At 36.2% G+C, this 72,089-nt stretch overlaps 1 protein-coding gene, 2 long non-coding RNA genes and 3 pseudogenes across 3 annotated transcripts; 4 read left to right on the forward strand and 2 right to left on the reverse strand.

Annotated features, from left to right (window-relative positions):
* The first annotated feature begins 9,159 nt into the window (after positions 1-9,159).
* On the forward strand, positions 9,160-10,701 carry LOC132302282 (zeatin O-glucosyltransferase-like). The gene has a single exon (XM_059799128.1). The coding sequence runs from the start codon at positions 9,198-9,200 to the stop codon at positions 10,614-10,616; it is 1,419 nt and encodes a 472-aa protein (XP_059655111.1). The 5' UTR covers positions 9,160-9,197; the 3' UTR covers positions 10,617-10,701.
* Positions 10,702-22,979: 12,278 nt separating this feature from the next.
* LOC132303624 (zeatin O-glucosyltransferase-like) lies at positions 22,980-24,596 on the forward strand (annotated as a pseudogene).
* A 4,684-nt stretch (positions 24,597-29,280) lies between these two features.
* Positions 29,281-34,019, forward strand: LOC132305188 (zeatin O-glucosyltransferase-like; annotated as a pseudogene).
* A 6,201-nt stretch (positions 34,020-40,220) lies between these two features.
* On the reverse strand, positions 40,221-40,319 carry LOC132305761 (small nucleolar RNA R71; annotated as a pseudogene).
* A 1,045-nt stretch (positions 40,320-41,364) lies between these two features.
* Positions 41,365-47,859, reverse strand: LOC132303625 (uncharacterized). The gene is made up of 5 exons (XR_009481300.1): positions 47,375-47,859; positions 47,212-47,283; positions 46,625-46,684; positions 45,309-45,380; positions 41,365-41,601 (listed from the first exon to the last, which is right to left on the reverse strand). It is a non-coding gene; the product is annotated as an uncharacterized LOC132303625 (long non-coding RNA).
* A 2,194-nt stretch (positions 47,860-50,053) lies between these two features.
* On the forward strand, positions 50,054-57,403 carry LOC132303626 (uncharacterized). The gene is made up of 3 exons (XR_009481301.1): positions 50,054-50,579; positions 53,360-53,513; positions 56,721-57,403. It is a non-coding gene; the product is annotated as an uncharacterized LOC132303626 (long non-coding RNA).
* The last annotated feature ends 14,686 nt before the right edge of the window (positions 57,404-72,089 follow it).

A 72,089-nucleotide genomic window follows, 5' to 3' on the forward strand; every position in this document is an offset into this window, starting at 1 on the left:
AACTTTGAAGTTATAATAATGCAATTATGCACAAAACAATTATGCATAAGATGTTATGAACCTTAGACATAAACCCCGTACACAACAATTCCAGTAACAGGTCCAACCTAGGACCTTTCAGCCCGAAAACCAGCAAACTGCCGAAATGGCAATCGGTGCATTTCTACAAGTCCTGAACTTAAGGAAATGTCCTAACCAACTCTCAGACACTCCCGGCATACCCCACGGTGTTCGGTACATAAATGGGAAAAGACAAAAATGCCCTTTATAAAAACAGAAAATTCCAGAAAAAAGAGTGAAAATCGAAAACATTACAATCTAGTGTCACAGGCCCGGCCCATCACTCTCATGTAAAATGGCGGTATCACCTGCAGGTGTAGAAATACCATGAGGTCTATCGTCGCGTCACCATCCCAGATAATGTAACTAATGGGTTAGACACGAATGGATGTGTAGCACTCATAACAAATAAAATACGACCATGTGTACCATGAATAGGAAACATACCCTCAATAGCCTGAGGTGCCTGAACATCCTGTGGCACGGTGTTATACACCCTGCCATAATGCAACTGTTGTGGTGTCTATCCCTGCAGTTGCGGCAGTGTTGGTAAAGCCGGATATGTCTTTCCCTGAATCTATGGAATTTGTAGAGCCGGTAAAGTTAATGGTGTCCTCTGTCCTTGCTGCATATGATGTCCCTGTCCCTGTCATACTTTAGGACACTACCTGGAAGTGTGACCAAACTTTCCACATGTATAGTAACTACCCTAAAAAGTGTCAAATTCCTCCTCTGTTGGTTAGCCTGTGGCTGACCCTGTCCTTCCGGTGGTCCCCCATTCTGCTGCCTGTGAATAGGTGCCCCATCTCTATGAACATCTGAACCACCTTTGTGTTTCTTCCAAGACTGTTGTCCCTGGAATCTGCCCTTATCATTATGTCGGTGTCCATTGCCATTCACTTTCTCAGCTGGCTGATTAGCAAAGTCTCTGTCACCCCGCTTTTCACCCTTAGCCTGTCTAAAATCCACAGTCAACTGATACTATTATAGAGCAGTATCTACCACCTGAGCATAAGTAGTGTAGGCTAGACTACTTGTAATAGATCGTTTAATAGACCACATAAGTCCCTTAACGAAGCTATTAAATTTCTTCTCTTCTGTATCCACCTCCTCTGGAGCAAAAAGTGATAAGCGCGTGAACTACTACTCATACTTTGCCACTGTCATGTTCCTTTGCTCTAGATTAAGGAACTCTGTCTTCATAACTGTCCTGACTACATATGGAAAGTTCTTCTCATCGAGCGAGCACTGAACTGATCATAGGTCAATAAAGTCTTCTCCTCTGCGGTGGTAACTGACTCACACCACTGGAGTGCATCTCTGACAAGCTTGAATATAGCAAGCATCTGCTTCTAAACCTCTATGCATTTAACCATGTGAAGATGTCGCTCGATGTCCTTTTTCCACTGGTGAGCTACGTTCGCATCGGTGGAGCTTAAAAATTCAGGTAGGCTCCCCTTTGTGAAAGAACTCCTACCCTTCTCCCAAGGATTAGCCTGAACCACTAGTGCTGGTATAGATGCCAACTGAACTTGTGGCTGATTCCGAAGTGCAGCTATAACACCTGCTTCTATAGCCCGAGCAATGAGGTCATTTAGATGAAAGGATAATTCGAATCCCTGCCTCGATTGTAGCCCTGATCCTGAGACTCCTGAGTCTACTGTACTTCCTCCTGTTCTACATGCAACTAACCATCATCATCCTGAAACCCACGCAATTGCTGTTCTTCTTTCATTTGCTGACACCGCAAGAAATCCTGCTGCCTGTGTGCCGCTCGCTGCCTATTTCTCTGATTGTCCTGTCTTCTTCTAGCATTAACCATTCTGTTAACATAGAAAGACAGACATCAATACGATTTAAAATGGACCGTAAAGGAATACAATGAATCCTAAACTTAAGCTCTAAACAAAAGAATACGCTATGCGGAAGTCTTATACGAAAGAATCCTAGAGACATTTGAACCTGAAGTGCTCTGATATCAACTGAGATACCCCTCAATTCTAGAGCCACGGGTGATCAAGTCCGAGCACAGATCTGAGGGATACCAAACAATTAAATATATAAACAAGTATAAAATACAAAAGAAATAAATAATAAATAATAATTAAGCTGAAGGAAACTAAATGTTAAATCCTCAACTAATATTTAAATAATCTTCCAAACAGAAAAACTAATCAAACAATCCAAAACCATCTGATATCATTACAACTCGGGAATCCATCCATTGGACCCCTAATAATATCCAAATTGAAAAACTTAAATGAAATAAATTCAATAACTAAAACATGAGGAAAAGTCCTATATAGAGACGGAAGAGTGAATAACTATCTCTGCTCAGTACGAACAGACTCTATCCCTTGAGCTGACGAACACCTGAAAAATAAAAGTGGGTCAGGCCCACAAACAAGTTCTACCATACTAGAATCCAAGCAGAGATCCGATATACTTACACATCCTAGTCAACTCAACAATGACTATATAGTCCGTATAAATATATAAACACACTAAAGGAACCTCATTATACTATAGGGTTGTCTCAACCTGAATAGTAGGTAACATGCAAAAACGCACATATAGTAGGCATAAGTACCTAAATCTACCAGGGTACACAACTACACTATATCTAGCAACACATCCTTGGTGATATACGCACTCTAACCATGATCCTAAGCCTTAAGCTCATATCATAGCACCATAATCATATATATAAAGTCTGTATAAATATAAGATAAAATTGTCATCCATCTAATATAGTGGCCTAACAACAAATAAGGGGGACTTAACTCTATGGTTAATCCATTCCCTTATATATCCAAGTAAGTAGAACTTAACTTTTATTAGTTAATCCGGCCCTAAGATGCCACTATCCCATACTGGTGCATCACATCCATACAGTTCAATAATTGATAATATAAATAAAATAAAACATCAATTAAATCTAAAAATAAGCATAATAATTTTTAAATAATTTACTAAGCTCATTACACTGCTGCAACATGATTAAAATTATTTAATCATACATAGAATAATTGCTAGAACAATAGTAAGCAATTAAATCATTTATACTTAATAATTAATATGCAAATTTACTTTTAAAATTCATATTGTTCAAGTTCTTAGCATATTAGGGTTTATTATGCATTCTGAAATTTTACCATAACAAAATTAATCATTTAAAAGCTCCCATGATCCTCCAAAACAACCCTAGAATCCCAAAACACCAAAATAGAACCTAAAATTTCGTTAGATAACAACTAGTAGGGAGCCGCCTCCCTCAGAGAGGGAGGCGGCTCCCACATGCATGGAGCCGCCTCCCACCTAAGGGAGCCGCCTCCCTCCAAGAGGGAGCCGCTTCTCTCCCTGTTCTACTTCGTCTTCTCCATCTCCGGTGACTGTTAAACATTCTGTTCGCCTTCGTTAGGGCCCCTAAGGGTCTGAACTAAATCACAGACTATCCCAAATAATTTAATAAAGATCATATGCATCACATACATGAATCAAAACAAGTTTATGAGCAAGAAATTCAAGATTTAATCAAGAACACTTATCAACAATAAATTCAGTTTTAATTAAATTCAAGCATGCATGTAATCAATTTAGTTTCTGATTAATCCTAGAATTAACTTAGGCATGCATAAGATACAAATCTAAGGGAGAGAGTAGGAGAAAAACTTGCTTCTAAGGTTTCGAATTGAAACCTTTAACCGTCTTTTTCCTAAGTTTTTTCGGCGATTCTTGGCCTGCTGTCAAAACTCTCTGTTGCTCCTGGTTCAACCCACGAGCAAGCTTCAATAACTCCTCCTTGGTTCAGCCCTTGTTCTTAGCTGAAACCCTAATTCTCCCTCCCTCAGTTTCTCTCTAAACTCTCTGTATTTTTTTGCCTCCACTGTTATGTGAATAGGGCTCTAAACCCTTGGCAGACTCTACACAAGTATATATAGACTATTATAATTTAACCTAATTCTAATTACCTAAGGATAATAAAAAGAAAATAAAAGAAAAATAAAAATAAAAGAATAAATACATATAAGTCTATACGTGATAAAAACATATATATATACAATTAACGTATAACTATATATATATATATACAACTAACTATAATTATTAATATTAATCATTTAAAATATTAATAAATATAATATCCATAAATATACATATATACCTATATATATATTATACTACACCCCATGGGTAATTATCCATACCCAAAAATAATCCTACCCAAGTAGTCCATGCGACCCGTTGGGTGGTCCATTACTACCATCTAAGTCCATCCTTAAAAATAAAAATTAAAATAAAATAAAACAAACATTTAAATTATTTAGTTCCTAACAATTAATTACAACTAAACACCTAACATATATGCAAACAAATATTAATCATTTATCATAAAAAATAAATAAACAACTTATTTCAAATAACCACATAAACAAGTAATTCAAATAAGCAATTAAACAAATAGTCAAGAAATTAAATAAATAATATAAAAATGTAAATAAAATAATTAAATGAATACAGAGACTATCCTTTTAAAATTAGGAATATTACAGCAATTGCCCCACTGACTTGTACATAGATCCATCCTTGGTTACTTGTAATAAATATAAAATGGATAGTATCATTTCTTTTTCATAGATCCATCCTTGGTTACTTGTAATAAATATAAAATGGATAGTATCATTTCTTTTTCTTTTCTCTCTTTTACGTTATCCAAATAAAAATATTATTATTATTATTTTCTTTCATAATTTATCCACATATGAATAGATATTATTACAATCATTTATTTTTTTTCTTAATAATTTATACGAAAACTATAATGATTTATACCATACACAATATAGCATTTCCCTCCATCACCTTTCCTTCTTTTTTTTTTTTTTTTTTTTTCATTTCTATTCAACCTGGCCTCAGAATTGAGTGAAATAATGATTTGATTTAACAAGGATAATTTGGTCTTTTGAAATAAGAACTTGAGGACATTTTGGACCTAAATAATAGTTCTCAATAAACATATAATTATTTTACTTAATTCAAGTAAAATAAAAAATAATTTTTTTAAATAAACTACTTTATTATTTAGGACTCTTAATTTAACCCAAAATTAGTTTTCCTATTTTTATTTTTGTGTGATTATCTAATATCTGTATTGGAATAAATGTGTGGTTGCGACAAAAAAAGGTGGGGCACTCTTCTGTAACTGAATTGTCGTGGACCACACTTTTATATCATACCAGTCCACTTGTTTGGATACTTATTAAATTCGTAAATAAATAAACATATGGAAAAGTGACTGGTATTGCTTGCCTAAAGAGAAAAAAAATAATAAATAAATAAATTCCCCAATTATCATTTGCGTGGAGAAAAAAATATAGAGAACAAGGACAATAAAAAATAAAATAAAATAAAATAGATATATTCTCGACTCCTTCCGTTTCTCACTTTGCTTGCATCCCCTATCAAAATTGACTAAACTTGCGTGATATTTTTACTTCAAAATAAAATATTAGGTGGCCGTAGGCCATTAACATTTAATAATAATTTTTTATTTTTTTTACATAGTAAAAAAAATTAAAAGTTAAATTAATAGATGCAAAGAATTGAAGTTTGACACTTCAAAATCAATCGAATGCACTAACTCATTGAGTTATTGAGACATCTGCATGATGATTTTTCATTAAAAATAAGTAAATTATCATCTTGTTGGAATAATTGAAAATTTCTTTGAATAAAATTGTAAGGTCAATACTTAAACATCAACAATAATTCAATTTGGTGTAGACTTAAATGTCACCACAAATTTTATAAAAATACATACTAAAGAAAGACTTTTAAAAAGATTATACTATAACCATAACATAGCCAATTCCTTCAGCCAAATGTGTGAATATCAATTAAAAAATAACAATAACCATATCAAAAGCTTTGATTTATTTTAACCTTATATATATATATATATATATTAATTGCAGAATCATTTAAAGGACCCTTACCATTCTCTTTTCCTATTATTCTATTTTGATATTGAGGGGGGAGTTCACCCTTTCATAATACTAATCTTTAGCATACATGTGAGAACTTCAAGTCAAAAGTCAGATTAGTTTCGAAAAATCCATAAATATTAATTCAACAGGAAGAAAATCGAACCAAGATATGACGTTCTCATAAGCCAATTATTCTACTTCCTCAAAGTCACTCTAAAAAAAAAAAATTGTTATTTTATTACTACCCTTTTCTATTATATTCTTAAATATTTTCATGCCATTTGATGACATGAGAAAATTTGAATAGCTTATTGTTTCAGGAAATAGAAGACCTTTGAAACTATATTAAGTTGTTTTATTGTAACATGAATATCATGATTTTGAAATAAAGAAATATTATTTTTATATACGAAAAAAAAAGAAACTGCATATCTAATATTTTCCAAATCTCGAAATGAGAAGAATCTTATACACTGAATTTCCTCTTTACAAAAATTACTAGTGTATGAAATAATATAGCCTCTAACAAAATATAACTTGCATCACCTAAGTTAAATTTATTCAAAACTCATTTGGAAAAAGAAAAATACTAGAGTAAAGATTAAAATAACATCCAATTCCATGCAACAAAATTGAGAAAATGCGATTTTTATGACATTTGCCACCAGGTATATTTCTTGTTATAATGTCCACATCATAAATTATAATATTAGCTGAAAATGTCTTTTTTGTTTGATTAATTCATTTTGACATGCTATTATATATTATAATTTAACAAAATCCAAAATAACCAGCAGACAGATTTTGTTGTCATTAATTTGATGCATTCATATCCCACGTCAACGCATCAAATGACCACAAAACTCCAATTTTTAGCTGTTTGGTTGGGCTAAAACTCAATTTTCTAATTTACTTAGTTCGGAAGCTACTAAAATCAACCAAGTTGTTGCCAATTTTTTTTTATAAAAATAAAATAAATAAATAAATAATTGTAGAAACCATCATACCAGTGAAAAGCGGATGTGGGTCTCACTGACGCCTTACTCGTCTTGTTATTTACGTGGGGAGGTTAGTTTCACTTCGAAAAAGACGTGAATAACCTGATGAGAATTGAAATGTCATCACCCAGCAAACATTTCACAATAAGATATGTGGACGGCTGAGATTCCTTTTAGGCATCTCAACAATTAAAGCAATACAAACCTTAGGGAATGTTTGGAATGACTTGTTATTTAACCATGTGTGATATACATTTGTTATTCATTGCACAATCCTGTAACCATGGTTCACAGTCGTGGTATAATGGATTTGAGTGAATATCAGTATAAATTGGTCGAACCAGCTGATTCATAAAGATGTGTAATAAAATTAGACACTTAAAAAAATGTTACGAATGGAACGATGTGACTAACCATGCCTCCATCTTTGACTCATATTTTGAAGTTGATTGCTACCAATTTGCCAACTCTTTTTGACACAAGTTCCTGTTGGTAAAATATATGCTTAATGTGACTTTTAAGATATAACAACCTTTATACTAATATGTCATGAGATAATTAACAATATGCTAATAAATCATTAATTAAATATGCAACTCTATATTTAATTAAATATACAAAATAAAGCAATAAAATAATAATAATATGCAAGGAATGAACCTGGACCGAGGCTAGTATTGGATACTATGTCCTTAAGACAGATTCGCCCCGCTATGGTGCTAACGGACTCAGTGGCGTCTATCTCCCAGGATACAACGGTCTACATCCACCAGTAGCAGCACTACAAACTCGTGGATACGGCGAACCTCCTCCGTGTAATACTCTCTCTGACTCAAAAATGCATCTATATACTATATAAATGCTGAATTGGGTGTAATCCGAACCAGATGGTTCGGACCAATCTTAATATAACTCGATGAAATTGGATTAGGATCGAAGTGGCTCGAACCACTTAACCTAAGGTTTGAACCCACTTGGGTTGGGTTCTAGTCTAGAGAGGGAGATAGAAGAAAATGAAAATGAATAATTTGCAAATGATCCAAAGGGGGGTATTTATAGAAACAGAAATGCCTTTTCTGATTGGGTGCGTCTCTTCATCATTGGACACAACCATTACAATAGGTTGCAATGGTTCACATGGTGTCTATTCACCACTAGACACATCCATTCCAATAGGTTGCAATGTGTCTTTTCGAATGGGTGCAACCATGGGTCATGATGGTTCGAAAAAAGGTGTAACCTTTTGAAAAAACTAAAAAGTGGTTTTTTAATTTAAAAGGTGTAACCCTTTAGAAAAACTAAAATATGGTTTTTTTAATTTAAAAGGTGTAACCTTTTAGAAAAACTAAAAAGTAATTTTTTTAATTCAAAAAACCAACCACCCAAAAAAACCTACTCATTTGTAAAACCCATTTAAATAAGCCCAGCCCAAAATTAGGCCCAATCTAAAATTCCAAAAAAGAATAATCTGGACTTTACAATTAGGCCCAAGCCCAAGCCCAAATCCTAAACTCAGCTTATTTAAATTTCAATTTGTTTCAACATTTTTTCCATGTGGGACAAACACTTCCCACATTTTGCATACCTATTTAGGCTTATCAAAACACTACACTTTGGAGCTAATTTCTCATTCATTCAGAAACGGATTTCAGAAAGTAAATATACCACGTTCATCTCCTTGCGGAGAGAAACGTGCTTGTCTAGAGATTTGTAAAAAATTAGTAGCGGAATCTATTTCAAATCTCATCCAAAGTTTATGTTTTTAATGCCCCGTTTCCAACAGTTCCATTACATAATTTAATATTTTGCCAAATATAATCAGGCAACTAAACGTTCATTGAAGTGTTTTTTTATTTTCCATAACAATGATGTTGAGTAGATAACAAAAAGCTATACATTGAAATTGAGATCATCACCACCCACAAAAGTCCTAAATTCAATATATATTATATATATCCTAATGTCCCTAGCACGACTCTTTAAAAAATTACCTTTTGTCTGGTTCAATAATAAAGCTTATCATAACAAAGTATGATTAATCTCTGAATTTGAAACAAGCTAGAGCTTAGATATATATATGTGTGTGTGTGTGTTATTGCCATAATTCCCAAGAACATTGTCTTAGTCTTAGAAAGAAAGAACTGATCTTTCCATGGCTGACCACCACTACCATCATAAAAATCATGACCAAAATGGTCTAAAACAAACCGAAGTTGTTGTAGTAATGGTCCCTCTTCCAGCACAGGGCCATCTCAACCAGCTCCTCCAACTCTCCCGACTCATCTCCTCCTATGACATACCAGTCCACTATGTCTGCACCTCCACCCACATCCGCCAAGCCAAGCTTCGCGTCCATGGTTGGAACCCTCTCGACATCCCCAACATCCATTTCCATGAGTTGTCAACCCCTGCTTTTATATCTCCTCCTCCCAACCCCGATGCCTCCATTCAATTTCCCTCCCATCTCCAACCATTATTTGAAGCCTTAACACAGCTTCGCCAACCCACTGCCGCCATTTTTCGCGCACTCTCATCCACTGCAAAACGAGTTATCATTATTCATGACTCCATGATGTCTTCTGTTGTTCAGGATGTCACTTGTATCCCAAACGCTGAGTCCTACATGTTCCATAGTGTTTCGGCTTTCGCTACTTTCTTCTACTTGTGGGAAATATTGGGAAAACCCTTCCCACTTGATGCCAAAATAGTCGAAGACCTTCCTTCCTTGGAAGGATGTTTCACTCCAGAGTTCATAGAACTTATTGACACGCAAACTAATTACTTAAACTTTAGTTCTGGTTATCTATTCAACACGTGCAAGGCAATAGAAGGTGTTTTTCTTGATTTTCTTGCAAGAGAAGAGATTACAGCCAAAAGCGTAAAGCAATGGGCTATTGGACCATTCAATCCGGTGGAAGTATCTGATGAAACTCAACGCCACAAATGCTTGGAATGGCTGGACAAACAGGCCCCAAACTCAGTGATATTTGTGTCCTTTGGGACGTCAACTTCATTGAGAGATGAACAAATCAAAGAGCTCGCGCTTGGACTGGAACGAAGTGAGCAGAAGTTCATTTGGGTATTGAGAGATGCAGATAAAGGAGATGTGTTTGTGGGAGAAACAAGAAGAGCACAACTGCCAAAAGGGTTTGAAGAAAGAGTGGAAGGAAAGGGAATGGTGGTGAGAGATTGGGCACCTCAATTGCAAATTCTCGGACACAAATCAACAGGAGGATTCATGAGTCACTGTGGTTGGAATTCATGCATGGAGAGCATTAGTATGGGAGTGCCAATTGCGGCATGGCCTGTGCATTCAGACCAGCCGAGGAACACTATGCTCATAACAAAGTTGCTCAAGGTTGGCCTAGTGGTCAAGGATTGGGCACGTCGTGATGAGTTGGTAAGCTCATCAATGGTTGAAACAGCTATGAAAAGTTTGATGGTGTCAAAGGAAGGAGATGACTTGAGGAAGAGAGTGGTGGAAATGAGTGGCGCTGTCAAGCGGTCGGTGCAGGAAGGCGGTGTGTCACGCATGGAGTTGGATTCTTTTGTTGCGCATATCACCAGATGATAGATAGGTTTGTTAATATGTGTAGAAATTTAGGATTGCACCTAAAACTTAGTTGATGTTGGTGTAGTCCACAGTTCAAGTGTTAATAAAGTCATCCGAGATTTTCTTTTCTGTTCGTGTTCCATCATGTAAATTCACAATACAAACACAATATTTTTAATATATTAAAACATAATATCGAAAGGAAAAAGGGAAGGGGGGAACAAAGGCTATTAAAAAGGGACAATGCTTGTGTCCAATTCTGGTGACGTGGCCCAATCAATTTAAGACAAGTGTTCAAAAGCAAACTTAGAATTAAGTTAGGTATTGACCAACTATTCGGGTTTGACCCGTTCCTCGTTCATTGATCTCTTCGTCTTCAAGAAATTTCGGCAACTCGAATCGACTACGATAACAATAACCACATCAACAAGCACAACTTCCTCATCCCTTTCATCTGCAGCTGCCGGATCCTAGAGGGGATCCCACCGTCCTCGCCTCCACTTGCTCCGGCAGCACCCTCCCCTTCCTTCTCTCTATCTCTCCAACGTAACTCCAAGTACAGAAGGAGAGGACATCCGATGCTCCTTTCCGGCCGGCCTTGACCCAGCACTGGTATGGTCTGGCCCATATGGGCTGCAGCTACACAACAGTCGTTTCTCCTACAAACACCGACGACTGCCCAATACCTGTCCAGTCTCACCGGTTACACCCATCGGCCATAGCCACCATTACCAAGCGACAACCCGTCGAGTCATTCACCACCACCTACCCTATCGGCAAACCGCCACCACCATTAATGTTTTCTCTGTATCATGAATATGACCTTGAAAACCATATCAGAACCCAAAAGACCCATCGGCAATATTACCAAAACCCCTCTCTCTTTACTCACTCTCTATTTACATAATAATATACATACACAACAAATCTCAATATTGATATACATATGTATGTATATATGTATATATATACTTGCCTCAATGGGTTTGTTTTTTGTTGGTTTGTTGAGTAGGTAATGGGCATCTGAATCCGAGGTGAGATGGAAGTGGTGGCCATGGAGGATGATGGATTGAGCTTTTTGGATTTGTAGATGGAGATCGATCAACCCCAATTTCATCAAGGGTTTAAGAAATTAAATACGTTGTTGTATTTTTTTTTCTGACAATGAAAATGGGTCTGTGTTTTAGGTATTGGTTTTTAGAGAGAGAGTTTACTAGAGAGATAAAGATAGTTTCGATGGAGAAGATGGGTTCACTAGTGGTCGTAGAATGTTCGCCGGAAAAATGGGTTTGACGTCGATCTGTTAGACAGAGAAAGAGAGAAAGGAGAGAGAAAGGGCATCTGGTTTAACGGAAAAAGGGAGGGGAAGATGAGGAAGTTGAGGATGATTAGGAGAGGGTCGGCAACTTGGACCTCAGTGAAGAAGAAACGAAAAATTAGCACATTAGAAAGCCATGTATAAGGAGTCGGTAGGTGTCGGGTGAACAGTGGTTGTGTAACGGCACAAACTTAGGGATCCAGATCATTATCTAGGCCCGTAATCGAACCCGAGGTCATTTAAGGGCATTATGGTCATTTTTAATGTCAAGATATAATTAATGCATCATACTAAGCTTTATAGTGCACCATGGCATCGTCAAATGGGTCGGGATTAGACAAGAGGGGAGAAGAAATGAAAACTGGGAAACAACAAGAATTGGTCAACGTGTGCAGGGTATACGTCGATTGGTTCAGCTAAATCATGTCGACGTGTGTAGACTGGTTCAGCTAAATCACGTCGACTGGTTTGGCTCTGCATTTGGTACCCCTTCTGCCTAGATACCAATCGACGCCTGGACACCCACACGTTGACCAGTTTGTGCTCCATTGGTCTTTAAGGCCCGACTTTGATGGTTTAAGTTCCCGGCATCCATTTTGGTCCATTTGCAACCTTAGACATGGTCTAATTATGTCCTGAAACATATATTTGATAGGTTACGACTACAAATAACATCCATGCATTTGATTAAACCAAAAACGATCTTGATACATCATATGCGAGTAAAATGGTTCTGGTTACATTATAATATGGCCATGAGACCCTACATGGATTCAAAAATACTAATGAGGCCGCAAAATAAATACATAGCATAGCTTAGAACAAGCTCATAACAAAAGATTACATAGCCCTTTACAAATTCATCATTTACATCAAAATTATAGCTCAAAATAGACTAAAGGCCTAGTTTACAAAAGAAATTCATGGTCTATCATGGGAGATGTTGTGGGTCGTACGTCCATTATCTCCTTTCCAGTTCTTGAAAAATGGCAATAAAGGGGTGAGCACAACGGCTCAGTAAGAGTTACCTAAAACGCACTCCTTAATAATCTCATGAATTCAACACAAAGCATAGAATAAGAGAGAGTGTGTCATACTTAATTTGGGGAAACAAATAACCACTATATAATCCAAGTCCAGTAAATACAATGGCATGCAATGTTAGTGCAATGCTAATGTCTCTCCCCATTTTCTAAAATCCTTTCCAACATTATAACCATCAAACTGTTAATGTAACCCGGCTCGAAATGACTCCCCGGTGCCATGAGAGGAGGATTGGCTAACAATCCTGACTTAAGGTAACTCCTTGGGGCCTAGGTAACTCAACTACGCATAGAGCAGTCTCCCTACGTCCCCTCTAGGTGCCATTAACACTAAGGACACAAACTTCTTTTCAAAAATCCTTCCCAAACCACTTATTCATTTAAAAAAAAAAAAAAACTCAATATCCCATTTCAACCCTAATGTCAATGCTATGAATGTTACATAGATTTCAATGTCTTACTAACATGAAAATTCATATATTGAACCACAATCATACTTGCATGCTTTAGAGATAAGTAACGCAATAATTTATCATTCAATCAACTCATCACTCATAGCATTTTAAACATGTAAACCATATAATAATATCATTCAAGCATTTATCTTCACCATATTATAAATAGCATTTAATCTTACACATTGTCAAATAGAGCACAACAATCATGCTTCACAAACATCTATGCCTTAATAGCCATGAACAAAGCATACAATTTAACATGCTATGGTACAATTATTAAGAAGATAATTCACAAGAATCAAAGAAATCGAGCTTTAGAAACCCCTACATCAAGATTCAAGCAAAAGCCCCAAAATCCCCAAATTTTTGAAATTCCAAAGCTGTCCAATTGAAAATCGGCTCCGATCAAATCACAACTCTCGTCGTGATCGTCAACTTTGCCTTCAATGGCAAAGTTCAAATCCAACTAGAAATAGGAGATATCAAGCCTTGAATCTTGTAGATTTAAACAGAGACATAATTTTAGGGAGAGAGTGTATGGTTCAGCTATGGAGGAAGAAAGAATGGCCACAAATTGATTATATGATCCTTGTATATAATCCCATGGTCAAGTGGGATCCAAATTGACCACATAATGTCAATTTTGCCCTTTATATGTATAAATACGCCAAACATGTTACAATTAGTCTAATTTAAGCACATAACCACCTAGATATACACTAAATAATATATATGCAATGCAATGACCTCGAAAAATAATCCCGAGTGCGAAAAATCCAGGTGCGGACTCACACGGGACCTCCCGGATCAAAAATCCGAAAAATGCAAAAGGACCCCAAATATATTTCTAAAAGTCCTAAACTGAAAGAAATGTCCCCAAACTACTCTCCAAACCTACGTGTCATGCTAATAGGTGTGTGGCACGTAAAACAAGACGAGAAAAATAAATAAATCCAAAAAATAAAAAAATACCTGAAAAAAATGGAAAATCGGAACACATTACAATCTCCCTAACTTAAAGAGATTTTGTCCCTGAAATCAAGCCAGGAAGAAAACAGCTCTGGGTACTTGGAATGAACTTCCTGCCCCCGTTCCCAAGTAGCCTCCTGAACTTCGGGATGTCTCTATAGAACCTCCACTAACGATATTGCCTTGTCTGTCAACACCTTCTACCGTATGTCAAGAATCTGAACTGGTCCCTTATTGTAAGAAACATCATTGTCAATATCCACATCAACCTAACTAAAAACATGAGATGGATCTGGCTCATACTTTCATATGATCGACACATGAAAAACATTATGGGCTCTGTCCATCTGTGGTGGCAACTCAAGTCTGTAGGTAACATCTCCTACACGCTCCAGAATCTCAAAAGGTCTAATAAATCATTGCGACAACTTACCATTCTTCCCAAACCTCATCAATCCCTTCCGTGTAGGGACCCTCAGAAAGATGTGGTCCCCCACCTCAAAGGATAAATGTCGTCTCCACTTATCCACATAACTTTTCTATCGACTTTGAGCTGTAATCAATCTCTATCTAATTAGCTTAATCTTCTCAGTAAAAAAATTCGATATATTCTCGACTCCTTCCCATTCTCACTTTACTTACATCCCCGGCCAAAATTGACAAAACTTGTTTGATTTTTTTACTTCAAAAAAAATATATTAGATGGTTATAGACCATTAACACTTGATGATAATTTTCCATCGATCAAAACAAGTAAATTCTCCCATATTTGTTGCAATAATTGAAATTTTCTATGAATAAAATTGTAGGGTCAATACTTTAACATCAACAATAATTCAATTTGGTCATTTTGTAGACTTAAATGTCACCACAAAATATATAAAAATACATACTAATTAAAAAAAATTAAAAATAATATTATAACCATAACAAAAGTCAATTCCTTGTGTGTGAGTATCAATTTAAAAATAATAATAATAATAATCATAACAAAAAATTTAATTTTCATTTAACTTTTTATTTATATATATATATATATATGTTCATTCCAGAATCGTTTAGGATACATGTGAGAGCTTCGTCAAGTCAAGTCAAAATTCAGATTAGTTTCGAAAATTCCATAAATATTAACTGAAAAGGAAGAAAATCGGAAGAACTGACGTTCTCATAAGCCAATCGTTCTACTTCCTCAAAGTTACTCAAAAAAAGAATATAATCTATTACTACCCTTTTCTATTATATTCTTAAATATTTTCATGCCATTTGATGACATGAGAAATTTTGAATAGCTTATGTTTTCAGGATATCGAAGACATTTGAAACTACATTAAGAAACTGCATTAAGTTGTTCCATTGTAACATGAATATCATGATTTTGGAATAAGGAACTATTATTTTTACATAGGAAGAAAAATTGCATACATCTTATACTTCCCAAATCCTGAAATAATGAGAATCTTGTACACTGAATTTGCTCTTTAAAAAAATTACTAGTGTATGAAATAATATAGCCTCTAACAAAACATGACTTGTCTCACAAAAGTTAAATTCAATCAAAACTCACTTGGAAAATAAAAAATACTAGAGCATGGATTAAAATAACATCCAATTCCATGCAACAAAATTGAGAGAATGCGATTTCTATGACATTTTTCACCAGTTATATTTTTTGTTAGAATGTCCACATCATAAATTATAATATTAGTTGGAAATATCTTTTTTGTTTGATTAATTCATTTTGACATACTATTATATATTATAATTTAGCAAAATCCAAAACAACCAGCAGAGAGATTTTGTAGTCATTTGATGCATTCATATCCCACATGAACACAAAACTTCATTTTTAGCTGTTTGGTTCGGCCTAAAACTCAGTTTTCTAATTTAATTGGTTCGGCAGCTGCTAAAATCAACCAGTTGATGCCAATTTTTTTTAAAAATGAAATAAATAAATAATTGTGGAAACCATACCAATGAAAAGCTTATTTGGGTCTCATTGATGCCTTACTCATCTTGTTATTTACGTTGGGAGGTTATTTCCAGGTAGAAAAAAGACATGAATAACCTGACAAGAATTGCATCTCAACAATTAAAGCAATACCCTTTTAGGGTATGTTTGGAATGACTTGTTAACAAATCATGTGTGATATATATTCGCTATTAGTCATTGCACAACCCTGCCACTGTGATTTGCAGTCGCGATGTAACGAATTTAAGTGAATATTAATATAAATTAATTTATTCAACTGATTCATAAAGTGTGTAATAATTTTAGATATTTAAAAAAATGTTACAAATTAAATAATACAGCCAACCATGCCTCCAACTCTGACTCATGTTCTGAAGTTGATTTTTTCCAATTTGCTAACTCTTTTTGGCACAAGTTCCAATACATAATTTTATATTGATAATCAAATATAATCTAAGCAGCTACGGGTTCATTGAAGTGTTTTTTACTTTCCATAACAATGATGTTGAGCAGATAATAAAAAGATATACATTGAAATATATTATATATATATACATATATATATATATATATATATATATATATATATAATATTTAAATTAGGACATTTGTGGGTGGTGATGATATATATATGTACATATCTATCCTAATGTCCCTAACACAACTCTTTAAAAAAATACCTTTTGTCTAGTTCAATAATAAAGCTTATCATAGCAAAGTAGGATTAATCTCTGAATTTGAAACCAGAGCTTATATATATATGTGTGTGTGTGTGTGTTATTGGCCATAATTCACAAGAACATTTTCCATGGCTAACCACCACTACCATCGTAAAAACCATGACCAAAATGGTCTAAAACAAACCGAAGTTGTTGTAGTAATGGTCCCTCTTCAAGCACAGAGCCATCTCAACCAGCTCCTCCAACTCTCCCGACTTATCTCCTCCTATGACATACCGGTCCACTATGTCTGCACCACCACCCACATCCGCCAAGCCAAGCTTGGACCTCGGTGAAGAAGAAAGGAAAAATTGGCACGTTAGACAGCCACGTATAAGGAGTCGGTAAGTGTCGGGTGAACAGTGGCTGTGTAACGACCCAAACTCAGGGGTCCAGATCATTATTCGGGTTCTTAACCGAATCCGAGGTCATCTAAGAGCATTACGGTCATTTCTAATGTCAAGATAAAATTAATGCATCATACTAAGCTTTATTGTGCACCATGGTATCATCAAATGGGTCAGGATTAGACAAGAGGGGAGAAGAAATGAAAACTGGGAAGCAATAGGAACCGGTCGACATGTGTAGGGTACACGTCGACTGGTTCAGCTAAATCACGTTGACCGGATTGGCTCTGCGCTTTGTACCCCTTCTACCTAGATACCAATCGACGCTTAGACACCCACACATCGACTAATTTGTGCTCCATTGGCCTTTAAGGCCTGACTTTGATGGTTTAAGTTCCCAACATCCATTTTGGTCCATTTGCAACCTTAGAAATGGTCCAATTATGTCCCGAAACATAAATTTGATAGGTTGCGACTACAAATAACATCCATGCATTTGATTAAACCAAAAACGATATTGATACATCACATGTGAGTAAAATGGTTCCGGTTACATTAAAATATGGCTATAAGGCCTTACAAGGATTCAAAAATACTAATAAGGCCGCAAAATAGATACATAACATAGCTTAGAACAAGCTCATAACAAAAGAATTACACAACCCTTTACAAATTCATCATTTACATCGAAATTATAGCTCAAAATAGACTAAAGGCCTAGTTTACAAAAGAAATTCATAGTCTATCATGAGAGATGCTGTGGGTCATACGTGTATTATCTCCTTTCCAATTCTTGAAAAATGGTAAGAAAGGGGTGATTATAATGGCTCAGTAAGAGTTGCCTAAAACGCACTCCTTAATGATCCCGTAAATCTAACATAAAGCATAAAATAAGAGAAAGAGGATCATGCTTAATTTAGGAAAACAAATAACCACCATATAATCCAAGTCCAGTAAATGCAATGTCAGTGCAATGCTAATGTTTCTCCCCATTTTTCAAAATCCTTTCCAACACCATAACCATCAAACCATTAATGTAACCCGGCCCAATGTGACTCCCTGGCATCACGAGAGGAGGATTGACTAACTATCTCTGACCTAAGGTAACTCCTTAGCGTCATTTGGGCCTTAGGTAACTCAACCACGTGTAGGGCAGTCACCCTACGTCCCCTCTAGGTGCCATTAACACTACGGACACAAGGAAATTCCTTGCCGTCTAGTTTTCGCAAACTTCTTTTCAAAAATCCTTCCCAAACCACTTGTTCATTAAAAAAAAAAAAAAAATCAATTTCCCATTTCAACCCCAATGTCAATGCTATGAATGTTACATATATTTCAATGTCATACTAATATGAAAATTCACACATTGAACCATAATCATACTTGCATGCTTTAAATATAAGTAACTCAATAATTTATCATTCAATAAACTTATCACTCATGGTATTTTAAACATGTAAAGCATGTAATAATATCATTCAAGTGTATATCTTCACCATATTATAAATACCATTTAATTTTACACAATCACTTATAGCACAACAATCTTGCTTTACACACATTTATGCCTTAATAGACATGAACAAAGCTTACAATTTAACATGCTATGGTAAAATTATTAAGAAAATAATTCACAAGAATCAAAGAAATCGAGCTTTAGAAACCCCTACATCAAGATCCAAGCCAAAGCCCCAAAATCCCCAAACTTTTTACATTCTAAAGTTGTCCAATTGAAAATCGTCTGCGATCAAATTGCAGCTTTCGTCGTGCTCATCAACTTTGCCTTCAATAGCAAAGTTCAAATCCAAGTAGAAATAGGTGAAATCAAGCCTTGAAGCTTGTAGATAAAAAGAGAGACATATTTTTAGGGAAAGAGTGTATGGTTCGGCTGTGGAAGAAGAAAGAATGGCCACAAATTTGATTATATGGTACTTATATATAATCCCATGGTCAAGTGGGGTCCACATTGACCCCATAATGTCAAATTTTCCCTTTATATATATAAACACACCAAACATGTTACAATTAGTCTAATTTAAGCACATAACCACCTAGATATACACCAAATAATATACATGCACTACAATGACCTCGAAAAATAATCCCGAGTGCGAAAAATTCGGGTGTAGACCCACACAGACCTCTTGGACAAAAAATTCAAAAATTGTCAAAATGACCCCAAATACATTTCTAAGAGTCACAAACTCAAAAAAAATGTCTCCAAACTATTCTCCAAAACTACATGTCACGCTAACAGGTACGTGGCACGCACAAACGAGGCAAGAAAAATAAATAAATCCAAAAAATCAAAAAATAACCAGAAAAATAGAAAATCGAAAAACATTGCAATCTCCCTAACTTAAAGAGATTTTGTCCCCAAAATCAAGCCAGGGGAAGAAAATAGCTCTGGGTACTTGGATGAACTTCTTGCTCCCGTTCCCAAGTAGCCTCCTCGACTCCGTGATGTCTCCATAGAACCTTCACTAGCGGTATCGTCTTATCCCTCAACACCTTCTGCCTTGTGTTAATGATCTAAACTAGTCCCTCCTCGTAAGAAATATCCTTATCAATATCCACATCAACCTAACTGAAAACGTGAGATGGATCCAGCTCATACTTACGTAAGATCGGCACATGAAAAACATTATAGATTCTATCCATCTATGGTGGCAACTCAAGTCTGTAGGCAACCTCTCTACACTATCTAGAATCTCAAAAGGCCTAATAAATTGTGGCGATAACTTGCTAGTACTCTTCCCAAACCTCATCAATCCTTTCTTAGAACGACCCTCAGAAAGATATGGTCCCCCACCTCAAAGGATAAATGCCGTCTCAGCCTATTTGCATAACGCTTCTGTCAGCTCTGAGCTGTAATCAATTTCTGTCTAATCAGTTTAATCTTCTCAGCAAAAAAATTAGATATATTCTCAACTCCTTCCAATTCTCACTTTACTTACATCCCTGGCCAAAATTGACTAAAGTTGTTTGATATTTTTACTTCAAAAAAATATATATTATATGATTATAGACCATTAACACTTGATCATGATTTTCCATCAAAACAAGTAAATTCTCCTGTATTTGTTGCAATAGTTGAAAATTTCTATGAATAAAATTGTAGGGTCAACACTTTAACATCAACAATAATTCAATTTGGCCGTTTTGTAGTCTTAAATGTCACCACAAATTATATCCATAAATATTAATTCAAAAGCTAGGAAGAAAATCGACCTATTCACCAACAGGCCTGTGGCCTAGCGGTATAAGGCTCCTACTTCTCAAAGGGAGGTCAAGAGTTTGAACCTCAGTGGAGACAGTGTAGTTGAGTCCCAACTAAAGAGGAAAAGAAAAAAAAAAAAAAAATCGACCTACTCCCTCAAAGTTGCTCAAAAAAAGAAGTTATTCTATTACTACCCTTTTCTATTATATTTTGAAATATTTACATGCCATTTGATGGCATGAGAAAATTTGAATAGCTTACGTTTTTAGGATATAGAAGACATTTGAAACCAAGGGCGAAGCCAGTGTATGCCCGGGGGCCACTTGCCCCACTATACATATAGAATTTTTTTAATATTTTATGTGTATATATGGAATTTTTTATATAATGCCCCCCCTAAAATTATTAGTTTTTAAAATTATCTCTTATTTTTCTAATTTTTTTCCTAATTTACTCTTCAAATTCCTTAAAAAAGTTAAAATTTTCCTTGTTAAATTAAATTTTAATGGTTTCCTTTTTAAGTTGTCATTAGTCTTTTTCATTTTTTCCCCTTTTTCTTATTTTTTTTTTTTTCTTTTACTCCTTTAAATAATTTTATTTTTCTCTTAACATTGCACAACACCCCCCGCCCCCCCAAAACTGCATTAAGTTGTTCCATTGTAACATGAATATCATGATTTTGGAATAAGGAAATATTATTTTTACATAGGAAGAAAAAATGCATACATCTTATACTTCCCAAATCCCGAAATAATGAGAATCTTGTACGCTGAATTTGCTCTTTACAAAAATTACTAGTGTGTGAAATAATATAGCCTCTAACAAAATATAACTTGCCTCACAAAAGTTAAATTCAATCAAAACTCATTTGGAAAATGAAAAATACTAGAGTATGGATTAAAATAACATCCAATTCCATGCAACAAAATTGAGAGAATGCGATTTCTATGACATTTTTCACCAGGTATACTTTTTGTTATAATGTCCACATCATAAATTATAATATTAGTTGGAAATATTTTTTTTGTTTGATTAATTCATTTTGACATAATATTATATATTATAACTTAGCAAAATCCAAAACAACCAGCAGAGAGATTTTGTGGTCATTTGATGCATTCATATTCCACATGAACTCAAAACTCCATTTTTAGCTGTTTGATTCGGCCTAAAACTCAATTTTCTAATTTAATTAAAACTCAATTTTCTAATTTAATTGGTTCGGCAGCTGCTGAAATCATCCCGTTGATGCCAATTTTTTTAAAAATAAATAAATAAACAACTGTAGAAACCATACCAATGAAAAGCTTATGTGGGTCTCATTGACGCCTTACTCTACTTGTTATTTACGTCAGGAGGTTATTTCTAGGCAGAAAAAGACGTGAATAAATTGATGAGAATTGAAGATACGTGGACAGCTAAGATTCCTTTTAGGCATCTCCACAATAAAAGCAATACCTTTAGGGGATGTTTGGAATGACTTGTTAATTAATCATGTGTGATATATATTCGCTATTCATTGCACAACCTTACAACCATGATTTATAATTCCGGTGTAATAAATTTAAGTAAATATCAATATAAATTAATCGATTTATATAATTCATAAAAGTGTGTAATAATATTAAACTCTTAAGAAAAATTACAAATTAAACAATACAACCAACCATGCCTCCAACTCTGGCTCGTGCCCTGAAGTTGATTGCTACCAATTTACTAACTCTTTTTGGCACAAGTTCCAATACATAACATGATTTATAATTCCGGTGTAATAAATTTAAGTAAATATCAATATAAATTAATCGATTTATATAATTCATAAAAGTGTGTAATAATATTAAACTCTTAAAAAAAATTACAAATTAAACAATACAACCAACCATGCCTCCAACTCTGGCTCGTGCCCTGAAGTTGATTGCTACCAATTTACTAACTCTTTTTGGCACAAGTTCCAATACATAATTTTATATTTGACAATCAAATATAATCCAAGTAACTGCACGTTCATTAAAGGTGTTCTTTTATTTTCCACAACAATGACGTTGAGTGGATAACAAAAAGATAGACATTGAAATTGAGATCATCACCACCAACAAAAGTCCTAAATTCAATATATTATATATATATATATATATCCTAACGTCCCTAACACTACTCTTTAAAAAATTACCTTTTGTTTGGTTCAATAATAAAGCTTATCATAGCAAAGTTGGATTAATCTCTGAATTTGAAACCCGAGCTTATATATATATATATATATATATATATATATATATATATATATATGTTATTGGCCATAATTCAGAATAAAATTTTCTTGGTCTTAGAAAGAAAGAACTCTTCCATGGCTGACCACCACTACCATCATAAAAACCATGACCAAAATGGTCTAAAACAAACCGAAGTTGTTGTAGTAATGGTCCCTCTTCCAGCACAGAGCCATCTCAACCAGCTGCTCCAACTCTCCCGACTCATCTCCTCCTATGACATACCGGTCCACTATGTCTGCACCGCCACCCACATCCGCCAAGCCAAGCTTCGCGTCCATGGTTGGAACCCTCTCGACATCGCCAACATCCATTTCCATGAGTTGTCAACCCCTGCTTGTATCTCTCCTCCCAACCCCAATGCCTCCATTCAATTTCCCTCCCATCTCCAACCATTATTTGAAGCCTTAACACAGCTTCGCCAACCCACTGCGGCCATTTTTCATTCATGACTTCATGATGTCTTCTGTTGTTCAGGATGTCACTTGTATCCCAAACGCTGAGTCCTACATGTTCCATAGTGTTTCGGCTTTCGCTACTTTCTCTACTTGTGGGAAATATTGGGAAAACCCTTCCCACTTGATGCCAAAATAGTCGAAGACCTTCCTTCCATGGAAGGATGTTTCACTCCAGAGTTCATAGAACTTGTTGACACGCAAACTAATTACTTAAACTTTAGTTCTGGTTATCTATTCAACACATGCAAGGCAATAGAAGGTGTATTTCTTGATTTTCTTGCAAGAGAAGAGATTACAGCCAAAAGCGTAAAGCAATGGGCAATTGGACCATTCAATCCAGTGGAAGTATCTGATGAAACTCAACGCCACAAATGCTTGGAATGGCTGGACAAACAGGCCCCAAACTCGGGGATATTTGTGTCTTTTGGGACGACAACTTCATTGAGAGACGAACAAATCAAAGAGCTCGCGCTTGGACTGGAACGAAGTGAGCAGAAGTTCATTTGGGTATTGAGAGATGCAGAAAAAGGAGATGTGTTTGTGGGAGAAACAAGAAGAGCTCAACTGCCAAAAGGGTTTGAAGAAAGAGTGGAAGGAAAGGGAATGGTGGTGAGAGATTGGGCACCTCAATTGCAAATTCTCGGACACGAATCAACAGGAGGGTTCATGAGTCACTGTGGTTGGAATTCATGCATGGAGAGCATTAGTATGGGAGTGCCAATTGAGGCATGGCCTGTGCATTCAGACCAGCCGAGGAACACTATGCTCATAACAAAGTTGCTCAAGGTTGGCCTAGTGGTCAAGGATTGGGCGCGTCGTGATGAGTTGGTAAGCTCATCACGGTTGAAACAGCTGTGAAAAAATTGATGGTGTCAAAGGAAGGAGATTACTTGAGGAAGAGAGTGGTGGAAATGAGTGGCGCTGTCAAGCAGTCGGTGGAGGAAGGCGGTGTGTCACGCATGGAGTTGGATTCTTTCGTTGCACATATCACCAGATCATAGATAGGTTGGTTAATTTGTCAAGAAATTTAGAAAAAAAAAAAAAAAAAAACTTAGTTGATGTTGGTGTAGTCCAAAGCTTTAAGCGTCAATAAAGTCATCATTTGTTCGTGTTTCATCATGTTAATTCATAAGACAAATACAATAAAAAAATAAATAAAAACTTAGTTGATGTTGGTGTAGTCCAAAGCTTTAAGTGTTAATAAAGTCATCATTTGTTCGGGTGTCATCATGTTAATTCATAAGACAAATACAATATTTTAAATATATTAAAACATAATATAGAAAGGAAAAAGGGAAAACAAAGGCTATTTTAGGTTGAACGAACTTCATTAAATTTGGTGACATAATTCAATCAATTTAAGACCAGTGTCTAAAAGCAAACTTAGATTTAAATTGAGTATTACTCAACTATTTGGCTTTGACCCCTTCCTCATTCATTCTATTCATGGTCAAAAAAATTCGGCAACTCAAATCGACTACGACAACCAAAACCACATCAACAAACACAACTTCTGCAACATCAACAAACACAACTTCCGCATCCCTTTCGTCTGCAGCTGCCAGATCTGAGAGGGGATCCCATCATCCTCGCCCCCACCTGCTCCTACGACACCCTCCCCTTCCCTTTCTGTTACCTCTTTCTACTTTCTCTCATCTCTCTCTCTCCAACGTAACTCCAAGTACAGAAACGAAGGGAGATCCAGCAAGTAGCGTGCGAAAGGAGGGGACATCCGGCACTCCTTTCCTGCCAGCTTTGACTTAGCACTGGTCTAGTCTAGCCGTTTCTGGCCCGTATATATTGGCTACAGCTACCCAACAGTCGCTTCTTCTGCAAACACCGACGACTGCCCAATACCTCTCTGGGCTCACCGGTTGCACCCATCGGCCGTAGCTACCATTACCAAGCGACCACCCGTCGAGTCACTCACCATCGTCACCACCCCCTACCTCACCGGCGAACCCCACCACCATCAATGTTTTCTCTATATCATAAATGTGACCTTGAAAACCAAATCAGAACCCAGAAGACCCATCAACAATGTACCAAAAACCCCCCTCTCTCTACTCACTCTTTATCTACATAATAATATACACACACAACAAATCTCTATATTGATATACATATATATGTATATATATGCTTGTCTCATTGGGTTTGTTTTTGGTTGGTTTGTTGAGGAGGGTAACGAGCGTCTGAATCTGAGGTGAGATTGAAGTGGTGGCCATAGAAGGTGATGGATTGAACTCTTTGGATTTGTAGATGGAGATGGATCAACCCCAATTTCATTAAGAGTTTGAGAAACTAAATGGATCACCATATATATATATTTTTTGACAACGAAAATGGGTCCCTGTTTTAGGTAATGGTTTTTAGAGAGAGAGATTACTAAAGAGATAAAGATAATTTTAACGGAGAAGATGGATTCACCGGTGGTCGCGGAATGTTCGCCGGAAAAATGGATTCGTCGTCGATCTATTAGAGTGAAAAGGAGATGAGGGAGAGGGAAAGGGGATCCGATTCAACCAAGAAAAAAGGGGGGAAGATGAGGAAGCTGAGGATGATTTGGAGAGGGTCGGCAGCATAGACATCTGCATTGATTTGGAGAGGGTCGGCAACTTAGACATCTGCGTTGATTAGGAGAGGCTGGGCAGCTTGGACCTCGGTGAAGAAGAAAGCAAAAATTAGCACGTTAGACGGCCACGTATAAGGAGTTGGCAAGTGGCGGGTGAACAGTGGTTGGGCATTGTAGGCTTGTAGCACCCCTCAAAAGTAAAATGTTAAAGTAACGAGTCAAACTCGAATAGTTAGATAATATCCAATTTAATTTTAACTATACTTTTGAACACTTTGTTTACATCCTATTTTTCCACTTTTCAGAATAAGATTGCTATGGTCAATTCCAATGGAAAGGTACTACGATGTTCCAATGGAAAGTTTTGGGACACATGGCAGTCAAGGAAGTAAGCTATTACATGCAAAGTCATGGGACACATGGCAGCCTAGGAAGTAAGCTATTACATGCAAAGTCATGGGACACATGGCAGCCTAGGAAGCTGGTCGATTCTAATGGAAAGGTACAATGATGTTCTAGTAGAAAGTCTTAGGACATTTGGCAGCCAAGGAAGTGAGCGATTATAAATAGTTATATGTAAAGTCATGGGACACATGGCAACCTAGGAAGCGAGCGGTTACAAGTGGTTACATGTAAAGTCATAAGACACATGGCATCCTAGGAAGCAAGCGGATACATACAAAGTCATGGGACACATGGCAGCCTAGGAAGCAAGTCGATTTCAATGAAAAGTAGTACGACGTTCCAGTGGAAAGTTTTTGGACACATGGCAGCCAAGGAAATAAGCGGTTATATGCAAAATCATAGGACACATAGCAACCTAGGAAACAAGTGGTTACATGTAAAATTATGGGACACATGGTAACCTAGGAAACAAGCGGTTACATACAAGCTACCATTACTAAATTCTATAAATAAGGAATAATATTGTAACTTAGAAGGCCTGCTTAACGCCAAACACAACATTTCAATACAATATTACTTTTCACTGTAATGCACTTTCAATATGATTAGTTTTAGTCATGCACTTTACTTTTCACTAGATAATTTTACAGTCAATTCCTTTACTTTCATAAGTAATGTAATTCTTCCTAGCCAATTAACTATCTCGAAGTCTTTTATCAAAGGAAAAAAGAACCCTGAGGTGTTCATTCCAGACCTCATCACAGTCACTTGGTCTCGCAATCTTCCTTCTGGAATATTGTTTAAATCTCTCTTCAGAACTACTGCAGTTCCTGGCACGTCCATCCAGTTCCAATCGGAACCGACCACTTTTACAGGCCAAACATAGTGGCACGCCTGGTGGGACAATTGGGAAAATATATTTCTTATGGCATATCTAAGCTTTGAACGTGAAGAGTACTATCGAATGAGGGACGAAGAATGTGACATGTACTACCTACGTAAAGTGTGCTACCAAAGATACCTAAGGGTAGCCGAAGAACGTGAACAATATTTTCGAGTTATGTCACAGGTGCAGACAGTGCAGGTGCCACTTGCACAATTGATGCCCATTCCAGTGATGCAGTATGTGCAGAATCCAGCCTTAGTGGTTATACCCCAACAGGTTTCCATGATGTTTTTACTAATAATGTGCATCATTTTAGGTCTTGTCAGGGTACGGCTCAGGCTGGTCAATCGGAAGTCAGCTGTACTTTTCACCTAATACTACTCAATAATCAGTCATTCCGGTGAATAGGCCAAGTACGTTTATTAAGGGTAGTCATTTCCATCAATATGTGCATACCATACCACAGGTGCAGATAGTGCAAGTGCCACCTGCACAATTGATGCTTATTCCAGTGACACAGCATGTACAAAATCCAGCCTTGATGGTTATACCCTAATAGGTTTGCCATGATGTTTTTACTAATAATGTGCATTATTTTGGGTCTTATCAGGGTACGGCTCAGAATGGCCAATTAGGAAATCAGCCGTCCTTTCCACCTAATTTTACTCAACAGAATATGCAGCCACCTGTTGCCATTCCTCAAAGGCCACCTTAGGTTTTTCCTATGGCAGGCAGGGGACAACCTCTTCCAAAAAAATCTCCTGATCAAGGAGTAAATCCAATTCGCCAGAGGAGTATTCCTTTGATAGACCCAAACCCAATTCTAGTGGTGTTTGGAGGGCATCCAATGACCAACTTACCCAAAGGTTGGCCAGAAAATACAAACTCATTACCCCAACCTATGGTGTCAATTCCAACAGCAGTGAAGTCGATTCCACCAGCAGTTTAAGTTCCACTTCAAGTGGACTCTCAAGTGCAGAACCTTCCACCAGCAATAGCTCAACCATTTCCATTACAGGTGCAGGTTCCAACTGAGATACAGAACCCTCCATCAGCAGCAGTCCAGCAACTTCAATCTCAGGTCCAACAGAATGTTCCACTTTCGAACATTCAATAACCTACAAACATACCACCAAGGCCACTTATGGCCTTTCCAATGGCATTCGAAACGCAACGCCCTCTAAGGAAACCTCCTGATCAAGGAGTAAATCCAATCCGCCGGAGGAGTATTCCTTTGGCAAACCCAACCCCAATTCCAGTGATGTTTGGGGGGCATCCAATGGCCAACCTACCCAAAGGTTGGCCAAAAAATACAAGCCAACTTACTAACTTCTCCTAGCAAGACTATGGCGTGGCCATGAGGAAGGTCGACAAACCTTTCCATAGGAAGCCGTTACCACTTCTTCCATTTGAAGAAGATTTTTCACAGTCAGTTTTTCCTTCAGAAACGGCATAAGCTTCTCAATCGTTGTATATTCTTCCACATGAAGAATATAAAGGTCATAGTATTTTTCTTCCAATTTCGAAAAAAAAATGCTAGTACTTTATTTGTCTTAAATTCACATCTTGTGATTTTTTGGGGGCAAAACTTAACCAATTAACTATGTATTTGGCCTAAGGATGTACAAATTCGTCATCCTCGTAAACCTCCAGACCCTAGGGGGCAACAAAATTAGATGTGAGGCTTCAAATCTTCGTCTTAGTTAAATAAGCCGTTTAAAGTTTTCGGCCCAATGGTATATTCCGGCTAAAAAGTTTTAGTTATTCAATTCCTTAACAATAGGAATATCACATAGCAAATTCTCACTCACATCTAAAATTTGATATGCCTTACAATTCTTCAAAGAATATCAGGCACATCAAATTTGGGAGGCAATGTTTACACCCTATTTTTCCACTTTCTAGAGGAAGACTGCTCTGATCAATTCCAATGGAAAGGTACTGCGATATTCCAGTGGAAAGTCTTGGGACACATGGTAGCCAAGGAAGTAAGCGGTTATATGTAAAGTCATAAGACATATGGCAGCCTAAGAAGGTGGTTGATTCTAATGGAAAGGTACTATGATGTTCCAGTAGAAAGTCTTGGGACACTTGGCAGTCAAGGAAGTGAGCGGTTATATGCAAAGTCATGGGACACATGGCAGCCTAGGAAGCGAGTGGTTACAAGCGGTTACATGCAAAGTTATGGGACACATGGCAGCCTAGGAAGCGAGTCGATTCCAATGGAAAGGTACTATAACGTTCCAGTGGAAAATCTTGGGACACATGACAGCCAAGGAAGTAAGCGGTTACAAGTGGTTACATTCAAAATCATGGGACACATGGTATCCTAGGAAACAAGCGGTTACATGCAAAATTATGGGACACATGGTAGCCTAGAAAACAAGCAGTTACATGCAAGCTACCATTACTAAATTCTATAAATAGGGCATGATATTATAACTTAGAAGGCCTGCTGAATGCCAAAACAGCATTTCAATACAATATTACTTTTTATTGCAATGCACTTTCAATATGATTAGTTTTAATCCTGCACTTTACTTTTCATTAGATAATTTTACAATCAATTGCTTTACTTTCATAAGTAACGTAGTTCTTCCTAGCCAGTTAACTATCACGAAGTCCTTTATCAAAGGCAAAAAGAACCATGAGGTGTTCATTTCAGACCTCATCACAGTCGCCTGGTCTCGCAATCTTCCTTCTGGAATATTGTTTGGATCTCTCTTCGGAACTATTGCAGTTCTTGGCACGCCCATCCAGTTCCATCGGAACCGACCACTTTTATAGGCCAAACACACTTATCTTAAATTGATTGGGCAACACCACCGGGTTGGATGAAGTTCATCCAACCTGAATTGAACAGAAAGATTCTCTATTCAAAAAAGCTAAAGTTATATGTAAGCAAGAACATGCACTTGATCTCCCAAAGTTACGACAAATTTACTGACATATCATATATATATATATATATATATATATATCGTTTAAAGATAAAGTTTACATGACAACGAAATATAGGGATAAAGTTTCCATAACCAAAAAAAAAACGTGGATATTTATATGGAGACTAGATTCTTCAAGAATTAGGATTAGAGCAGCAATGGCATCATCATTTGGAAATATTAACGTGTCTAGGGTATAGAAGATGGAATAGCTCCAAATTGGCAGTCTTAAAGTAAAGTTGCAATTGATTTGATTCAACCTAGCCGAGTACTGACAATTCAAGTTCAAGCTCAACTTGAATCCAAATACTATTATTATTCAATAACCTGCCAAATTTGAGCTCATATTTTTTTTGGACCAAACTTTAAGCCTAGATCACGTGTTGAAAAGGATTTGATAGTGATGATTTCTGAAAAATAATGTTGCATTTGGAGCCATGAAATAGACACTTTGAAATTGAAGAATAATTTAGTTTAAACTTAAACCTAAAGAGTAAGATATCCTCATTGCGAGTAAGCGTCATTAGTTGTGTTGATAAAGAGAACTTATCCATGAGACCTCACCTAACTTCTAAAATGGATTAGGTAGGGGTCCTAGCGAAAGGGAATAAATGACTCACAGCTTTCAGTACCATGATTTGTATCACCCTCCTCATATACAACTCACGTTTTAGTCATGTATTTGATTCTTTTTACTTCATATATTCTACAATATCCAACAGGATGAAGAAAAGCAATACCTGGTAGTCCCTGCTTATATACCTGTTATTGGCCTTAATTCACAATACTACTCTCTAGTTTTAGCAAGAACTCTTCCTTGGATTACCAAAATGGCCTAAAAGAAGCCCAAGTTGTTATAGTAATGGTCCCCCTTCCAGCACAAGGCCATCTCAACCAGTTCCTCCAACTCTCCCGACTCATCTCCTCCTATAACATACCGGTCCACTATGTCTCCACCACCACCCACATCTGCCAAGTCAAGCTTCGCGTCCATGGTTGGAACCCTCTCGACATCCCAACATCCATTTCCATGAGTTGTCAAACCTTTCTTTTATCTCTCCTCCTCCCAACCCCAATGCCTCCATTCAATTTCCCTCCCATCTTCAACCATTATTTGAAGCCTTAACACAGTTTCGCCAACCCACAGCCGCCATTTTTTGCGTGCTCTCCTCCACTACAAAACGAGTTATCATCATTCATGACTCCATGATGTCTTCTGTTGTTCAGAATGTCACTTGTATCCCAAACACTGAGTCCTACATGTTCCATAGTGTCTCAGCTTTCGCTACTTTCTTCTACTTCCGGGAAATAATGGGAAAACCTTTCCCACTTGATGTCAAAATACTCCAAGACCTCCTTCCCAGGAAGGCTGTTTAACTCATGGTTATCAAAATCACGATTCTGAGTTATAAAATAACACGATTCTACGATTCAAAATACAAAATCGATCCAAATTGTAACAAAATCGTTCAATTAGTAGAATCAGGGTAGAATCGGTCCACATACTATACGATTTAATCAATTCTACAAATTTCATAATACACTTTCAAAGACTAACCCCAATTTCATAATACACGTACGCCAAAGATTGTTATTCAATCATGAATCGTAAAGGTTTCATCACTCCGACTATACAATAGGTGAAGAGAAGAGGGAAATTCACTGGACAGTCACAGAAGTCATATTAAAATCACATAAATAGGTAAAACATGATACCTTCGTCCTTACTCGCTCGCTGGTAGAATTGGTTGCTGGTCTTCATCGTTAATCGCCGGTCGCTGGTCTTCGTCGGTCGTTGCTTCATCGGTCGCTGCTCGCAGGTCGCTAGTCTTCGTCGGTCACTGATCGCTCCCCTCTAGTCGCTCTTCGTGTCACTGATCCCCTCTTCTTTGTCACTGCTCCCCTCTTCTTTATCGCTCCTCTTCGTTTGTGGAGGCAGATTAAGCATAAGACTCTATTCAAAATAAAAGACAGCCCAAAGGCCATAATTGGAAGTGACAACTGATGCCCTAAAGGGAAAGCTCTAGTGTAGTAGTTCGTGATCTCAGTTAGAAAAGGGGATTCCGCCTCTCGGGGTTGCCGTCCATATTTTTCCAAATAAAAAAGAAATTATTGGGCCTTTAGCTGATAGGGTGTAAGAAGTAAATGTCTGTGTAACTGTGTTTGAGGTTTTTTATTTTTTATTTATCTATATATTTTTTGCTCCCCTAATAATGAAATGCTTCATAATAGAAATGTGAATGAGGTTTTCTATTTTTTATTTATCTATAGAATTTTTTTTAAGTATAATATTAATTGTGCACAATTTGGGGGAGGGTAAAAAAATTTGGGGGAAGTCATTTTACTTATTTACGAGGCAAAAAATATCTCTTAAATGTCAAATTTTATTCCTTGATGGGCTATGTTGAGGTTAGATATATTTGGTGGTGTGTTTTGGCCTTATTTTTATTATATTTTACAGATCTTATTGTTTTAGAAGTTAGTTTCAATTGTTTTTTCACAATTTGGTAGAATTTTACGATTCACGATCCGATTCTACGATTCCGATTCTACGGAGACCAAAACAATTCTGCGTAGAATCCTGATTTTAACAACCTTGGTTAAGTTCCAGAGTTTGTGGAATTTCTTCACATCCAAATTAATTGCTGGAACTTCAGCTCTGGTTATCTATACAACTCATGCAAGGCAATAGAAGGAGAAGGGGTATTTATTGATTTACTTGCAAGAGAAGAGAATACCCAAAACATGAAGCAATGGGCTATTGGACCATTCAATCCGGTGGAAGTATCTGATGAAAAGAAGCCAAATGATCAACGCCACAAATGCTTGGAATGGCTGGACAAACAGGTCCCAAACTCGGTGATATTTGTGTCTTTTGGGACGACAACTTCATTGAGTGATGAACAAATCAAAGAGCTCGCGATTGAACTGGAACGAAGCGAGCAGAAGTTTTTTTGGATATTGAGGGATGCGGACAAAGGCGATGTGTTTGCGGGAGAAACAAGAAGAGCTCAGCTGCCAAAAGGATTTGAAGAAAGAGTGGAAGGAAAGGGATTGGTGGTGAGAGATTGGGCACCTCAATTGCAAATTCTCGGACACGAATCCACAGGAGGCATGAGTAACTGTGGTTGGAATTCATGCATGGAGAGCATCAGTATGGGGGTGCCAATAGCGGCATGGCCTATGCATTCAGACCAGCCGATGAACACTATGCTCGTAACAAAGTTACTCGAGGTTGGCCTAGTGGTCAAGGTTAGGGCACGTCGCGAGGAGTTGGTAAGCTCATCAACGGTTGAAACAGCTGTGACAAGATTGATGGCATCGAAGGAAGGAGATGATATGAGGAAGAGAGTGGTGGAAATGAGTGGCGCTGTCAAGCGGTCGGTGGGGGAAGGCGGTGTGTCACGCATGGAGTTGGATTTTTTCATTGTTCATATCACCAGATCATAGCTAAGTTTGATAATTTGTCAAGAAAATCATGATTGCAGAACTTAGTTGACGAATGAAACAATTGTTGTAGTAGTTGTAGTTTATAGTGGAGACACTAGCAAATTGTAGTGGTCTACAGCTTAAGCGTTCATCAAAGTTACTAAGTTCTGTTTTTTTTTTTATTTATTCGGCAAGTCTCTTTTTTCTTCGTGTTCCATCATGTTAATGAACACATTATTTTATATATATTACAGCATAACAAGGAATGGAAAAAAAACAAAACACAAAACAGCTTTTCAATATGCACATGCACTTGATTTCCCAAAGTTGGGACAAATTTATTGACATATCATGTCTATCATTTGTAAAAGATAAAGTTCCCATGACAACCAAAAAAATGAATAAATAAATAAAATATATATATATAAACTTGAAAGGAAAGAAATATGGAATAAACATTTTTTCTATATTAGCTCACAATTCATAAGTTTACACAAAATTTATTTATAAGAGAGAATACACACATAAAATCAAAAAACTGGTTACAATAACTAGCTGGCCTAATTTATAATTTCTTAATTTACAGCATTTGACCAATATTCTATTTACAGCTAATAATATTTGGTAGTATTACTACCGAATCTTTCCTTTTGAACACTGCTCCTCAAGCTGGTTTAAAGATATTTTCTATAACCAGCTTACCAATTAGTTTGTTGAACTGTCTTATAGGAAGTCCCTTTGTAAGCACATCTGTAACTTGCTCTATAGTCGGAATGTACGACATACAGATCAATCCATTTTTGAGTTATTCCTTGATGAAGTGTTTATCTACCTCCACGTGCGTTATTCTGTCATGAAGCACTGGATTGTGAGTGATTGAGATAGCAACTTTATTGTCACAGTACAATTTCATAGGTAACGGATTAGAGACCTTTAATTCTTCCAATAGTCGTTTAATTCATAACACCTCACAATTCCATGAGCAACTGATCTAAACTCGGCCTCTGCGCTACTTCTTTCTACCACATTATGTTTTTTACTCTGTCAAGTGACAAGGTTACCTCCAACAAAGGTGCAGTAGTCAGAAGTTGACCGTCAGTCTTTCCAACAAGTCTTTGATACTGCTTTCTATTCAGAACTTCTTCATCTTTAGAAGGTTTGACTCAATCGGTGTCTCGGCTGGTTTACATGTTAACAGACCTGTCTCACTAAGTAAATCAAGGACATATTTATGTTAATTCACAAATATACTTTCTTTGGATCTAGAAAACTCCATTTAAAGAAAGTATTTTAATGTATCCAAATCTTGGATCTCAAAGTCAGTTGCAAGTCTCTTTTGTAGTCTTTCCAATTCTTCATTGTCATTACCTGTCAAGACTATATCATCCACATAGACAAGTAAGATTGCAACCTTGCCTTTTCTACTATCTTTGTAGAACATGGTATGGTCAGCTTGGCTCTGACAGTAGCCACAATTCTTCACAACTCTCCTAAATCTCTCAAACTAAGCTTTAGGGGACTGTTTGAGACCATATAAAGATTTTTTCAGTCTACAGACTTTATTAGGTCTCAATTTTCCTTCAAACCCAGGTGGTAGATTCATAAAGACTTCCTTCCCAAGATCTCCATTTAAAAAGACATTTTTTACATCTAACTAGTGTAATGGCGAGCTGAAATTCACAGCCAAAGATAACAAAATTCTAATTGAGTTTATCTTGGCTATAGCAGCAAAAGTTTCCTGATAATCAATTCCATAGGTCTGGGTGAACCCTTTTGCTACTAGTCTTGCCTTGTACCTCTCTGTGCTACCATCAGTTTTACATTTCATAGTAAAGACCCACTTGCAGCCTACTATTCTTTTCTCCTTAGGTAAATCAACTATCTCCCAAGTACCACTTCTTCTAAGAGCATTCATCTCTTCCATTACTGCTAACTTCCAATTCGGATCATCAAGAGCTTCCTGAATGTTTCTCGGGATAAACAAGTGAGATTTTTGAGGTAAAAGCCCTATGAGTGTGAGAGAGTTTTTCATAAGAAAGGTATTTAACAATGTGATATTTTGGATTTAGATATTTGATTCGAATACCTTTCCTAATAGCTTTATGAATATCGAGGTCTGATGGTTCTTGGTTAGGAGAAGTAACAGGAACTGAAGATGAGTTAGGAACATAATTACCTGTGATATCTGGAGGTCCAGTTCCTGGAGGTCGAGATTGATCATTTCCAAGAGGAATATGATGACTTTGACTCTTTTGATGAGGTATTCTCCGAGTATAAACCAAAGGCTCAATAATGGGAACTTTTGTGCCCGGTTGTAGTGATTCTTCCCTTATTTCAGATACAGTAATGTTTGGCACTATATAACTAGGATTCCCTTCATTGTTTTAATTGGTTTTATCACATTGTTGTTGACTTTGACTTTCGGAAATAATAGTAGAATGAGGTAAAGTAGTCAAAATCACATTTGGTAAAGAAGTAAAAGATAAATCCCAAAAATTTTCTTCCATTACCTCATTCTCCCCCTGAAGAGAATTTTTGTAAAAGTAGGATTTATATATTTTCAAAGAAAGAGACATCCATACTCACATAAAATTTTCTTGTTTGGGGATTATAACACTTATATCCCTTTTGATTAGAAGCATACCCTATGAAAACACATTTATTAGCTCGAGGATCAAGTTTGGACTAAGTATTATTGGGTATATAAACAAAAGCTATGTAGCCAAAAACCTTTAAAGGTAAATCCGAGTATATCCTTGATAATGGAAAAATTCTTTTGAAACATTCTAATGGCGTGCTATATTTTAAAACACATGTAGGCATTCTGCTAATCAAATATGAAGCTATTAAAACAGCTTCCCCCCAAAGATATTTTGGAACATTGATTGAAAACATTATGGCACGAGCCAGTTCAAGTAAATGTTTATTTTTTCTTTCAGCAATTCCGTTTTTTTGAGGGGTATCCACACAAGTAGACTGATGATGGATATCATTTTCTTTTAAAAAAACTCCCCAAAATTTCATTAAAATACTCGGGTCCAGTATCGGTGTGAAAAATGCTAATTTTTGCTTGAAACTGAGTTTCAACCATTGTGTAAAAATTCTTTAAAAAAAAAATTCAACCTCAGACTTTTCATTCATCAAATAAACCCAACATAAACGGTTATGATCATTTATAAAAGTAACAAACCATTTTTTCCTATAGATAGTAGTGACTCTTCAAGGTCGTTAAATATCACTATGTATTAAATAAAATGATTCTGAAGAAGTATAAGGTTTTGGCAAAAAAGTAATACTATGACTCTTAGATAAGAAAAAACTTTCATAATATAATGATGAATAATCCAAACCTTTAAATAAATTAGGAAATAAATGTTTAAGATATGGAAAGTTAAGATGTCCTAATCTTAAATGCCAAAACATTATTTGTTCTTAAACAAAGTAAGAACTAACACTATTAAGACCCTGAGCCTTTTTACTACTAGAGAAGTCCCCATCAAAGTAGTAAAGTCCATCTATTATCTTAGCACTGCCAATCTTCTTCCCTGAGCTCTAGTCCAGAAATTCACAGTACGAATTACAGATTATTACACGACAATTAGATTCTTTGGTTAGTTTACTCATAGACAAAAGGTTACAGGTTAGTTTAGGGACATGGAGAATAGATAAAAGATCTATATTCTCAGATAATTTTACCAAACCTTTTCCTAAAATAGATGAGAAATGATAAGTGCTCAAATGTGACACATTTTAACACTTAAGCTAGGGTATTTTAGTCCATTCATATATCTTACTTTCATGTTTTACTAATTATTTGTGTTTTCACCTATTTCAGGTTAATAAAGTTCAAACAGGCTAAAAAGAGCCATTTAGCTCAATTTTAAATCTAAGAAGCAAATCCGGAAAGAAGTCAGAAAATTGCACCAGAGGAACTTCAATCGATCGAAGGAAATCCCGATCAATTGAAGCTGGCTATAATCGATCGAAATGAGGCGGTGCCAGCTCAGCATTGTGGATAAGGCCGAAAAGATATTTTTGAGGGCACATCAACTTCGATCGATTGAAGCTAAGTGTTCGATCAATCGAACATCATTCGATCGATCGAACTGACTGCTGATAAAATGTTGTCTAATTCCCGAGCGCACCGGACTTTACCTAACTTGAGTAGTTGTGAATTTCCTCCATTCATAGGCTGTATTTCTAACTTGGTGCTTACTTAAAGAGGCTTGTAATAGATATATTAAACAATTATTGTAAAAATATCATAGAGAGTTGTTCTTACCAAATATAGAAATAGTTTCTCTTTCTAGAACTAGGGTTTTGGGAAGAAAACAAGGATGAAGATGATGATGCCAACCTCTAAGGTAGCCCTTGAGGGTTCCATGACCACTATAATGAGTGGCTAAATCCTTCTCTTGGGGCTAGAGATAGCCCCTAGGCTTGCTTCCAAAACCTAGCTTTTGTGTATTTTTGGGAATTTTAGTTGTAATTGATGTTTTGACCATGAATAAATGTAGATATTGCGATTTTTACATGATTTGTATGGATTAATGCTTTCAATTGATCATTTAGTTCTATGCATATGTTTATGTATGCTAGAATGAATGTTCATATATTTTCCTTTAGATTTAATGAAATTGATGCATGTCTACATGCGTTGATGTTGTTAATCTAGTGATGGTCAAGGCATGGTGCTTAATTGATTACTCTTGTGGTTTATTTGATGGTTCATACTTATTTCTTGATGGATTATACCACACCCTTAGTTTAATTATCTTAATTTTCATGTCACTAGTTTAGATGTAGTGTAATTGCTCTAATTTCTTAGATAGGTGGACAATCTATTCTTACTGTTTGATGTTCCATACTTATGAGTGCAAGAAGTACATTTCTCTAGATTATTGTGTGTGCACTAATTGTGGTTTAATTGAATGGTTTTTGGTCTTATTTGATAGGTTGTGTTATTCACTAGATTGATTAAACAATATATACTTATTTGCCATCCATTATGCTTTGTTTTCAATTGGTGTCACACACACACATTTTACAATTTGAATTTCCCCATTAATTTACAATTGCTAGTGTTTGTTGAAGTAAAGCTTAGTGGTGAACTCTAAGCCTAAGACCTTTCTCTCATATTACTTTTTCTAAATTCTAGATTTTCATTTAATTGCTTGCTTTAATTGAACTATTAGCTTAATCAAATCAAACCTTCTTTTGATCGTTCAACCTACTAATCCAACATTGATTCCAAAGTACCGTTCATTTCTCTTGGGATGATTCCTACTCACTTTTGTTTCTTTAATAGTTAGTAGTGCTAGTGACATTCTATAAATTCAAACTTGGCCACATTTCACATCACATTGCAATTTGGTTGTCATCATAGACGACAAGAGAAGTGGCACGCCAAGTTTTGGCGCCGTTGCCGGGGATTTGGTAATGCCGTATTTTTTTATTTAATTAGGAATTAGTACTCCTTTGATCTTGTTTTTATTTCATTTTATTTTGTTTATTTATTGTGTTTGTTCTTGATTGGCTAGGTACATTGAGCCAAGGGAAGTGAAGCAAAATGATTCTAAAGTAAGGAAGCAAGCAATGCTAAGCAAAAGCAAAAGCCTAAAAAGCTAAAAAAATAAAAAATAAAAAATAAAAAAAATTACAAAGCAAAACAAGGCAAAATTTGAACATAAATTGAAGTTGCTTAATGACCCTTTGTGAGCTTTTTTAACTCTTTTACTTTGATAAACCGTTGGCCTGTGAGGAGGCAATTTTTTTTCTTGCATATTGTTGAAAGCATGGGAGTATGGAATCAATGTATGTGGAGGTTTGTTGATTGATTTATTGCGGAGGAGAAATGTTTGTTACTTGCTTGTTGTTGTTGTTTTGATTGTGCATGCATGGTTGTAGGTCGTTGAATCCAACCTTGTCCCATGAAATTTGAATCTTGAATCAATTGTTTGTAATTCAAGAGGAAGGGGTAATTCTAATGACTCCATTTCATCAATGGAGGAACATAATAAGGACTATGTTGAAGACCCTGGTCACATCGACCAACAAGGCATTCTTCATCCTAATGTGCATCAACATCATGATAACATTCAAGTACCATTAGGCATGCCTAGACCCTTTATTCCACAACAACAAGGCCAAGTTCAAATAGGAATGCCTCGGCCATTTTTTGTTCTACCTCCACCTCTAATTGTTCAAGCAAATCATAGTGCTCGTGTAGAGCCACCAGTTGTGAATCCTCCCTTTGCTTTAAGAGATCATTATGTGTCAAATGAGTATAATGCACCAACATGCATTCAATTACCTCCATTTAGAGTACATCATTATGAGATTAAACTATAAACAAGTCAAATGCTTCCCAATTACCATGGGCTACCAAGTGAAGAACCTTACAAGCATTTGGATAAGTTTCTTGAAGTGTGATCCACCGTGAAATACACGGACATGCCAGAAGAAGTTTTGAGGTTAAAACTTTTCCCTTTCACCCTTAAAGATAAAGCAAAATACTGGTTTAACAATTTGAGGCCTTTTTCTATAACTTCTTGGGCAGAGATGTAATAAGAGTTCTTAAAAAAGTATTATCCGATGTCAAAGACCAATTTAATGAGAACTTCAATTCGTTAATTCTCACAAGGGAATGGGGAATTGTTTCATGAGGCATGGGAACGATTGAACGATTTGCTTAGGAAATGTCCACACCATGACATCCCTAACTGGCAATTAGTTCAATTCTTCTTTGAAAGTTTGTTGGACAACTATAAAGGTATGGTTGATGCTTCTATTGGTGGTTCTTATCTTGATAGGCATGAAGATAATATATGGCGCTTATATGAAAGTATGAGTGAAAATTCAATGCATAGATCTTTATCATCTAAAAATGGTACAAATGTAGGTCGAAGGAAGAATGTCGGCCTATATTAAGTTGACCATTCTAATGATATAGTCGCCGAAGTGAAGTTCTTATCCCAAAAGTTTGATCAATTTTTGATCAACCAAAATTCGGCCAACCAAGTATCTTCCTCCCCTAATCATACTCATCATCCTTCCAATGAATCATGCATGACTTGTTCTAGTGTTTTACATTCTACTTCCAATTGTCCTCATGAACATGTGCAAAGTGAAGATCATGAACAAGTGAATGCCACTTTTGTTAATCAAGGGAATAATCCCTACGGCACTCATTATAATGCCGGTTGGAGGAATCATCCAAACTTTTCTTGAAAAAGCCAAGGGGAATGCTCAAAGCCTCCCCAAAGTGGTTTCCAAAGCAAGTATGTTTCTTCCCAAATGCAAGGCCAAGGTTCCCAAGGTTATTATTCATCTTACCAAGCATCCCATTGAAACCAATTTTCAAACTCACATTTTCTAAACCAATTATCATATTCTCAAGGAAATTCAAGGAGTCTCCACTACAAGAAAAAGAGTTTTTTACCACAATGGAAAACACTTACTACCACGGTTTTGAACCGTGGTAGTAAGGCATAACTTTCTACCACGGTTTTGCACTGTGGTAGAAAGTGCCCTTTCTACCACGGTGCATAACCGTGGTAGAAAGTCTTCTTTCAACCGTGAAGTCGTTCTTTCAACCATGGTTCTACACTGTGGTAGAAAGTGGTATATAGTTTTTTTTTTTTAAAAAATTAGTGCAACCCCCATGAGGCCTTTTTTTCCCCTGCTACTAGCCTTTCAAGGACTCCAGAAGCAAACACTAAATAAATAAAAAATAACATCATAACCAAAATAACTTACAACTAACCAACAACATCATATATATATAACAAATTTCAAATCATTGTTTTATACAAAAATTAACCATATACAAATTTCTTGCTTCTTATACCATATACCAAAATAAAACAAAAATTCTTACATCTTCTTGCTCTGTTTCAGTCTCTCTCTTCCATTACATATATGCAACTTCCTTATGAGCCATACAAAAAATATAACGGCAACAAAAAAAGTAACGGCAACCGCAATCCTAGCTTTGACCTACAAAGATGAAATAGTTGAAGTCAGATAATGTAAAGCAAGTTGTAAAGTTGTCAAAATTAAACCAAACAAAACAAGTATTACAATAGACTCTTCGTATTAACTATATCTTGGGTTATTGACATCCCGTCACCAAAAGAAATCATTTTAGTAATGCATGACTATAATAGTCCTCCTTCAAATCTTCAATGTAATATATATCATAATCAAATAGAGATGAACCAAAGAAACATTGAGACTAATTAGAATTCTAGTTACATGCACTTAGCTTTGTAATTATATAAGCTAGCTGAAATATCATTAGCTTTTACTATATAATAGTACTTCAAGTTTTCAAATAATATCCCACAATAACAAGATTTGTTATAATTCAAATTAATTTACCTTTAGCCCCATTCCCTACCCCACCCCCACCACACACACATACACCCCCACCACACACACATACACACAAAAGAACATTCATGATAGATAGAGACAATGAAAATAACAACACAATTAATATGCTTGGGGACAAAAACTGAAGTTCACTTTCTTTCTTTTTATTTTACTTTATTTCAAAGGAACTTGCTAGAGATAGGCTTTTGATGGAATTGGCGCGAGAACATGCAGTAACTACAGTAGATGCAAATCAAGATTCTCAAGCCAAGGTAACCTCTTTGTCTGCTGTAGCTGTGGGTGCTGGTCTTGGCTGTTGTCATGGGTGTGGCATTTGCCTTAAGGAAACCATAAGCACCTTACAGTTTTGGTCACATCTTGTCGGCTGCATATGTTCCAGATGTATATGAGTTAGGTAAAAAAGTATATATCCTTGTTCTGTTATTTTATATAGATATTTATGTTATTAAATTAAATTATTTTAATCAGTACCAAATGACCTTCTGTTTTTTCATTTTATTAATGGGAAATTTTTCTGGGTAAATGAACATTGGTCTTCTTTTAGAACTTTCTAAATTTTGTTTGAAGATGCAGTTTTCTGAAGATAGGAATTTCAGAGGGAAATAAAATGAATGTGATGCATATAGTCTCTTATGGATGGTTTGGTGAAGTCCCTAAAGGAAGTTCCTTCGTGTTTACCTAAGTTTGGATTTGTCCGAGTGTGGAAGATAATTTCATATTGCAAATGGTTTTATTCAGCAACTGGAAAATAGAAAAGTTACATCTATGCTATGTTTGGTGTGGGAATTTGTTTTTCTTTTTTGGAAAAAGGAAGAGGAAGAGGAGTGGGGAGAAGCAAGTGGATGAAAAGGAGGGAAAGGAAAAGAATAGGTAGGAGGTCTCCCTTTGAGACCATCATATACTTCCGCCTTAAAGTGGGCAGAAGCCGAGAGGGAAGCATCTCTACTCCTCCTTTTGCATTTTTGCCCTTGTAGATAAACATCTTCTTTAACCATTCAATGGTATAACAGTTAAATTATGCATTACCCATTTCCTTCACACCCAACTAAACAAAATGAATAAAAGTCCTTCATTTTCCTTGAATACCTCATCCATCCTTCCTTCTTCACTTTCCTTCCTTTCAATTTTCATCACACCAATTGTTGTGAGCACGATACCTATTTATTTTATTTTCTATTCATTTATGAATTTTGAAGGAAAATCACATGCAATGAAGTAGCAAAACTCTGTCCATATCTGAGAAGAAAGCATGAAGGAAACAGCCCAAGCCCAAGACGAATCCGAATCCAGAATTACCTTTAAAAAGTAAATGGGTGTTTTAAGATGGATTGTTTCTCGCGTGACTAAAAGTTGATAATTTCTGCGTAAGTGCATGTATGGTTGAAATGATTCTATGCAACAAAAAGATAGAAATCATAGAAGAAAGATATAATTTCCATGCACATATATGCACGTGTATAGTTGATAAAAAAAGTCTCTAATTAAATACTAATAAATTTTAATCATAGGTACGATCAGGCCATTGTCAATAATTAAATATATGTTTCATGTCATGAGAAGAAAATGTTTGATTATTTATAACTTCTTTTCATTATAGGGTTACTCTTCATCAAAATTAGAACACTTTAAATGGCCAACAAAGAATCATAATGATTGGTAGTGCGAATATATGCTTTATTTTTCAAAGTGGTAGTTTCACACCCCACTAGAATTGGTTGAAGGGAAACAAAGTTCCCTAGGTGGCGTATATCCTATGTACCATTAGTTATTTCTTTTAAGTTCAAATGCACATAAAATAAGCACCTTTTTTTCTAAAAGTATAGAAGAATAGTTGATGTTTCACCTTAATTTAACCAAATAAAGTTCAAAAAAAATGAAAGGGATTCATCAGCATTAGCCAATCATAAAAGTGTTGTCGGCTAGAATGACTGAGAAAATTTCCCTTAAAACTCTATTCCTAGGAAAAATATTTCACTGCTCTTGAACTAGATATGATAGTTGACAATAAATGGGCATCCTAGTTAGTAAAGTTATGGAAAAAGCAGCTATATTATTTTGCATGATTAGTAGCCAATTCCCTGGAGTTTACCTGGTTGTGTTTCTATCATCATCCTTTAAAGTGCACAAATTAGGTACTTTAGGATTGAATTTTTATATTTATGAGTTTTATCTATTTTTGTTGGCACTTTTATCTATTTTTTTTTTTTAATTTTATTTAAATAGCTCCAATTGTTGATCTTTGTGGCATAAATCCAAATTGATTGTTGAAACTATAATTTCACACCTTAGTTTTTTTGGTTACCAAAAGAAGGGGTGAATGTTAGGTGTTGCAAGGTCATACAAGCATTGAAAATCTAGGGGCAAACCTATCTCTACTTTCAGATGCAACTAATTGGTTATATCAAACCTGTCTTTTTTTCTTTCTTTTTCCCCTTGGACATCCATGGAATTTCTAGATTTGTGATTTAGGTACTTTTGTAAACCTAATTTGATTCTTATTAGGTCTTCTAGTTCATGGGTTTTTCAGTTTTTTGTTGTTTGGAATCCATATTGTTCACAAGTATTGGCAAGGGACTTGAGGACTTGGGACTGGTTTGGACCTTGCAATTCAGCAAAATCAATGATGGGCAACTTGAGATTAAGCTGAGACTGGTACGGTTTTCCTTTGAATGAAAACCTCCACCTCCAGCTCCATATAAGAGGACACAACCTACCTTGGAAGCTAAAGCAGAAAACTACAAAAGAAGTGAAGAGGAAGGTGTATCTGTGAGAAGTGGACACAATCAAGAAGCACTACTCAAAAAAGCATGGTGAGAAGAAGTACAAGTGTGAGAAGTGTTCAAAGAGATATGCGGTTCAATTTGACTGGAAAGCCCATTCTAAAACATATGGTACTAGAGAATACAGATGTGACTATAGCACTCTTTTTTAAAGGTAATTAATCCACCCCATTTTTTCTTACATCAATCATATGCATATAATATGAATAACAACTAATACATAAAAAAAATTTAAGTTGTCAACTTGCATTAACTCCTTAAACAACATATCAACAACTTCTCCTCCACAACAATCAATCAAAACCTCCACATACGTTGATCCCATACTTCCATGCTTTCAACATTTTAAAACAAGAAATAAAAATGGCCTCCACAAGGGCCGATGTACGAGTAAGGTAATAAAGTTCAAGATACACCACAAAATTGGTCACTTAAAGGCAAGTGACCCCCCTGAGTATAAGTATAAGAAGCATTAAAAATGTGCAATCATAAAAGAATTTTATCAAACATAAAGACCATATAACTTACAAATTTTGATGTACTTGATTGGCCATGTAATCCACGCTCCCGTTGTTGTCTTTTCCCAGCCCCTTTGGAAGACTACATTTCAAGTACATGAAAATCAATTAAAGAAAATATAACACTAAAATACACCCTAAGTGGAGATAGTTAAATGAAAAAACTCAAAAATAAGGGGCATTATAAACAAATACACACAAATTCAAGATCACAAAACATCATTAAAACTTCTTTGCATGATCATATGAGAAGTCCACAGAGAATCCATGGAATGGGAAGCCATTTCAACACCACTGGTTTGGATTGAATTGTAATTGGGAAAGCTTTGAGCTGAAAGGGTTTCAACACCACTAGGGTGGATCATATATTAATGAATAATTATGCTTTAATGCTTAGTGTTTTACACTTTTTAGTTTTTATATTACCTATCATCTAATTTTTATTTTTATATCCATGAAATAAGGGAAAGGGGTGGGCCTCCATCAGAAAAGATATATATATATATATATATATATATATATATATATATATATATATTTCCTTATAAATATATGAACAAACCACTTTTTTATTGGGCACTGGAATTAAATCGATCTATCTTGTTATTAGCTGAAATGGGATAACACAAGTGGAAAAAAAAAACAAAAAAATGGGATAACGCTAGTAAACCAAGATTATTGCTCCTTTTACTATTGTTTTTTTTTTAATTGATTGGAGTATCTGAAGCACCAAAAATTAGAAGGAAACCCAAAAATCTGTTTGAAATAGGTTTTCCAAAAAAAACGTACTTCCCTTTGAAAATTCATAAAAGAATAAATTCTCAAACAATTTGCATGAAACCAAAGTCCATTGGAAGCTTAACATTATATTTTTCTTCTATCAATTTAAATCAATAAATTTTCTTACCGATTAAATCAGGTTTGAAGGAAAAGATAGGAAAAATTCTGCTCACAAAACAGTTTTGACAGCATGTTAACATCAACTTCGAAAATCCATAGTAATTTCAAAATGCAATCAATTTGAGCCAAAAAAAAAAAAAAAAAGCCTGTAAACTCATTAATAATTGTACTATCATATCCAAATTTAATTTAAAATATTACAATTCTAAGTATAGATATTTCAGTTCTAAAATTAGTATGTGTGGTTCCATTTTCCAACACAACTCTTCACTTAAATTCTAACAATTCTTCAGCTAATTGAATTAAGATAATGTAAAGCAAGTTGTAAAGTTGCTAGAATTAAACCAAGCAAAGCAAGCATCATTATAATAAAGGTGCATTGAAAAATGAATCAGAATAGAAGTGGTTGTGGATTAAATATTTTACCTTCGAGTGTCATGGTGTTGTTCTGCTCCTAAGTTCCTAACAAATTGTTGGTCATGGATCCTGTCAGAAAAATATTTCAAAAATGTAATGCTAACAAATATAAAATATTCACATTGTATGTTAATATTGACTGCTTTGCCAAAAAAAAAAAAAAAAATTAAAACAAAACCCATACAACAAGTTAGCAGTTGCAAGAAAGGGGCTTGAGAGTTGAGAGACAGAGGGCCAGCGGCTAAAGCTTATGAATGGCAAACCCGAAGTGGAACGGCAAACTCGAACTGGAACAGCCGGCAACGGAAACTGAAGGATATGTTTTAATTTTTTAAACAATCTGAAATGATATGCCGATATGGGTTTTGATATAGGTAATAGGTTTTGAAATTTTGATTCTTGCAAATAGATAGATAAACGGAATTATATGGGTTTTCAACGTCTAATTCTTGTAAATTTTGTGGTTTGCAGTTGCGCAGAGAGAGAAAGAGGGCAAGTTCAGAATCGAGAACGAGAATAGAGATGGAGGCGATTGGGGAGGCTGAAATGATTTGCCCTAAAAATATTTATATTGAATAATTGAAGAAATAACTTACCTAAATAAGGGCCTTCAGCTTGTTTCAACCCAAATTTACCAGTTAATCTTTCAAATCCTGCAAAAAATTTCACTAAATAGGATTTAGTTTGCAAAACAAGAATTACAGACACATGATTAATTGATTTAGAAAAGAAAAAAATTAAAACAAAACCCATACATACAAGTTAGCAGTTGCAGAGAGAGGGGTTTGAGAGTTGAGAGAAAGAGGGCCAGCGGTTGAAGCTTGCGAACGGTGAACCTGAACTGGAATAGCGGGCGATGGAAATTGAAGGATATGGGTTTTGATTTTTTGAACAATCTGAAATGATATGCCGATATAGGTTCTGATTCTTATAGATTTTGTAGTTTGCAGTTGCAGAGACAGAGAAAGGGCAAGTTCAGAGTTGGGAACGAGAATAGATATAGAGGTGATTTGGGAGGCTGATCTGATTCTTATAGATTTTGTAGTTTGCAGTTATAGAGGCAGAGAGAGGGCAAGTCCAGAGTTGAGAACGAGAATAAAGATAGAGGCAATTTGGGAGGCTGATCTGATTCTTGTAAATTTTGTAGTTTGCAGTCGCAGAGACAGAGAGAGGGCAAGTTTAGAGTTGAGAACGAGAATAGAGATGGAGGCGATTTAGGAGGCTGAAATGATTTGCCCGTATGTGGTCTGTCCGTGTGTGTGTGGGGTCTGAAATGATTTGCCCTAAAATTTTAAGGTAAGTAGCGGGAATAAGACCCGCGTAAAGCCTTGCACTAAATTCACTTTCTACCATGGTGCTTGAACCGTGGTAGAATAACTTACTACCACGGTTTTCCATTAATCGTGGTATAAATAGCAGGTCTAAATTTGTGTTAAATTAATTCACTTTTTTTACCAATAAATTCACTTTCTACCGCGGTTCTTTTATAACCGTGCTAGAAAATACAATTACTACCACGGTTTTCCCTTAACCATGGTAGAAGGTGTCTTTTACCACGGTTATTTTAAAACTGTGGTAAAAGGGCGTTCTAAAAAACTGTTTTTCTTTTAGTGCCCGCATTTGAAGAGAAAGTTTTATCCGCTTTGGGTACTTTGTAGGCAAATACCCAATTGCTTTATTCTCATTCCCAATCGATTGCAAAGCTAGAAACCCAAGTTGGGCAAATAGCTAGTACATTGAATGCTAGAGAAAAAGGGAAAATGCCTTTGAATCCACCACCAAAACAACAATTTGTTGTAGAGACTAATTCCTCTTCGGAAGGTCATACACTTGAACATGTGAATGTGGTGACCTCTTTGAGAAGTAGAAGAGTTTTTGACAATCAAGGTGGTGTTCCCAATAAAGAGAGTGAACCGGTGCAACCCAAAGTTGACACCCATCCCATCTCACATCATATTCCTCCTTCATTGCATGTTAATGAATCTAATGTTGAAAATGTTGCAAATAATGATTTTGAAAAAGTTTTCGAGCCTAAAGCTCCGTTTCTGGAAGCTTCAAAAGCATCCATCTCTCTTGAAAAGCAACAAAACAAGGCTAATGAAATCATTGATGTATTTAGGCAAGTTAAAATCAATCTTCCTCTCTTATATTCAATTCGACAAATTCCGATTTATGCCAAAATTTTGAAAGATCTTTGTACTCTTAAGAGGAAAAACAAGAGCCAAGCACCTAGAAAAGTTGTTTTAACCAAGCAAGTAAGCTCAATCTTACAACACAACACCCTCTTAAAATTCAAAGACCCCGATTCATCGACTACTTCATGCACTATTGGTGATCATCTTATTAATTGGGCTCTTTTTGATTTAGGAGCGAGTGTGAATCTTCTCTCTTACTCGGTTTATGTTCAATTAGGCTTAGGTGATTTAAAACCGATATCAATAGTTTTGTAACTAGCCGACCGATCCATTAAGAAGCCCCAGGGTATCATTGAAGATGTATTGATTAAAATTGACAAGTTCTTCTTACCGATTGATTTCGTTGTCGTTGACACAGAATCGATCCCAAATTCTAAAAGCCAAATTCCTGTTATCCTTGGCCGTCCCTTATTGGCTACCGGTAATGCCAACATCAATTGTAAGATGGGGATAATGAAGATTTCATTTAGTCACATGAAAGTGAAGTTGAATATTTTTAATCCAACCCTTAATTCTATGGACAAACATGAAGAGATATGTGTTGTTGAAAAATGTTTTGAGAATGAACTTGACAAAAATGAGTCTTTGCTTGGTGTTAAAACTTCAAATGATTTCTTTTCCAAAAAAGTTTCAAATGAAAGAGTTTTTAAGTCTAATTTTGCACGAGCATGGAAGCCAAAATGTTTTATTGATCAAGGGCCATCAATTTCACTTAAACCAAATCCAACAAGTTCCTTAGGGAATAGTTTGTTGGGTGGGATTCAAAGTTCCATTCACCCCGTTAAGGAGGGGATGCATACTAAGATTTTTGATCCGGGCTAAAAGAGCCCAACGTCTTGCTAGAGACGTTAAAGACTAGTGCTTTGTAGGGTTTGCTAACGTATTCCTCCCTCATTTCTTGTTTTGATATTTTCTGCGTCGTCTAGATATGAGTCGAATTGAAAAATCTAGTTGCTGAGCAGTTCCTTGTATTTTCTACACTTCCAGTGAAGCTTCGATTGATCGAAGTCAAGTTCAATTGATCGAAATTCCACTTCGATCGATCAAAGTCCTTGAATCTGTGACTTTTCACCTTCCATCTCAATCGATCGAAATACATTTGGATCGATCAAAGCTCATCTAAATCGATCAAAATACATTTGGATCGATCGAAGAAAGTGTTCAATCGATCGAAAATCCTTCGATCGATCGAAATTGCGTCTTTTGAATTTTCGAAAAATGCTTTGGCCGTTCAATTTCCACCCTAAGCCCTAATTTTTATTTTATTTTCCTTTTCCCTTTTCTTTTTCTTTTTCTTTTTCTTTTCTTTCTTTCTTTCTCTCTCTTCCTCCATCTCTCTCTCTCTCTTTATTTTCTCCCTCTCTCGGCAAACTCTCTCTCTTTCCCCGATTTCTCTATCTCTCCCTTCCTCTCAAACTCAATCTCTCTATCTCCCACCGGTGAAACCACCACCACTCCAACCTCCTTCTTATTTCTTCCATCCGACAAACCCAAGGAAGCACAAACCTCGCCGCCATTTTTTTCATCATTTTTGGCGAGATTCTTGGCCAAGGGGCTGAGTTCTCCCATCTTTTTCACTCAATCTCTCTCGGGTAACCTTATTTTCATCATCTTCGGCCGATTTAGGCCAAGGAGAGTTTGTCTTTAGCTCCGGCAAGCTTCTGAAATTTCCGGCGAGACTTCTGCGAGTCTCTGGTCATGTTCTCTGGAACACCTCCGTTTTGATCTGAATCCTTCGTTTCAATCTCCTCTTCTCTCTCTTGGATCGGGTAACTTCAATTTCATTATCTTTTATTTTAATTTTTTTGTTTTCTTTTTTTTTTTTTTTTTGTTTTGTATTTTCCATTGTTATTGTCATTTGTATATATGCTTGTAATTAAAAAAAAAAAAAAAAAAAAAAAAAAAAAAATTAAAAACAAATAAAAATTGAAAAATCAAAAAAAAAAAAAAAATATAAATAATGAAGAAGTGTTAAAAAAAAAAAAAATGGAACAATGACCTATGGATTGTGACTATTGAATATAGTGAATTTGGTTGAATGGAGGATGGGCAAAATCTGAAGTATGGTTATGAATTGTAGTTTAGAAGGAGAATAGGCATTTTTATCATGGATATATGTGCTTGTGGGTAGTGTCCCTTATTGAATTATTTGAATGAAGTTGTTTTGAATTCCATATGCTTATTGATTTTGATTGAATGATGAAATACATATGTGTTTCTTGTGTTTGAAAATTGTGGAAATGACCATTTTTAAAGGAAAATCATGCTGAACTTTTTAAAAATTGGATTTGAGTTTTGATATTTCATTCCAAAAGGCATGTGGGTTATTTTTGAAATTTGAAATGCAATTTGGAAAGAGTTTAGAGGTTAAGATGTTGATTTGAGTTGAAAGAAGGAAAATTTTCAAATCTTTGGAAAATTATTTTGAAATTTTAAGTTGAGATAAAATGCGAAGTTCTTGGTTCTTGGATTGTCATGACTTTATCAAAGTGGTATGTTGATTTTAATTTGAATTGAAAATGGACACTTTTTGAACTTGAAATTTTTTTGAAAATTTTAAAGTTGCAATGGCTTTATAGTTTGAATACTTGTGAGCATGATTCCTGACTTGTTTCATTTTGTTTGTATTGAGTATGCAATGCATGGATATGGTTTGATTCTAAATTGTTCTAAATGCATGACTTGATTTGAAATTTGTGCTTTTGAACTTGAAAATGCGAAGTCATGTTTAAATTGCATAAATGAGTTTCAAATGGAACTTTCTTGAAAGTTTTGATCTTAAATTGACTTATACTCATGATTCAAGTGCATTGTTTTGGTAAAATGACCCTTGAATGTTTCAAATGCTTTGTGATCACACTTGTTAGGTTTTAAATGATTAAAAAGGAAATTTTTGAACTTTGTTTTAAAAATGAGAAATTGAGTTGCATGATTCTTGTCATAAGCTTTTATATAATGTAATTGAATGTTTTGATTCCAAAGTCTTCAAAAATTCTAATTTTGCCCCAAAAGTGTCGAGGAATTCCAAAGTTGACCAAAATGCCCTTGTTTGGGTTGAACCTTGTTCCATTTGATTTCTTTCCATCCAATTGCATGTGCTAAGTGCCTTTAAACTTGTTTGTGATAAAAATCTTAATTCTTGCCATGCTAGGGCATAAGTTTGATATTTTCTGACCTTCTTTATCATGATTTTGATCTTCTCGTGCAAAATGAGATACTTTGTCATTCCAACCCAACTTTTTGAAGTTAAATGATTTCACTGTTACTTATTGACCTTGAAACTTGTCAAATGTGTTCCTATTTGAATAATTGTGTGCACTTTGGAATAAATGCACATTGTTGCTTGTATATACACCATTTTGCACATAATTTTGTCACATTGATGGTTTTGAGAGTTTATGTACATATTTTGAACATGTCTTTTTGGAATTAATCTTTGAATAAGTTTGGGGGTAGGAAATGGGTGTTTGTAGTTCAAAATACATGTTTGGGATGTCATTTATGTTCTTTGGCCTTAGTATCACTTTTTGAGCTTAAATTGAATTCTGAAATGCAATTTGACATGAGTTTGAGGATATGTTTGCTCTGTCATGGAAATTATCTGTTAAAATGCCATTTGCTTGATATCATCCACTTGTGATCCATTTCTTGAAAGCCAAGTAAGGGCTTATGATCGAGGTTCTTTCCGGCTCTGATTTTGATCCCACAATGGTAAGCTTCTTGTATTTTCAGTTTTTGACCATTCTATGCTTCATTTAAGCTTTAAAGGGGGTCGCGAGCCATAAACGATCATTTTTTTGTTTATCTATTGCTTAGAGGGGGTCACATGTTATGAGTGATCATAGGATGTTGATTTTGTTGCATTGGAATACGGGATATTTCTCTATCTAGAGTTTGTTGATATATGTGCATCATTTAAATATGTGCCATCTAGTTGTATGCCATGTCTAGGATTCATTCTTTAACTTGTCTGTCATAACATACTTTAGATTGAAGTGTTTTGCAACTATGCATTCCACTTAGTCTTTATTACATGATATGCATGCTTCTTAAGTCCTAGGTTGACATTTGCTATGATTATATGCTCTATGTTATCCTGTTTGCTCCATTTGATCTTCACTATTGCACTTGTAGACATTCTTGCTTAGGAACTGATACGATGTCATCATATGGTCTACTTGTCTTATCATTGCAGCATCTATTTATGTTTAGGTTTGTGAATGCACGTTGCATCATTTATGCATAGTACAGCCTATGCTTACCCTATTGATCACATTGTTGCTCAGAATGTTCCAAATGTGACTGTTCTACCCTCTATATCCTTATTGCATATCTGAGATTGCTTATTGTGCTTTGATCTATTCTGTCTAGCTGAGGCATGTTGAATGATAATTTTGAAGCCTTCTTAATCATTTCTTACACAAGCATGATCCTATTTATTTATTCTCTGTTATTAGTTGATTTAGGCATGCTTTGTGTTTTCTTATCAATTGTTTACCTGATCCTATACTTGTGCATTGATTTATTCTTGTTGCTTTTGCAAATGCAGCGTAGATAAAAGACTCTTGCTACACAGAGCTCCATAACCTCCACCACCTCCTCCTTTAGAGGCAAAGTCTTCTTCTTCGTCTTCCTCTTCTGCATCTACAGCATCCCATTCCGAGCCATCTTCTATGGAGGCCGAGCATCCTATTGTCAGAGAGGTACCAACTATTTCTTAATCTAGTCGAAAACTAGAGCCAGAGTATAGATTCGACTGTGATTTATTTTCACACTTGGATCAGACCATGTGGTCCTATGATGAGCTTGTTCAGAGGGGCATTGACGCCATCATAACACCGGTAGAGACAGTCGTCTATCCCTGGTTGGTTGCACTATTCTACCAGTACCTCCGGATGGATACGGATGACAGACTTCTGTTGCATACCACCATTAACGGTCAAGAGATCGATATTTCACTCCTGACCATAGTTGTCACCTGTCGATGCCCCCATTCATCTCCACTACCTGCTGATTCTCAGGATCCATTATATCATAGTGCACCACCTTTTCCCTCTGAGCTGACTATGGTAGCTACTCTATCTCCACATGTTCCCTTTGAGGGCAACACCTTTGCAGACCGGGTTGACATTGATCCCCAGTATTGGTTCATGGATTCGGTGTTGTACCTCAATGCCTTTCCATCAGGCCATGGTACTCAGAGGACAGAGGGGATTTTTCAGGCTCTATACTGTTTAAGCTATGGTTATTGGATTTCTGTTCCTACACTTATTTGGGAGCTCTTTCACAAGTTCTAGAAGAATCTGCATCATACATGCAATTCTAGAGCTGCAGCTTAGCCTTTACCTTATGGCCACTTGATTACTCAGTTACTCAATGACCAGGATTATCAATTTGACCCGAATAAGATCCCAGAGACTGATGCAGAGAGAGATAAGAGAGTCTATGACTAGGCCAGATGGACAAAGACCTATAATTCTTGTGTTAAAAATAGAAAGAACAGGGGTATAAAAGGACAGAATACGCAGCAGAGAGTGGCAGATGAGGCAGCTATAGAGGATACAGCTGATAGATCTCCTCCTAGACAAAGGCGTCGCACTACCACTATAGCCACTACCTCATAGCCAGATGTACCTACTGCATCTCAGCTGGATGACCCCTCTCTTGTCCCTCCCACCGAGCCGATAGCATAGACCAACATTCGATCCCGATATGTCAGCACTGATTCTAGCTACAAATCCGACGTCCTTCAGCTGCACACAAACTTCATTTCATTCAGAGCTGATATGATCGAGCATCATAAGGATATCATGAGCCAGCATGATGACCTGGTGAGGAGACATAATGATTTATTGAGGCGGCACAATGACTTGAGGGCAGATGTAGCTGAGGTGAGGCATGAGCTTGAAGCATTGCGGGCTAACCTTACCACTTCTCTCACTCGACACAGTCATGAGATGTTTGATATGCTACAGCACATTGCTGATATGATGGCATTGGATGCTGCTCCCTGATTCCACCATTTTCTCTCTCTATTATTCATTATCTGCTCTGATTCACTAACTTTTTGATACTCTGATATTATTGGGATATTTTTGCACTCTCTTGACACTTACACTGGTTTTGGATATTATTTTTGCGTTTCATTGATATACATTGATTTTTGGATTTACTTGCTATATATGGATTTTTGAGACTTTGATTTCAGTTTTGGATATTCTGAGCTTTACATTGCTAGATGCCATGATTTTTGACCAGTTTTCAGTTTCACCTCTCATTTATATCATTGATACATGTGCTTTGATAGTTGTTAGTGTGATCATTTCAAACAGGTTTTCAAAATTTAAGTTTAGAGGTATGCCTTCCAAAGCTAAACTTCTTTGTCGGCTCCCTTTTGTTTCACCCTATTAATATATTCTTTCTATTATCTATTGCTGCTTTGCACATTGAGGATAATGCACAGATTAAGTTTAGGGGTGTGTTAGCATATTTTACATGTCGCAATTAGTTTCTATGCATATGATATGATTTGAGAGTCTTGAGCCATGATTTTGATCTTTTGAGGACCATGATACTTAGAATTTAAAAATTGCTTGACTTGAGAGTCCAATACTTCTTGTATATTTTGTGAATGCCATTTAGGAGTAAATTTTTTGAAAGATTGATATCTTACTTGTATTTGTGGTCCACATCATCCTGATATTATGATTATTTTGAGATTCACTCTAGGATTCTACACTAGCACAGGCGCACATTAGTATTCATTTGTGGGGTACATGCTTTATTGACTATTGATTTAGTTATATCCCAATTGAACTAGTAGTGCATTGAAAGCTTTCATTCCTGATAAAGATAGATAACAAACCCTTTTTACTAAGTAGCCGGGATTCTAGCCTTATCAAGCACTGAATATCTCACGCCGAAAGGTGGTAGGCCCAAACTGTAGGTTAAAAAAAAAAAAAATTACAAAAGCAAATAAAAAAAAGTGAGGACTTCTTCCAAAAGGTGAGAAGTGGGAAATGATTAGATGGAGGTCATTTTGATTTGTAGCCTAGTTGATTTGAGTTTTTAAGTCTTTAGGGGTGTTTAAACACCTAATGCCCTAAAGCCGTCTAGTTTGGGAGTCATTGACCTAACGTTCGACTTCATAGATTGCTAAAAAGCTTAATAGATTAACACATTACACCATGCTTCCATCTTTGATCCTCTAAGATAGTTAAAAAAAATTCTAGTGAAAAGAATAAGTGCACCTAGATGAATAAAGCTTTAATAAAAGGTCAATTCTTTGTCTTGATGATCGGTACTAGATTTGTATGCTAGTTTGAGGCCAGATGTGATTATTTCTTTGGTTGGCTTAGATTGCAACATATTTGATGCCAATTCACTTAAAAAGGATTCTAGAGTTGTTTTTATTCGCATGATTATTGTCTTGACGTGTGGAGGACCATATTTGCTTGCTTGATGTTGAGATTTTGGGAGATTACTTGGAAAGGGTTGAAAAATTGCATATTTGAGGTAGTTTTCTCCTAATGCTTGTTTTGTATATTGGTGCCTCTTTAGTGAGAAATAGCTCAATATTTGTGGGTATCATTTCTGGAAACCTTCACGGGACTTCACTCGTCCACTAGGGGTAACCTAGGGGTTTAAAAGGCTTATTGCATACGTTAAATACATCGTGTTCCTTACGAAAGTGGCGCTATCATTTTATTGATTTCTAGTTCATAGTTGTATAGATGTTTATTTCTTTCTTTTCTTTGTAGTTCATTGCTAAGGACTAGCAATATCTAAGTTTGGGGGTGCGATAAGTGCTCAAATGTGATGCATTTTAACACCTAAGCTAGGGTATTTTAGTTCATTCATCTATCTTACTTTCATGTTTTAGTATTTATTTGTGTTTTTGCCTATTTCAGGTTTATAAAGTTCAAACAGGCTAAAAAGAGCCATTTAGCTCAATTTTGGAGCTAAGGAGCAAATCCAGAAAGAAGTCAGAAAATTACACCAGAGGAACTTCGATCAATCGAAGGAAATCCCGATCGATCGAAGCTGGCTATAATCAATCAAAATGAGGCGGTGCCAGCTCAGCATTGTGGATAAAGCCCGGAAGATATTTTTGAGGACACGTCAGCTTCGATCGATCGAAGATAAGTGTTTGATCGATCGAACTGACTGCTGGCAGTGTGTTGTCTAATTCCCGAGCATGCAGGACTCTATCTAACTTGAGTAGCTGCGAATTTCCTCCAATCATAGGCTATATTTCTGACTTGGTGCCTACTCAAAGAGGCTTGTAATAGATATATTGAATAATTATTGTAAAAATATCATAGAGAGTTGTTCTTACCAAATATAGAAATAGTTTATCTCTCTAGAACTAGGGTTTTGGGAAGAAAGTAAGGATGAAGATGATGATCCCAACCTCCAAGCTATCCCTTAAAGGTTCCACGACTAGTATAATGAGTGGCTAAATCCTTCCCTTGGGGCTAGAGATAGCCCTTAGGCTTGCTTCTTAAACCTAGCTTTTGTGTATTTTGGCGGATTTTAGTTGTAATTGATGTTTTGACCATGAATAAATATAGATCTTGTGATTTTTACATAATTTGCATGGATTAATGCTTTCAATTGACCATTTACTTCTATCTATATGTCTATGCATGCGAGAATGAATGTTCATATATTTTCCTCTAGATTAATGAAATTGATGCATGTCTATGTGTGTTGATGTTGTTAATCTAGTGATGGTCAAGGCATGGTGATTAATTGATTACTCTTGTGGTTTATTTGATAGTTCATACTTATTTCTTGATGGATTGTACCACTCCCTTGGTTTAATTAGCTTAATTTTCATGTCACTAGTTTAGATGTAGTGTAATTGCTCTAATTTCTTAGATAGGTGGGCAATCTATTCTTGTTGTTTAATGTTCCATACTTATGAGTGCAAGAAGTACATTTCTTTAGATTATTGTGTGTGCACTAATTGTGGTTTAATTGAATGGTTTTTAGTCTCATTTGATAGGTTGTGTTATTTACTAGATTGACTAGACAATTTATACTTATTTGCCATCCATTATGCTTTGTTTTCAATTAGTGTCACACACACACATTTTACAACTTGAATTTTTCCATTAATTTAGAATTGCTAGTGTTTGGTGAAGCAAAGCTTAATGGTGAACTCTAAGCCCCAAGACCGTTCTCCCATATTACTTTCTCAAAATTCTAGATTGTCATTTAATTGTTTGCTTTAATTGAACCATTAACTTAATCAAATCAAACCCTCTTTTGATCATTCGATCTACTAATCCAACATTGATTCCAAAGTAGCGTTCATTTTCCTTGGGACGATCTCTACTCACTCTTGCTTATTTAATAGTTAGTAGTGGTAGTAACATTCTATAAATTCAAATTTGACCATATTTCACATCACATTGTAATTTGGTTATCATCATAGACGACAAGAGAGGTGGCACACCAAGAAACTACCATCTGCAATTTTAATTTTTTCAAGGCTAGAACATGGTAAGTAAATGCTAAAAAGATTAGAAAGGCTGGTCATATTTTTAGAGGCTCCAGAATCGACGATCCATTGAGTAAAATTTTAAAAAAAGAAAGGGCATTAAGTGCACTACCTGTTTGTGCAAGAAAAACATTAGGAATACCGGATGAGGAATTAAATTTAAGCAGCTTCAGAAGGTGATCCATCTGCTCCTTGCGTAAGTGACTTGTCTCAGCTTCATTAGCAGCTGGAACTGGCGTGCGCGTCGCGATGCAACCAAATTTGTGCAAAATAGTGTTGCCAAGTTTTAAATTTATAAAGGCCACTACTACCTCTAACTAAAAATATAGCTAGTGTGAGTAGGGATCGTCCCAAGGGATTAGAGGCAATGTGGTAAGGAAACAAAGTTAGGTTAGTAGGTCGAGTGATCAAAAGTGGATTATTTGGTTGATTAAACTAGAATGCAATTGAAATTAAAGCAAGTGAAATACAATAACTTTAGAAGATAAGGAAAAAGATATAGAGGAGAGGACTTAGGGTACTAGATCTCATCACTAAGCTTGACTTCACTAGACATTAGCAATTGTATATCAATGGGGAAATTGAATTGTAATTTGTGTGTGTGTGTAACATTAATTGAAACTAGGCATCAATGGTAAATAAGTATAGATTATCTAGCCAATTCAAATGGAAAGCACAACCTATTAAATGAGACCAAAATTCATTCAATGAAACCACAATTTATGCACATACAACTATCTAGAAACATACACCCTTTACGTTCAAAGTATGGAATACCAAGGAACAAGAATAGATTATCCACCTATCTATGAATTTAAAGCAACTACACTACATCCACACTAAAGACATGGAAATTAAACTAAGTAAGCTAAAGGTGTGGCACAATCCATCAATAAACAAGTGTGAACAGTCAAATAAATTACAAGAGTGTTCAATTAGGCACTATGTTTTGATCGTCTCTAGATTAACTTCATCCATACATATAGACATGCATAAATTCCACTAAATCTAGATAAAAGCACATGAATCATCCATTCTAGCATACATAGACATATGATTAGAAATAGATAATCAATTGAAAGCATTAATCCATACACATCACGTAGAAACCACAAGATATATATATAAATCTAAGATCAAAACAATTATTACAAGTAAATCCCCAAAAATATACAAAGCACTAGGTCTAGGAAGCAAACTAAGGGGCTATTCTAGCCCCAAGTAGATGTCTAGCCATTCATTGAAGTAGTCATCCAACCCTCAAGGGCTATCTCCATGGTAGGAATGGCCTCATTCTTGATAGAAACCCTAGAAGAATGGAAGAACTCCCAAAAATGTGTAAAGCTCTCTATGCTTTAGCCTCCTCTCAAAGATAGATGATATGTTGAGATATCAAGATATGAAAAGTGAATGAATCCGCTCGAAAAGTGGCTAAAAATCCTTATATAGGAGGCTCAAGTGTCACACCCAATGGTTTGGACTTGTGCATTAAGGCTCTCTCAATGATTACACCGTGAGCTATCTTTTAATGAGTTGGACTTTATTTTAATTTGGGCTTGAGGAGGTTCAATCGATCGAACTGTGGTGAGATCGATCAAACTAAGGTGAGATCCATCGAATGCTGCAGAGATCAATCATCCTTGGCGGTGCCTTTTTGAATAAAGATAAATCTCTAAGATATTTAAGATATTTTGGGAAAGAGACAAAAGTGATAGATGGGGTGGTATGTGAGGAAATGATCAAACAATTTCGATTAATCGAAGAAAAGCTGGATCGATCGAAGATGGTGAAATCTTTTGGATAAGGACAAAGGCTTGGATCCATCTTGAAATGTCTAAATTGATCATTTCTAGATCAATCGAAGAATTGTTGAGATCGATCTAACTTGTTGCTTTTCCACAACTTTGCTTCCACTTTGCTCCTTTCTTCCATCCAGCTTGAGTTAGCTTTTTTTATGCTCTAATTTGGCTGAATTAACTTATTTTGGGAATAAGCGCCTGAAAAAGGGCAATAACATGAAATTAGTCTAAGACGGGAAAACAAGACAGATAAAGATCTTAGAATAACAAAGCTTAAGGAGTTTAAATGCGAACTTTTCAGCGCTCATCACACCCCCAAACTTAAATGTTAATAGTCCTTAGCAATGAAATTTAAAGTAAAGGAATGAAATGAACAACTATACAACTATGTGATGAGCACCAAAAAGTGCGCATTTAAACCCGTTAAGCTTAAGCATTCTAGTACCTTTATCTATCTTACTTTGCCGTTTTAGACTTATTACGTGTTATTTATATTTTCAGGCACTAATCCCAAAATTGAGCTAACTCAGCCAAATAAGAGCTTAATTGAAGCAATCCTGAGATAAACCAAAGAAGGGAGCAAAGTGGAGAAAGAAAGGAGCAAAAAGGAATTAAGTTGTGCAGCTGAAAAGTTCGATCGATCCAACTTAGAGTTCGATCGATCGAACATCTATGATCGATCATAGTACTTTTCGATAGATCCAACCTTTGCCTTTGCTGAAATTCCAGGTTCGATCGATCGATCATCACCTTTAATCGATCGAACCCTATTTTGTCCTATTCAAATGATTGATCTTATCCACAGCTGTACGCCTACCAACCACTTTTGTCCTTTTCCCCATAAATATCTTCGAAATATCTCAGCCTTGTCCTTATCCGGAGGAGTCAGACCACTTCGATCGATCCAAGATGCAGTTCGATCGATCGAACCCATCTTCGATCGATCTAAGTTAAGGTTCGATCGATCGAACTTCCTCCAGCGAGAAAAAGTTAAAGTCCAGCTCATTTATTCCGTCCTTCATCCAATCATTGGAGAATATGCCTTGCACGAACATAGCTCATCATAGGGTGCATTTGACCTACCTATATAAGGAATATGATACATTTTTTTGGAGGGGGGCTCTAGAGTTTCTTGTCACACATTAAAAATCATCTTGGAGGCTATTCTTGGAGAGGAAGAAGGGAGGACGCTAGAGCAACCATTGGAGGAGATCTTCACCAACAAGGAGCAGCCATGGAGTTAGCCCTTGAGGGTTGGATCATCACTACCATTAGTGGCTAGACATCTTCTTGGGGCTAGAGTTAGCCCCAAACATGCTTTCTATACTCTAATCTTGTGTATTATTGAGGGATTAGTGTTGTATGATACATCTTGATATTCATGTATATATAAATCTTGATTATTTCATGGTTTGTATGGTTTAATGCTTCCAATTGACTATTCTATTCTATCCATATGTCTATGTATGCTAGAGTAGGATATTCTTGTGCTTATCTCTAGATTTAGTGTTTTTGATGCATGTCTATGTGTATTGATGCTATAGATCTAGAGATTATCAAGATGATATGCTTAATGAATGCTATTTTGGTTCATTTGATGGTTTATGCCTAATCTTGATGGTTTGTGCCTCTCCCCTAGTCTAGATAGCTTTATTTTCATGCTAGTAGTGTAGATTTAGTGTAGTGGTAGTGTAATGTTAGATGGGAGGACAATCTACTCTTGATGTTTGATGTTCCATGCTTGTGAGTCCAAATGGCATATTCCTCTAACATTGTGTTGCATGTGGATTGTTAGCTTAATGAAGGATTAATAACTTGTTTTGATCTATTGTGCTATCCCCATGTTGTCTAGACAATATATGCTCTATTGTTTAGATATATTGTGCTCTTCACATGATGTTTAGACAATACTTGCTTGATTTGTCATCCTTGCCAATTGAATCAACCTAATGTACACACACCATTATCATATTGCAACACATCCATTACCCTCAATTTTCACTTGTTAGTAGTATAGAAAAGTATTGCTTGGTGGTGATCTCTACACCCCAAGACCTCTCTCTCTCTTGTTTACCTCATATTATTTTATTTAGTTGAATTCAATTTAGCTTAATCAACCAACCAACCAATTGTGTGATCACTCGACCTACTAACCCTAATTACCACAGTTTCACAATTCGATACACCATCAAATCCCTTGGGACGATCCCTACTCGCCCTATCTATATTTTATAGAGAAAGGTAGTAGTGGCTTTCTATAAATGTAAAACTTGGCCACCTCCTAAATTCACACACAACTTTCAAGCTTTGTTGGTTGTGGCGACTCCATCAAGGAAACCAACAACACTATGAATCGAGAAAGTAATAAACGGATAATGCCACTTTCATAGGGAACATGATTGCATTTAGCATATGCAACAAGCCTTTTAAACCCCTAGGTTACCCCTAGTGGATGAGTGAAGTCTCGTGAGGGTTTCCAGAAATGATACTCACAAACATTAAGCTCTTTCTCACTAAAAAGGCACCAATATTGCAAACAAGCATTGGGAGAAAACTACCTCAAGTATGCAATTTTTCAATCATTTCCAAGCAATCGCCCAAAATCTCAACACCAACCAAATAAATATGGTCCTCTACACATCAAGAAGATGATCATGGAAATCAAAACAACACTAGAATCCTTTTTGAGTGGACTGACATCAAATATGTTGTTATCTAAGCCAACTAAAGAAATTATCACATCCTTTCATTTAAACTAGCACACAAATCTAGTCCCGATCATCAAAACAAAGAGTGGACCTTTTATTAAAGCTTTATTGGTCTAGGTGCACTTATTCTTTTCACTCAATTTTTTTTTTCTACTACCCTAAGGATCAAAGATGGAAGTATGGAGCAATGTGTTGATCTATTAAGCTTTCTAGCTATCCCTGAGGTCGAACGTTAGGTCAATGACTCCTAAACCGGATGGCTTAAGGGCATTAGTTGTTTAAACAGCCTTAAGGACTTATAAGCTCAAATCAACTAGGCTACAAATCAAAACAACCTCCATCTAATAATTTTTCACTTCTCACCTTTTACGAGAAGTCTTTACTTGTTTATTGCTTTTGCAACTTTTTCTCTCTTTTTCTTTTATTTTATTTTTATTAAGTTATTAACCTAGAGTTTGGGCCCTCCACCTTTCGGCGCAAGAAATTTAGTGCTTGATGAGGCTAGAATCCCGGTTACTTAGTAAAAAGGAGTTGTTATCCATCTTTATCAAGAATGAAAGTTTTCAATGCACTACTAGCTCAATTGGGATATAACCAATTCAATAATCAACAAAGCATGTACACCATAAATGAATGCTAGTGTGTGTTTGTGCTAGTTTAGAATCCCAGAGTGAATCTCAAAACAATCACAAAATCAGGATTATGTGGACCACAAATGCAAACAAGATATCAATCTTTCAAAAAATTTACCCCAAAATGGCATCCATAAGGCATACAAAGACTATTGGACTCTCAAGTCAAGCAATTTTTAAATTTTAAGCAATATAGTCCTCAAAAGATCAAAATCATTGCTATTTATGAACTAATCATAGAAAATCCCCCAAATATACAAGTCATGCTTAAAATTTTGAATTGAAAGCAAATGACGCCCATTACCCCCAAACTTAAATGGCACAATGTCCTCAATGTGCAAAGAAAACAAAGGAAAGAGTATACCAGTGCAACTAAGGCAAAGAATGGCCGAGACACAAGTATCTAAAGTAGGTGGTATAACCCCCCCAAACTTGGGATTGATTGCGGTCCTGAAAAGATGGCATTGGGATAAAATCTCATCTAATAACAAAAGGATAATAACAATGCACAGTGGACATACAAGTGTAAATGAGATAAATAAATGAAATAAAGAGAGAGGAATAAGGGTGGTCTTGAAAATTTTTGAGCAGTACTCTCTTTCACTGAAGTCACTCGGATGTACCTGATAATGGAGTCAATAACAGATAGATTTATCAATATAAGATCTGACATCCAAAAATAACATGCATAAAATAATAAAAATAATGTTTAGGACATCACAGTATCAGGGCCAACAAACAGGCCGCAAAAATATCATAATAGTATCAAAAGAGCAGTCAAGTATCACAAATATATAAAAATAGGAAAGAGAAGTATAGAGAATAGGCAGAAGAAGTAGGGCGCACGGGGCATGATCCCCGGTTATCTCTAGAAATGCTCTGTCGTGCAGCCATGATATCTGAGCGGAGAGATGCCACATCAGTGCTGAGGGAGGCCACATCTGACGGAAGAGAGACAACTACATCCTCTAAGGTCTGAATACGCTTTCCTAAGCCAGGTGTCTGAGCAGGAGCCTTAGGTATGACTAGGTCGGGAAACTGATGTACGTCCTGAGTCTGCTCTTGAGAATGAATGGGCGACCCTGCTTGAGGGTGATGTGGTGACTCTGGTGCTGGCACACGTTCTAGATCTATATCCATAGGCACGTCCGCAGTCGCCTGTGGGTCTACTGGAACGTACTCTACTCTGCTGCCTCTATCTCTACTAACTCCGCCTCCTCAGTTGCCAAGACAATATCCTCCTATAAGCTCTTGATAAGAGCGTTGTAGCTCTTGTTCCAATCCTTCTTGACCAAGCTGCAAGCCCCGGTCTCTGGATGCTTATCGGGATTGAACAGATAGTGCTGATCTCAGAGGATTTGAGTGATAATGTGCGCAAATGGAAGGTACTTAGCCCGTTTTGGCTTCGCCTTATTGATGTAATCTGTATAAAGCTTCATCATGACACTCTAGTAGAGTATTGGAATAGATAATTGGTGGCCTGTGTAGAATGCATAGAGGGCAACCAAAAAGTTTAAACACCGCTGGATTTTATGACCCGCTAAAAATATGCTTTGGTACAAGACGAAATCGAAGAACCAAAGATCATCAGGCAAATAAGTCCGTATAGCGAATGTCTCACCTGCTGCATAGTAGCCAGTCAATGCAACGGCCATGTCTGCATCAGAAAGCTTCCTCAAGATAGGATAATGAAGGTTGGGAGGGTAAACATGAGGGCACCGAGAAAATTTGGCTAATGTGTTAACTGTGATCCGGATAGGGTGGCCATCAATAGTAGTACGCAGCTCCGCCAGATTACTCGAGGCCGAACAGAGGTTCTGGAAGAACAACCGAACAAGCCGCGAGTAAACTGGGTATGTAACGGGGGCCAAAATAGCTGAGATGCCCCTCTGGTCAATGTCATCATAAGTTACCTGGGTCAGGATATACCGGGAAAAGAAGGTAATGTCAAACACCTACTTATGCGCCACCTGAAGGCGTGAGTATCTCGGGATAGGTTTATCACGGACCTGGCCATGCTGTGCCAGTAATGGTGAAAGAAAAGGTACATGCTAAGCCTCATCTGAAGATGAGGAAGATGTAGTAGCTGAAGACTGTAGTCTGGTGTTCGCTGAGGACGACTGAGCTGGAGCTGGCTCTGCATACCCCTCTAACTGCTCAGGCTGGTTAGCCTGATCAACCTACTCTAGAGCTGGATCCCGAGCATGAGAAGGTCCTGCGAGCTCTTCTACTCTCTGTCGTACTTTCCTCTCATATTGTCAATGGGCAACTATCTTAACCCGTGCCTTGGCTAGCAAAATAGAAGGGAAACACTTGTAATAGAGGTCAGTAACGAATAATAAAGAATTGAAGTGCTGCATATAGAAATATGTATGTCAACTAAGATAGACAATGCAGAATAATAATCATGAATCTACGCAAGTGATGACGTAGCCAAATAAACAGTGACTAAGTGAAACATGCTAAACAGTATAAGTATGGAATGCATCCAATGTGGAAAACACAGGCATTGGGCATGACTAAGATAGCATAGAACACAAGAGATGGTGTGTGAAGTGTATATGCAAATCTGTGATGTTCGATTGATCAAGAAAATATAAGATCGATCTAAGCTTCAAAATGACAGAATTTTTGATGTTTTTGAGTTTCTGAAAATTAAAATTAAAATTGTTTTTGGGTTTTGGGAATAAAGTAAAAGAAAATAAAATGCAATAAAAGAAAAATATTTTTGAATTTTGAAAATTTTAAAATAAAATAAAAGTAAAACTAAACATAAAATCTTTTTGGAATTTTTTTTTTTTTTTTTTTTTTTTGAAAAAATCTTTTTGAAAATTTTAATTAGTTTTGAAATTTAAAAATCAAAATGCAGTCAAAGTCAACAATGAACAATGGGCATAGATCGATCAAACCAAGATTGATCGAGAATGAACTCCGATCAATCGACAAGTTCGAACGATTAGACAGAGAGCTGTTTTATGCAGGGTTCAAAAATTTTCTAAGTGTTGGAACTGAAGATCGATCCAATAAGAAGTTGGATCGATCTTGGAATTTCAGATCGATCAAAAAAAACTTCGAACGATGGGACAGAGAGGTGATTGGATGCAAGTATGATGCAGGTATGAAGTTTGATCGATCGAACCTCTTTTGCGATTAATCGAACAGGCATAAAGGGCCTATTTCAGAACTGAAAGTGCAGGCATTCCCAATCAAAATCCCTAACCATGTGTATGAACCCAAAAATATATCTAGACGTTGCAAGAAATGAAAGTTAAAATAGAAATGAGGGAGGAATAGGGTTGTAAACCCTACGAAGCATTGCTAGTCTTTAACATCTCTAGCAAGACATTGGGCTCTTTTAGCCCGAATCAAATATCTTGTTATGCATCCCCTCCTTGACGGGGTGAATGGATTTTTGAATCTCACCTAACAAATGGTTCTTTAAAGAACTTGTTGGATTTGGATCAAAAGAAATTAACGGTCTTTCAACAAGGCAACTCTTGGGCATTCATACCCTTTCAACACAAGGTTTTGAAACAATTTTCTTTGAATCCTTTTTGGTAAGCACACCATGGGAATGTTCAATATCGAGTAGAGACCCAACTTCATCAAATTCTTTGGCAAGACACTTTTCCACAACACACACTTCTTCATGTTTGTCCATTGAATTCGGGGTTGGATTAAAAAGTTCAACTTCACTTTCATATGCCCAAATGAGATTTTTATTATCCCCGTCCTACAATTGATGTTGGTATTTGCAGTTGCCAAGAAAGGACGGCCAAAGATAACAGGAATTTAGCTCTTGGGGTTCGGAACCGGTTCTGTGTCTATGACAATGAAATCAACGGGGAAGAACTTATCAATCTTAATCAAGACATCCTCTATAATACCCCGGGCCCTTTTAATGGATTGGTCGGCTAGTTACAAAACCACCGACATCGGTTTTAAGTCTCCTAAGCCCAATTTAACATATACCAAGTAGGGATGAAGGTTGACACTTGCTCCTAAGTCAAGAAGTGCCCAATTAATGATATGGTCACCGATAATGCAAGAAGTAGTAGGTGAACTGGGGTTTGTAAACTTTAGGAGGTGTTATGTTGTAAAATGGAGCTCACTTGCTCGGTTAAGACCAATTTCTTTGGTGCTAGGCTTTTTTTTTTTTTTTTTTTTTTTTTCCTCTTTTGGGTGCAAAGATCTTTCAAGGACTTGGCATAAGCCTGAATTTGCTTGATTGCATCCAACAGCGAAAGATTGATCTTCACTTGCCTAAACATTTCAATGATTTCATTGGTTTTGCTCTTTTATTTTTCAAGAGAAATTGACCCTTTCAAGGCGTCCAGAAATGAAGCTCTTAGCTCAAAAACTTTTTCAAAATCTTTCTGTGAAGCATTTTTAACACAAGAATTTTTAAAATTAATTTTCAAATCATTGTTCAATTCATCTTTCAAATCATTGTTGATAATTTTATCAACAAAATGATCATGCACGTGCAATGAAGGAGGAATAAAATAAGAAACGGGACGGGTGTCAACTTTTGGTTACACCAGTTCACTTTCTTCATTGGAAATACCTATTTGATTATCAATAACCTTCCCACTTCTCAAGGTTGTCACTGTATTGACATGTTCAATTGTGTGACCTTTCGATGAGGAATGAGTCTCCACAACACATTGTTGCTTTGGTGGAGCATTTAAAGACACCTTCCCTTTCTCTCTAGCAATGTGAGTACTATCTATTTGCCTGACTTGGGCTTCTAACTTAGCAATGGACTGAGAATGGGAATGAAACAATTAAGTATTCACCTCTAGAGTGCCTAGAGTGGTCAACACTTTCTCCTCAAAAGCGGGACTCCTAGAATTTCCTTGGGAATAAGATGATTGTTTAGGAAAATGAGAATTAGAAAATTGATTGCCATGTGATTAAAAGGATGATCTAAAACCATGGGATCCTTGGCCTTGCATTGGTGGCGGAACATATTTTCTTTGAAAACCACCTTGGGGAGGGTTTGAGCCTTCCCTTTGGATTTTCCAAGAGAAGTTTGGATGGTTCCTCCAACTTGAATTGTAATGGGTGCCATAGGGATTATTCACTTGGTTGACAAATGTTGCATTGACTTGCTCATGGTTCTTACTTTGGGCATGTCCATGGGGATAACTTGAAGTAGAATACAAGACACTTGAACAAGTCATACATGATTCATTAGATACACGATGATGAACATGATTAGGGGAGGAAGACATTTGATTCGCTGAATTTTGGTTGATCAAGAATTGATCAAACCTTTGAGATAAGGACTTTTTCTCGGCGGTTATATCAATGGAACTGTCAACTTGATATAAGCCAACATTCTTCCTTCCACCTAAGTTTCTACCATTTTTAGAAGATAAAGGTCTATGTATTGAGTTCTCACTCATACTTTCATACAATTGCCACACATTATTTTCATGCTTGTCAAAATAAGAGCCACCCATGGATGCATCAACCATACCCTTATGATTATCCGATAAACTTTCAAAGAAATATTGAACTAGTTGCCACTTAGGTATGTCATGATGTGGTTATTTCCTAAGCAAATCATTAAACCTTTCCCATGCCTCGTGAAACATTTACCCATCCCCTTGAGAAAATTCACAAATGGAAGTTCTCATACCATTGGTCTTAGATACTGGATAGTATTTCTTCAAGAATTCTTGTAGCATTTCTGCCCAAGAAGTTATCAAAAAAGGCCTAAGATTATTAAACCAATATTTTGCATTATCTTTAAGCGTAAAAGGAAAAATTTGAGTCTTAAAACTTCTTCTGACATGTCCGTATATTTCACGGTAGAACACACGTCAAGAAACTCATCCAAATACTTGTAGGGTTCTTCACTTGGAAGTCCATCACAGTTAGGAAACATTTGAATGGTTTGCCGTTTAATCTCATAATGATGTGCTCTAAATAGGGGCAATTGAATATAAGTGGGTGCATTATATTCATTAGGCATATAGTGATCATGCAAAGCAATGGGAAGATTCATAATTGGCGGTGCTAAATGAACACTGTGATTAACTTGAACCATGGGAGGTTGTGGAGCAAAAATTGGCCTACGCATTCCCAATGGAACTTGGCCTTGTTGTTGTGGTGGGATGAATGGTCTAGGCATGCCTAACGATACTTGGATGTTGTCATGATGCACATTAGGGTGGAGGATGCCTTGTTAGTCTATGTGACCAAGGTCCTCCACATGGTCGTCATGTTGCTCCTCCATTGATGAAATGGAGTGATGAGAACTACCTCTTCCCCTAGGAATACGAACAACCGATTCAAGATGCAAATTAGGAGGGACAAGGGTAGGATTTAATGACCTACGACCATGCATACACTAGCAAAACAAATAACAAGCAATTAACAATCATTTCGCCCCTACGACAAATCAATCAACAAATCTCCACATGCAATGATCCCATACTCCCATGCTTGAACAATATGCAAAGAAAAGTAAATAGCTTCCACGTGGGCTCACGATCTATCTAAGAATTTAAAAACTTTCCACCACGCGGGCCGATGATTTAACTAGAGATTGAGTTAGAACGATCTCACAAAGGGTCCTTAGGCAACTTCAATATATTTTTCAATTTCAAGCCTTACTATGCTTTGCAAATTTTAGATATTAGCCCTTTTTGTGCTTAGCTTAGCTCCTTGCTTTCCAATTTTCCTTTGCTTGACTTCCTTACTCAATTCACTTAGCCAAACAAGAATAAACACAATAAGTAACCAAAAATAAAATAAATAAAAACACGATCAAAAGAGTACTAATTCCTATTTGTTTCCAAAACACGGCGTTGCTAACTTAATCCCCGGCAACGGCGCCAAAAATTTGGTGTGCGCATCGCGATACAACCAAATTTGTGCAAAATAGTGTTGCCAAGTTTTAAATTTATAAATGCTACTACTATCTCTAACTAAAAATATAGCTAGGGTGTGTAGGGATCGTCCCAAGGGATTAGAGGCAATGTGATAAGGAAACAAAGTTGGGTTAGTAGGTCGAGTGATCAAAAGTGGATTGTTTCGTTGATTAAACTAGAATGCAATTGAAATTAAAGCAAGCGAAATACAATGACTTTAGAAGATAAGGATAAAGATATAGAGGAGAAGACTTGGGGTACTGGAGCTCACCACTAAGCTTGACTTCAGTAGACACTAGCAATTGTATATCAATGGGGAAATTAAATTGTAATTTGTGTGTGTGTGTGTGACATTAATTGAAACTAGGCATAGATGGAAAATAAATATAGTTTGTCTAGCCAATTCAAATGGAAAGCACAACCTATCAAATGGGACCAAAATCCATTCTATGAAACCACAATTTATGCACACACAACTATCAAGAAACATACACCCTTTGCGTTCAAAGTATGGAATACCAAGGAACAAGAATAGATTGTCCACCTATCTATGAATCTAAAACAACTACACCACATCTACACTAATGACATGGAAATTAAACTAAGCTAAAGGTATGGCACAATCCATCAAGAAACAAGTGTGATCCATCAAATAAATTATAAGAGTGTTCAATTAGGCACTATGTTTTGATTATCTTTAGATTAACTTCATCCATACACATAGACATGCATAAATTCCACTAAATCTAGAGAAAAGCACACGAATAATCCATTCTAGCATACATGACATATGATTAGAAATAGATAATCAATCGAAAGAATTAATCCATACACATCAAGTAGAAACCACAACATATGTATATAAATCCAAGATCAAAACATTTATTACAAGTAAATCCCCAAAAATATACAAAGCACTAGGTCTAGAAAGTAAGCTTAGGGGCTACTCTAGCCCCAAGTAGATGTCTAACCACTCATTGAAGTAGTCATCCAACCCTCAAGGGCTATCTCTATGGTAGGAATGGCCTCCTTCTTGATAGAAACTCAAGAAGAATGAAAGAACTCCCAAAAAATGTGTAAAGCTCTCTCTGCTCTTGCCTCCTCTCCAAGATAGATGATATGTTGAGATATCAAGATATGAAAAGTGAATGAATCCCCTTGCAAAAGTGGCTCAAAATCCTTATATAGGAGGCTTAAGTGTCACACCCAATGGTCTGGACTCGTGCACTAAGGCTCTCTCAATGATTGCACCATGAGCTATCTTTTAATGAGATGGACTCTATTTTAATTTTGACTTGAGGAGGTTCGATTGATCGAACTGTGGTGAGATTGATCGAACTTAGGTGAGATCCATCGAATGCTACAGAGATCGATCATCCATAGCGGTGCTTTTGTAAATAAAGACAAATCTCTAAGATATTTTGGGAAAAAGACAAAAGTGGTAGGTGGGGTGGTAGGTGAGGATAGGATTAAACAATTTTGATCAATCGAAGAAAAGTTGGATCGATCGAAGATGGTAGAATCTTTTGGATAAGGACAAAGGCTTGGATCCATCTTGAAATGTCTAGATCGATCATTTTCAGATCGATCGAAGAATTGTTGAGATCGATCGAACTTGCTGGTTTTTCACAACTTTGCTTCCACTTTGCTTCTTTCTTCCATCCAGCTTGAGTTAGCTTCTTTTATGCTCTAATTTGGCTGACTTAACTTATTTTGGGGATAAGCACCTGAAAAGGGTAATAACATGA

This window comes from Cornus florida, unplaced genomic scaffold (genome assembly GCF_030987335.1).
Source record: "Cornus florida cultivar Cherokee Brave unplaced genomic scaffold, ASM3098733v1 CherokeeBrave_3.0.0_Hap2_Chr04, whole genome shotgun sequence".
Taxonomy (NCBI): Eukaryota; Viridiplantae; Streptophyta; class Magnoliopsida; order Cornales; family Cornaceae; genus Cornus; species Cornus florida.

Bases quoted from the DNA above. Each gene is read 5' to 3' on its own strand.
- LOC132302282 (XM_059799128.1), top strand. From the start codon at position 9,198: ATGGCTGACCACCACTACCATCATAAAAATCATGACCAAAATGGTCTA.